Source organism: Diadema setosum, chromosome 7 (genome assembly GCF_964275005.1).
Source record: "Diadema setosum chromosome 7, eeDiaSeto1, whole genome shotgun sequence".
Lineage (NCBI taxonomy): Eukaryota > Metazoa > Echinodermata > Echinoidea > Diadematoida > Diadematidae > Diadema > Diadema setosum.
The window spans coordinates 4,381,627-4,444,362 of record NC_092691.1 but is presented as its reverse complement, the minus strand read 5'-3'; the positions used below and the strand labels follow the sequence as shown (position 1 = coordinate 4,444,362).

General features: G+C 37.1%; 2 protein-coding genes and 1 long non-coding RNA gene across 3 annotated transcripts; 2 read left to right on the top strand and 1 right to left on the bottom strand.

Annotated features, from left to right (window-relative positions):
• The first annotated feature begins 2,261 nt into the window (after window positions 1-2,261).
• On the top strand, window positions 2,262-5,223 carry LOC140230590 (uncharacterized). Its single transcript, XM_072310733.1, has 6 exons — window positions 2,262-2,324; window positions 2,853-2,961; window positions 3,469-3,660; window positions 4,231-4,470; window positions 4,740-4,843; window positions 5,087-5,223. Exons 1-6 carry the CDS (start codon window positions 2,262-2,264, stop codon window positions 5,207-5,209), a joined length of 831 nt encoding a protein of 276 aa, XP_072166834.1. The 3' UTR covers window positions 5,210-5,223.
• A 2,213-nt stretch (window positions 5,224-7,436) lies between these two features.
• Window positions 7,437-12,917, bottom strand: LOC140230486 (uncharacterized). The gene is made up of 4 exons (XR_011901398.1): window positions 12,745-12,917; window positions 9,628-9,696; window positions 8,750-8,830; window positions 7,437-7,990 (listed from the first exon to the last, which is right to left on the bottom strand). It is a non-coding gene; the product is annotated as an uncharacterized lncRNA (long non-coding RNA).
• Window positions 12,918-26,022: 13,105 nt separating this feature from the next.
• On the top strand, window positions 26,023-34,710 carry LOC140230485 (myeloid-derived growth factor-like). The gene is made up of 5 exons (XM_072310640.1): window positions 26,023-26,196; window positions 28,780-28,830; window positions 30,334-30,471; window positions 31,498-31,552; window positions 34,264-34,710. Exons 1-5 carry the CDS (start codon window positions 26,023-26,025, stop codon window positions 34,341-34,343), a joined length of 498 nt encoding a protein of 165 aa, XP_072166741.1. The 3' UTR covers window positions 34,344-34,710.
• The last annotated feature ends 28,026 nt before the right edge of the window (window positions 34,711-62,736 follow it).

Genomic DNA, 62,736 nt, shown 5'->3' with positions numbered 1-62,736 from the left:
ATGAAATAAATGAAATGAATTGAAATGAATGAATGAATGTGAATGAATGATAGCTATGAACAGGAAGAAGATCACGATGTTGGCATAATAGGCAGTGATAATGATGAAAACTTAAAAAACCTTAAAAAAAAACTATTAAAAAAACCGAGGACGACGAACAGAATAGAGAAGGATCCGATGGTACTGACGCTGCCACCGTTGCAGCCGGACCCCTGGTTGAATACATGCGAGTGCTCGACAAGATGGAGTTGATGCTTAGCTGAGTGATGAACCGAGGAGAAAGGAAGAGTTGTCTTTCGTGACCAAAACTATGTTGAAAATAAGTACACTATCTCTCCCGCAAACAAACTTTGTTTAATCGTGAGGAATAATATTGTTCACAAAGATATTCAGTAGACCCTGCAACCTGAAATGATGTTCGTTGTTTTCAGAGGCAATAAAGTTACATAATCACGTCACAAATCAAGACCATGGGGTGGAGGCTTGAGGATCTAGATTTATACATTCTAAGAGAAAAAATATCAAATTATGTAAGTAAATAATCCTTGTCACCAAAGAAATATATACCTACAATGGTGTACAGTAAGAGAACGTATTATCATTTTTTTTTCAGACTAAATTTCACAGAGCTTGAAAAATATGTAAGTAAATGCTTCCCCCTTCGATTTCGGCTTTCAGACGTAGTAACCACTTTGTCCATCACATAGTTACTTTTTTTTTTTTTTTCATCTCCACCTTCATTCTTCTCCGACATCATCTCAACCGAATTACAAATTCCAATTACAGGTTTATGATACGAAACATCAAAGAGTAGTATATTACAGCCCTTTCAAATGGATAAGACCTGACACGCAGAGCTCAGGAGATTTGAATCAGTTTTCAATCTATGCTACCCCTATGAATTCCACTGCATGTCAATTTGTATTTTTTTAACACTTTCTTACGGACTTATAATCAAAAGTCTGATAGGCCTTTTTATTTCAAGAATAAAAAGTCTCTGCCAGATTCGAGAAAGGAGACTCATTGGTACAACTCAATATTTCACGTTTTCCTTCGGCGTACTGCTTTACCTTCGATCTCGAGCTACTCGAGTATTGGTGAGCTATAGTAAACTCCTTCAATTGCCGATATCGATAATAATGATAATGATAATAATAATAATGATAATGATAATAATAATAATAATAATAATAATAATAATAATAATAATAATGATAACAATAATGATAATAACAATAATAATAATAATGATAATAATAATGATGATAATAATAATAATAATAATAATAATAATAATAATAATAATAATTATAGTCCACCTTTCAGTGCTCATGGCGCTTCAAAATGAAAAGATAGATAATGATGAATATACATGCATATACATGTTCAAACATGACAACAAAGAAAAAATGGCAATCAACAAACAAACATACCAAATAAATTTATAGTACAATTATTGTTCCAAACATTAATGACAGCAATTGTGGTCCTCAGTGTGAGAGGAACAGAAACGTTTTAAGTTTGGATTTGAATGTCTCTGTAGATGACAGTTGCCTTAACTGTGAAGGTAGCTGATTCCACAATTTTGGTCCCATGGCCATAACGGAGAAAGCACGATCACCCTATCCATGTTTTACTTTGGGTGTTTGGAGTAACAATGCACCTGATGATGAACGTAGACTTCATGTCGGATTGTATTTTTGAACAGAGTTACGTAGGTATACGGGGGAAAAAAGAATGAACTGAATGATGTACTAATAACAGAATCTTGAAAATAATCCTTTTGTCTACAGGTAATCAATCTTGGTTACTGGTGAGTACCATGATATAGCGTAGCACATTTCAAGTTCCGTTGTTTCTGGTATATTATATCGTCTATGTGAATTATCCTGTTTATTTGCTTGTTTGTTTGTTCCTGAATTTCCCCGTAATGCCTCTCAAACTTGTAGACTGAAAATGATGTGGGGCATCCTTTACTGCAATCTGCCAGTGCCGTATATAAATCTGTATGACGTACGCACTTTCCTTTGTTCGTTAATAATACCTTGCTGCGCCTAACGCCAATGCGCGCGTAAACTTAAGTTTTTACGCCTGATGCGCCATACTTCCATTGCGCGTTACTAGGGTCCATGTTGTCAACGCGATTCCTCAACAGTGACACTATACTTTCTGACTTGTCAGATAACGTAGTTCACCTATATCTCTCTGAGCATTTTCAGTCATTCTTGGCGAATTTTGTTGCTTTTTCGATCACGATCACTATGGGTACCGCACAGAGCAAGTTCCAGGGACGATACAAACGTCTGTCGAATGCTAAAGATGAGGTAAGTCTCCGAAAATCTGCGACCAAAGTCCCGATGAGGGGGCAGATGTCAGTCACCTTCAGATGACCTTGAGCTATGTATTACACGCATGATACTGTACACTGTATTATAAGTATGCGCTTGTGTTCTACACTTCAACCAGAGCAATATAAAACTCCCGCACGCACACAAATTCACAAATGAATGCATACAAGAAAATGAGACTGTAACTCAATGATTGTAACGTCTTGTACGACATATGAATCAGCCATATTCGAGCCAATATTATTTCTCTTTTTTTTTTAAATGAAAAACAGATGAAACTTTAAAGGAAAGGAACATTCATTCCTATGATGAAACAAGACCCACACAAAAGTACACTGTTAGGAAAATGTCCAAGTTATTTTTAGTTTCACAACGGAATCGATCGCCCAGCAGACATTAATCAATAAAGGGATACAAAGATAATCGAATTTTGCTAATTATCATTTTGCTCATAAAATCAAACTTTCTGCTCCTCACAAAAGTCAAAATTTTCATCCTCTATAGTGCCCACTCACTCATCCGACCAAGCGCTCACCAACACCAGAGTGCATCCCTCCCGACTCCCAGTCGGTGTCCAGCATTCACATTCGGGGTAGCGGTGACAATATCCATGGTATACACATTACATATACATTTTGCATGATACGTACCACATTTTGCCATACGAAATGTACTTATTCCATGGAAACATTATTATAAGAAAACTATGGATAAAAATGATCACACACTATGGCTACAACTGATATCATTAAGGAATCAATGTCTGTTTAGCAATCGCTCTTCATGGCTGTGTCCAAAATGGTACATCACACGGTCTTCAGGCCTACGCATAATTCTGTCCTAGATGCATCTGAAAAATCATAATGTCAACTTTCCACAAAATGTATGATAAGAAGAACCACTACAAAATGTTTATGAACAACTGATAAAAGAAGGTGCATGGTTCCAGACACCAACTGTCCAATATATGTGGACATTTATTTCAGTTCTGAGTATAATCAGGTTCCATTTTCAATGTCAATGATAAAAAAAATAAAAAATGATGCAACAATTGAAATCTGTGACCACACAATAATAATATCTGAATCTTACTCCGCATTGCGTTCTCATTATCTCAAAGTGGATGAAGTCGCCAGCCCTCAACTTGCTCCGATAGCTTCCATGGAAGAAGACTTTCTCGACGACGACGAAGACCACACCCAGAAGAGTGTCACCATGACAACCCGCAGGACGCTGTTCTCCATGCCTCCAGTCGATGACGTCATCAAACCCGTGACTTCGGTCAACCAGTATGCTTCAACCATTGAATCAGGTATACGCTAAAATCAATGCCGTCCTCACTCATGTTATAAAATACAGTCAACCTCTCCTAAATTGAATCCAATGAGACCGGAAAAAAATGCTTCGACGTACGTGAATTTCGACTATATAATATAATTAACACATGTTTATATTTGAATATATGAATTATTATTCATTATTATGAACATGAATTCCGAACAAAGCAATATAACTAACACATGCTGATATCCATGACCTTCAACTTATCAAATTTTTTTACTTGTACAATAAGTTGATGTCCTCTCTTCTCTCCCCTCCTCCTCTCTCTTTTCTTACTCTTGAATTCAATGTCCTTACTTTAGTCTCTTTACCTATTTCTCTTTCCAGCCATTGTACCTATAAGCAACAATACAGTCCTAGATATGCAGTGATGTTTACCCACAGTGACACTTCTGATTAACTGCAAGATTAATAGCAATGTTGGATAAAATATTAAAAAAATGACCTAGGTAATGTCCATTAGTACACGAAAGTATCTCGCTTGTATGTGAAAGCAGATCATCAGCGATTTCTGTCGACCATTATCATGATTATTTTGCAGAACTTGATTCCGATGACTTTGACGACGCGTCGATCGCTGTAAGCGACTTTGATGAGGACATGATCTCACTGTCTTGGGCGGACTCCTTTCACAGCCGACTCGATATCGAGGACCGTGTCAACACCCCAACGGAGACGACCAACGAGGGTGACGAAGTCGAGAAGGCCGTTGAAAAGGAGATCGAGACAGAGAAGACAGCAGCAGTCACTTCTAAGCAAAAGAAGAAACGTCCATTTTTGGGTGAGACATCTTTACAGATTGCTACCATTTAAAAGCTAAAAAAAAAGGCTTGTCATCAAACTGCACAATCATTGAGTTAGCACCTGTCGACTTCTCGAAAAACACAATTCTATGATGTGTCATGAAAACTATTGTAAAAGCACTGAACCATCTTTCGTTCATCTAATGGCTTTCCTACTTTTGTTTTTAACATAAAATAATCTCCGTTTTCCTACGTACAACATTATGCTGATGAATCTCAATTTCTCTTTGGTTAACTCCCATCACAGTCAAAAGCGTTCGCAAATTTCTTCGTCGCCGTAAGGAGAAGAAGGAACGCAAGAAGCCAAAAGGTTGGGTGTGGTGGACACCAGAGGGCACTCTTTGTGTCGTTGTGAGTAAATTCACTCGTCATTTTACATTTTTTCCCTTACCCACGTAAATTACAGACATTCTAACTTTTTTCCGTGTTAGTCGAAATGCATTTTATTTGTGTTCTTTAACTTCGATCTTGTCCATGGTTCCGAGAAACATTTCACAGTGATCAAAATGAATGAAAGGATAACACGGGAATTCACTGAGTGTGACATTTAAAATGTTTAATGTTCTAATGGAATACAATATTCTTTCCCTGAAGGACGAGAATGGTAACTTCTTCCAGGAGCACCACGTGGTCCATCAGATGAGATTCAGACAGCGGGCTGGCGGCCCGGAGACTCTCCGCTACTGGGTCTCTCAGGACTGCGCCTGTCCCGAGTGAGAATCTCACCTCACAGGTGGTATCTTTCCTTACTTTTATTTTTGTAAATGCGTTCTTTACTAACACGTTTGCATGCCACTTACACACGACGAAGGGAACAGGGTTGGTGGGGATGGTGGGGGGGGGGGGGGGTTGTGAATGCTTGAACATTGTTCTCTGAAGTCTGAAATGTCTCTCTCATTTCATTCTCTCACTGTGTTTATTGACTGGTAACCCACGTTCAATTGCACTTTTTTAAACAACGGACATGATTATTTTGAGGAACAATAAAACGCAACTTTCCGGTTAATTTACTTCTCAAACAGTCTCTATCTCAATGACTTACATGATTCGCACCGACTAAAAGTGCCTGAAACTTACAAACCTGGCCGCAAATGCTACGTTGAACCCCTTTTTGGAATTCGTGCTGTTGTGTTTTTGTTTTGTTTTTTTTCGAAGGCATTCTATCTTGTTGACTGCAGATATGGATATATAAAACGTGATGAAGATCAGACAGTGTTAACATTGCCAAGAAAATTTGAATGCAACAAAAGATTTCAAATCCATTTCAACCTGTCTATTTCTTGTTTCTCATCTCTGTGCTCCCGATAATCATTTTTGCAGTCGCCATTCACTATCTTCCAGACTTTATCCTGATGTAAAAGTTTTACCTCTATTTTTTATATAACTGTATATTGCTTTCTCCATTCCAACAATACGCCTTGCTCATGAACATGTAAAGATATTTTCTCCTTTTCCACAGGAAACGAGACGTGCAGTGCAGAAATCTTTACTATGGATTCCTCACCAAAAAAACCATTGATTTAAATCTGTTTTTTTTTTTTTAATAATGCCTGCGTGTTCTTTTTTTCATACGAACAAACATAAAAACAATTTTGGCTCATAATGAAAAAGGGATGTTACAAGGTATAATAATCCTACAGCTAAGATCAATTAATTTGTTCCTGACACACGTTATTCAGAATCTGGAGGAAAAGAAACTACAGGAGTTGATAAAACTACAAGAAACCTTCTTCATCTATTACTAGGTCTTTATTGAGGCCTCATAAACGCAGCTCATGCACAAAAATGAGATATTAATATTATACGAATTAATGAAAATTGTAGATTGATTGCATTATTTTAGCAAACGTAAAGTGCAATCAAAAAGTGTGCGTTGACGTAATCAGCCTTTTCATGGATGGCACATTTGATACTTGATGAGGTAATATCTATCGCAGCTCCAAGAAGCTGTACTGGATATTAATGGGTTCCATGGCACTAATGCTCCTGCGACATCAGATTACTCCCATGAAATAATTATCTGCACGCCAAGTCAAACATTGTACCCGCAAGCATAACCCTAACCATAATCCTAATCCTCACATCAAACTAAACCTAAAACTCTATCACCACCGGCCCTAACCCTAACCCTGAATCCATGCATGGAAAAATAAGACCAGCGCAATTGTCGCAGGAGCAAGTCACCGATAACTGGGATAAACCACACGTACGGTGATGATCTCTATTTACAATAAATAAGTGTGCGCTGTGTGAATTGATTTTAAGTATTGTATACAATGATTCCTATATCTGCATGTTTTTGGCATACCGCGATCGATAATGTTACCAAATGTTTTCTACTTCAGAGAAACAAAGAATAAAACTAGCACACAGAGCCATGTACATACTTGTACCAAAATATACGTGTTACGTGTCCTTTGTTGTGTTTCGTGAGAAGAGTTGATCGGCGGGAGTGTTAGATGGTTTGAAAACATTGCATATTAAACATTGTTAAATGCAGTGTAAACAGGGACGCTGCTTTGTCTATGTACACGTGTGCTTGCAGCTACAAAGGCCACAAGATATACAGATACACTTGTATTGATAATATAAGACTATATACACTTGTACACACACACACACACACACACACACACACCAACACGAATTTACTCACGGACAGTCGGGTAAAGTCACTTGACAAGAATTTGTATCTTTTTGATAAACCTACACCATTGTTATGTATGATTATATCCTTACCTGCTTTCATCTCATACCATATTTCTGCGTTCTTTCTCTGTCTTTTACTAATTCATAGACAGACATACACAAGTAGATACACACACAACCACACACACACACAGACACACAAATGCAACTACACAGTTATCATATCAAGCAAAACCCTTAGTTACATGGACGCAAATGCGAAAATACCAACTATATAGACGAATTTTTGCACTGTCTTGCTTAATTTATTTCTTTTAATATTCACAAAAGTTTGCAGAAATCATGATAAAAAATGGAGAACTTATGTATTACAAAAAGTGAGTGTGCTCTATGTAATGATCCCACGAGAATCCCTTTGCAGCACAGTTTACTGCCTGCTCCATGATTTTTTTTTTTCCGACAAATACACAGTTTAGATGTATAGTTGTCTCGAAACTTCCAAGTTAACGATTTTTTTTTTTGTATTCTTCCCAATCACATTTTGGTTTTCATTTTTCTATTAAAAAGTAGTTTGAAGAAATTTTACATGCCACTTGTCTTGAAAGCTCCAAAATCCCAATCATTACAGTACTTTTAGTCTTTTACTTTATAAGTTTTTGTTTTCATTTATCTAGACTCGTGCAATAAATTTAGGGGAAAATTCTACAACATTCTACACTATGTAGACTACGTAAGAGAAATCCTATACAAGTCTTATATAACTGGCGGTCAGGTCATCTCCAATGTCGGCGGCCATTTTCATTGAAGATGAACTTGACCAGACTGCTCAGGAGGTCCGTTGATGGATGTCTGCACAAATCATAAAGAAATGCATCATGATGTAGAAAGGGGACATCAGTACATTTTTATCAAAGCTGTATATGCTCTACATGAAACAAATATCAGTTTCAACCGCATAACAGGAAGGACTTATGATTGAATGTACGTATCTTTTTATGTTACTGTGATATAACATTTTTGAACAAACCATACGTTGGTCAGCAGAGTGATAATTGTGTTTGATCAGCTAATGTAAGCTCTATAGGTTTTCATTTCCTTTAATTTACCTCCTATCCCCCCCCCCCAAAAAAAAAAACACAATCATAACCACAACGTGATTGTATGAACACAAAGTATTTCAAATATTTACATCAGCTGTGAGTTGTCACATGTTAAGGTAACAAAGGTTGAACTTTGAATTTATTTATGTAATAATGAGTAATTAAGTTTAAACCCACTGCAAAGAGAAACCAGGGTCCTAAGATCATACCAAGCACACATACTTCTGGAACAAACCATTCTTCGTGGATTTCGATGGCTAATACCATAGACAAATTAATCAGGGAAAGCGCAAATTCTTTGCCCCTTACCCTCCCTCCGATTCCTCCAAAAATAAATAAATAAATAAATAAATTTAATAATTTATAAATGATTTAATGAGAAAACAAATAGATGAATAAATAGATAAATCATCATTCAAAAGAGACGAGAAATACATATAAAAATGACACAAATTAAAGAAATTAATGATTTCATTCTCTAATTAATTCATTTTCGACAGTATCATACCTGCGGTCCGTCCTTCTCCGCCATGTTGCGGCAGGATCTAACCGTTGCAGCCTCCATCAGTGCAGTTCCAGTCGGCAGAGTCTGATGGGGGGGGGGGGGGGGGGAGGAGAGACAGTGTTACTCTCTTTACATGTTAGAATTTATCATTGTCCACATCAGCACAGATTTTGTTTTCCTTCTTAGCCTGAACACTTTCTAAACTTTCCTACTCAATTTTCATACAGACTAGGCTAATTTTATACTCGACATACTCACCAATGTCTTAAATGTGATTTTGCCAAATTTTGTCTTCACTGCTATGTAAAGTCTAACCTGGTGATTCGAAAAGGTAATTCGCTCCTCCGTATCATGTCAGTTTAAGTGTCCAAATCAATAACAGGATTCACAGCAATTAGAATTGAGCTAAAAATCAAGCGTTCATCCGTTTCTTTGGTCTATATTACGTTAACTTCCACATAAATGCGCTTCCAGTGACCGGGTAATAAAGAGACTGCTATGTAGACTCATAAATGAAACTATACATTATTGCAGTTTAGTACAGTTGTGAGACGGTGGAAAATGATACAAAATTCAATCCAACACAAAACCCACAAAAAGTGGCAGATTAGGATTCTCTATAGGGTCTAATGGACCAAAAATTGTAATTTGTATTGACCTAATTTAAATTTATAAAAAATATTTGCAAACATGTCTTAAATTACAGAGTACTTCTGTAACAACAAATACCTACAGATCAAGCATGAAAAGTAAGCTGTATCGATCAGTACGAGAGCTGCAAAGTATAGGTCTACACATTACGCACGCAAGTAATAAAAAAATAAAAAAAAATGACGTATTATAATCAACAATGTTGGAAGAGGAGTTTTGTGCGAACTTACTCGAGCATGCTCCTCCCGAACACTTGCCGCTGGCACAGCACCCTCCACCCTCGCAGCACTCCTTTCCATCTGTTTGTTATAAAAAAAAAAAAAAAGTACAGTGCACTCCCGTTATAACGAAATGCTCGGGACCGGCAGTTTTCTTTCGTTATAACGAAATTTCGTTATAACCGAACAAATACAATATATAACGAAAACAAGGAAACCACGTATATATATCATATTCTGTTTGCTGAATACTCATCATACACTGGAAAGCTATGTGAAATGTGATGGGATAACTGTATTACAATAATAAACGCAAGTTCCCCTCAGAAACTGTGCATGACACAAGGAGCGAACACACAGTGGTGTGAAGCGTTCACCCATGCAGAGACCGTACGCTAGTAATGATTGTTCCGCTACGTATTTTCGAAAGCAATTCGCATTTCGTTATAACAGAGCACATTTCTTTTGTTTTGCTTTGTCTGTGGCGCTCAGAAAAGACAGTCTCCGTTATAACGGAAATTTAGCTATAACCGTGTTCGTTATAAGCGAATTTTGTACCATAGACTTTAATGGTGATAATTTTGGGACCACAAGACTTGCTTCGTTATAACGAAATTTCGTTATAACCGTGTTCGTTGTAACGGGAGTGCACTGTACAAGCAAAGCATAAAAAAAAACCCCCTAAAATTGCTCGTAAGTTTCAAACACGATACAATTTTGTAACTACACAGTGTGATGTTATTGATGGTGTGATGTCATTTTCCCATGTCATAATTTTTATTCCCCCATGGTCCGACTACGAGGAGAGTTCAAAGAGTGATTGATTTGATAACCATTCAGTGTCGTCCATGGTTGCAATAAGAAAATATATTTTAGGCACCTACCACGCTTATTTCAATCCATGCCGTTCTCTTTATAAACCAAACGGGTTCTTGCGGCCAAAATAATAATAATGATGATCTCTGTTTATATCATAACTGTGCATGTTCCCCTTAACCCTTGAATTGCCTCCCTGCGGGTATACGAATCTGAGAAAAAGCCATGTATGAGTGGTCTATGCGCATCTATTGGATCACTATATAGAGTCATGGCAGACTCGAAATTAAAAGAAGAATGCCTATCTATCATTATGTTTGTACATTCTAATCTTCGATTCTGATTGACTGAAATCGCTTGCAAAAATTTAACAGATGCCCCCTCCCTTAAAATAGTACCTAAGTGCCAAACGGTCCTTATACCACCCAAATCGCTCTCTTTCTGGTACTTACGTACAATGTACGTTGGTATGAGTAGGCGTACGTGTGTAGGCATACAGTCATGTACTGAACACGTTTGGTTTTCATAGAGAGATAATCGTAAGCAACGTAACGCTGCCCGGCCGTTGCAGACAACAATCCACAAGTGTGTGAATTCGGTCGCAGCAATACATAAAGCGTAGCAACTGAAATTATTGATTTGCAACAATGCATTTTACAATCGGTCCACGTACAATTTCATTTAATCTAATTCGATATACAAGACAAATTGATACAGACGGACCAAACACTGCCCAAACATGTGACTTCCACATTGCACAACAGGTGGCCATTCGACGTTGGCAGAGTAAGAGTTGGCATAATTATGCTTTGTGGCATAATTTTAGACGTTTCAGCATCTGGCATTATGCTGGACATAATTTGGCTTTTTTAGCATATATCCAAACTGTATACAGAAAGGGAATCTCCGGGTGGTTTTTGTACTGTGGTACCTTTTTTTGATTGGTTTGTTAGTTTGTGTGCCGATTTTTGGACGAAATTGACACTAAAAAGTTGTGAAGATATGTTTTTGTTTTTGTTTTTGTTTTGTTTTGTTTTTTTCTGCTTGTCAGCTGATTCGGCACCATAATTCGTAAAAAACGAGGCCTTGTCAGCTTATCAGGCACTACAAATTGTAGCAAAAAAACAACAACAACAACAACAACCACAAACAACAAAAAAAAAAAACAAAAAAAAAAAAACGGGAGGACGATTGGGCACCACAATGCGAACGGGCACCATGATGCGATTGGGCACCACAATTCAATTGTATTTCTATTGTGTGTGTTTTTTTTTTGTTTTTTTTTTTTTGCTTGTCTGCCGATCGGGCACCATAATTTATAACAAAAAGAAATGTTAGGACCTTTGTTTTGCTTGTAAGCTGATGTGGCACCATGATAAATTGGTTGACTTGATGTGGCATAACAATAATTTCATGACAATTTAGCATAGGCCGCTTAATACAAACGTCCATAGCAGCGCCTGATATTATGTATAGGTAGTGATCAACCAAATAAAATTTCATTTAATTTTGTTCGGTATACAAAACAGACATGATTATAGATTTACATTATTCGGGGAATTGTTAATGATTTATTATTGTTCCTTTGTATCTCTGTTTCTTGCTCGGAGAATGCTTCTTGGGTGGTAAATAGCATGTAATTGAGGCAAAATATATCAATGTCTCGAAAGTTCATTATCTTTCTTTTAATCACAATGTTATATTGCATGACTGGCGTTCATACATTATGTACACATAAACATCATATATATCAATTTTTCATATATGCACACTAATCTACACATATTTTTTTTCTAAACATGATTAACAATTCAACAAAACTGCACGTCCACACTGTCTTGCTCCCTATAACTCACCTTTGCACTGATGCATTTTTACGTACCCCACTAAGTTATACAATTTACTATGCATTAAATGATTTGTAATAAAATATAAGCCATGTGCATTTTCAGAGGCCGTCATAAAATTCAAGCTTCAGCTTAATATGACGGTCTCCTGCCTTTCGTATGTAATAATTCGATTGAATAATCAATAATTTTCCAACTGTTTGTGTGTGATTATAAGTTACGTGTACAATATTTTATTATTGGTACATTGTATATGATATGTAGGCCCTATTGATTTTGTGTTTGTTACGTTATACTATATACTTTGTGAAAATGCAAAAATAAAATCAATCAAATCAAAACAAATCAAATCAAATTAAATCTGTATAATAGAAGAGGCAAGAAACATGCTTTTGCGCAGAGAAAATGATTTGATTCCTGGGCACTGGAATGAATAAATGATTTTGCCACAGAAAGAGAAACTTACCGTTGCAGCACTCTGAGTCAGGCATTTTGAAGAATTTTGGCGTTTCACTTCAGTGGTCGGTTTGTAGATAGTTTTTCGTTTGTTTCAGCTTCATCGTCTTCTTATTTCGTCGTCTTCGTAGCTTCGTTGTCTTCGCAAACTATAAGGCTGCCTATGCCTGACTCGTACCTGACTCAGAGTTAACGTCGATTACTGTAAGCTGGTTGTTGGGCTGTTGTATTTATAGTGTTTTGAGAATTGCACACGGCTCACCACTACCTGCGAAGACATGACGACGTTATTTTCATTGGGCTCGTGTGCATGAAGTAGGCTCGTGTGCAAAGTAGACGATTGCAAAATAGTCTGCATGGGCGCGGCACAAAATTGTCACAAAAGGGGCACGACTTAAAGTCTATACCCACTCTATCATAATCATAGCATCATAAGAGTAAAAGTTAAAGTTAAGACGCTGTTGAGCGAAACGATGTGGTATGTCTCTAAACCATATATTCTAACACAATTGTTTCGTGGGGGGGGGGGGGGGGGGGAGGGGTCCTTATCCTAAATGAACCTGGCCGGCCATTTTTATTGTATAGATATTTTATACCATGTTTGTATTATATTTTACGGTGCATTTTTTATCTTTCCATAAAGAACAGTAATTCACAACATGGTCTTCTCACTCCCCCCCCCTTTTTTTTTTACTTCATTACTCTTTTTATTTTCATTATTGTCATAATAAATTCCTATTATTTTCAACATGCTAATCATCTTTAAAACAACATTATACAAATAAAAAAGAAAAACAAACACACTGAGACCACGCCATAGAGTGCCCACAACGATAATTCAATTCATTCCCCATTGAATCCATGTTGCTTGAATTTTTTACGTTCCAAACTGCTTTTATGATCAGTTAATACGTGTCATGTTATTCAGAATCATTTATGCATAATGTTACAAGTATATCATTTTTCATACTTAAAACAAAAGATGAAGACATTCAATTCACTCTCAACATGATTTTGATCCCTTTCATTTCTAAAAGTCCTAATTAAAATCATGAAATTGATAACTTGAATTAAACGTTCGTTCCATTTCCAAAAGCTCTACTGTGGGAGGAAGGTGGAAATTGCCGCAATCGCGCTGTCTTTGCACACGGCTCTGTGTTGGCCTTACCAATACTTACTGTGATGGCAATACGGGGAATCCCAATATTTGTTTACTTTATTGTATGAGATATCTATCAGCTGTCTATAAAAAAAAAATACATTTCACAATACTCTCTTCACAGACAAACAAACACAGGGCTGCACTCACGCACGCACAGGCACTCACACACATACACATACACCCACATACACATAATAAGTGTATTATATACGTAAATGACATATAATATCTCTACCCACATTCAGCTTTTTGTATATATCTCTTAAATAGTCTGAAGTATAAAAGTCATGACAAACCGTCTTGTTGGAAAGACTATAATGCTGCAACTGCAGAGATTAAAAAATGCCTCTTTTATGACGGCTCTCCTTTGATACAAGGAGAGATGATGAACACTTTCATATACGCCAACAGCATGCACTTCTGAAGGACGAACTGTACGTCGATGATAGGTCCTAATTACTGATAATGCCAACTTCTGCACACGTCACTATCGAACTTTCTAGGCTCTATCCAAATCACGTCACGGACGTCACTATACTTAAGCATAAATCGATCAGGTATGGATATTATGGGCTCTCTGTCAACATATCATTGGGATTGATAGCCAAATAATTTCAGCGCTCTAATCTTTCTCCCAAAGATTTTGTTCCACTCATTGCTATGTCTTTATTTTCCGTGTTTGAACCCGCCCCCAAAGTAAACATAAAATCATAATATAATAAGATGTAATATAAGATAATATAATGTGATATAATATAATACAATATAATATAATACAATATAATATAATATAATATAATATAATATAATATAATATAATATAATATAACATGATACAATATAATATGATATAATATAATATAATATAATGTAATATAATATAATATAATATATAATATGATATAATATAATAAAATATAATATAATGTATTAAAATAGACAAAAGAAAACAAGAAAAAGGACTTGTTCTCTTAATTAAAATAGCGTTAATTTCAACAATGTTTGACGAAAAATTTTTGAACAGAATAAGTTGGCAAGGGTATGTTTACACGCATTGATTAATTTATGTGTGAATCTGTGACTGATCAGTTTAGTCATGCAGATGAGTGAGGACACATAAAACTAATTTAGACTATAATTTTTTAGCAAATAGTCACATTTCAAAGTCGCAAGAGCCCTTTTGGAGTCTTTAAGAAACAGTTTGTTCTTGTTTGTAAAGTGATGCTAATGGTTTCTCATCCGTCCTTTGACCCCCTCACACTGTCTTATCCTGACACTTTTCACTTTTTTAAGTTTAGTGAGCACGATGCTTTTTGAATATGATTATTTTATACTTGATAATTTCAAAAATTGAATTGAAACTTAAAAAAAAAATGTAAAAAGAAAAAAAAACTATCAATATGGCATAAAGGGATCAGTGTGGGTGATTAAACAGCAACACTCTCAGCATTCTCTAGAAACAACACACAATGACTTTCGGCACTTTTTGAAGAAGTGACCAATTTCGTTTTGAATGCGTGCTCATTCATGGATGACTTTACAGATGAATCTTACTGTCACACAAATGCAACTGATTGACAAATTGCCCTGCATCGATGTAAATAAGCACTGAATTGATCAGTGTTTTAGTAGTAGCCATGATAAAAAATCATGGGCGTACATACTCGAGCGGGATTCGAACCCACGACCTCCTGAACACCGAACAGGCTTCATCTCCACTAGATTATGACTTATGCCCATGATTTTTTTTTTAAATTCTTATCATGGCTACTACTAAAACACTGATCAATTCAGTGCTTATTTACGTCGATGCAGGGTAATTTGTCAATCAGTTGCAATAAAAGCATCTCGACGGAAGAATTTCATGAATTTGAACAGTTATCCAGTATCCAAGTACGCAAATATCCCTGTGAAATTGTTTTTGTCGAGACTTATTCTTTACCAAATTATTCCATTTTGATTGAGGGGAGATACTATATATTTCTTGTGTTTGTGCGTATGTGTGTGTGTTTGTGTGTGTGTGTGGAGTCTGTAAGTCACGGGGCGAATGCGAGTTTTTGTTATGAGGATGTGTGCTTATAGTTGGTTTACTTGTACTCTTTCTCTCTCTGTTGATCTGGTAAGGCCTACAGACGTACGCAATACAAGGTACCAGTTTTCAATAGATCTCACCTATACATCGGCAACCACAATAAAAATACATACTAGTCAACAGTATAAAGCCATCTTGGGTCATTTTTCCTCCTGTTAAAGTCATAATTTATCATCTGCAGATGAAACAAAACCCCCGCATTAGTGCTTTAAAATAGTTCGAAAATGCGAGTTAGGGATAGAAACAACCACTGTAAAAATTTGAATCCGTATTATCGATGTTAATTTTTTTGCTAAATGCACAAAATGTGAACAATAGTTAAATAAAAATGTTTCCAGATTAAACCGTCTACATTTAAAGTTTTTTGAGAAAAATTATGATATCTCCTTATATTTTAGGCTCTAGTGCGAAAATGTTTTATGGTAGGATGTTTTTTTATACAACAGACCTACACAATCATATGCATCAAATATGTATCTTGAATTTTTTTTTTAAATCACTGCTCGCAAAGGTAAACTGAACCTTAAACGTGACTTTACCAGTAAACTTGCCTTTCGAAACTGTACAGGCTGTATACTGCATTCATGGATAATGATTACATGTTTATTAATACGACAGCCATAATCAACACCTTCCTATATTGTTGCTATCATGTTGCTAGAATTACTCTTTCGTGTTATGTTCCAGGGTTCAATTCACAAGTATCATGTAACTGTGAATTGTGTGTATATGAAAGTGAAACATGTAAAATTTCAAAAACAAAGAAAATGAAGGAATCCCAATTTAGTCTAAACATGATTTGATCCTTTTGATTTCTGAGAGTCCTCATTGAGCACATTGATAAAGCTGATAACATGAAATATGCCTTTGCTATGTCTATTTTCAATTCCATATTATTATACTGTGGAAGGAGAGCGGAAATTCCCCACCAGATGATAGTTTGTCTTTGCACATGGCTCCTTGCTGGCCTAGATCATAATTATCATAATATAGATGTCAGGAAGACTGCTGTCTCAGACATTTACGGGGAATCCCACTGTGTTTCTACTGTTTTGTATGGGATGTCTGTAAAAATACATTTCACAATTCACGCCTCTACACACACACACACACACACACACACACACACACACACACACACACACGCACACACACACACACACACACACACACACACACACACACACTCCGGTGGCGGATCCAGGCGGGGACGCCCCCTTGTTTTTGTTCTTGTTTTTGTTAAAACAAAAGAAATGAAAGGAAAAAATGGTGGGGGCGTCCGCCCCCCCCCCCTTTAATTTTGTGAAGGCGCCCACTTTACGGAGAATCTGTATCCGCCCTTACACACACAAACACACACACACACACACACATACACACACGATCACACATTTCTCTAAACAATCAATCCTATGTTTATCACTCACGCTGTCTGTAGTGGTATATAATCGTGTGTTGCTGACATTAAACAACCGTCTGCCTGCCGGAAAGATTATGAGATACTTCAACTGTCGCATGATATAAACACGATTGCAGTGTATAACATACAAATTGACGTATAATATTGCTTGAAAAAATACATTCAAGCAAAATAAGCAAGTCCCAGAAATAGAGTATTTTGTTCGTTTTCATTTGTACTTAGTGGCATGAAAAGTATTTGACTACATAGATATGTAACTATAAACAAGCCATATTATTTCCGTCTTTATAAAACCATTTGGGTAACCACAATACGATGCAAAATCCAATTCAAGTATGTATGTCAGAAATAATGACAATTTTTTTTTTTACTGTAATGATTTAAAGAAAGTACAATGCTCTAGTAACAATAATGACAAAAGGAATATCCAATCGCTGTGCAGCATAGTTATCCAGGGCCACTATTAGATTGACAATAACAAAGGTTAATATAAGAATTCCACGTGTGAAAAGAGAGCATGCATCTGGGGGGTGTTTCATCAACGCTTGTCAGCGCCGACAACTGTCGGCACTGACCAATTTCAGCAAAATCCTTGGTTTTGATTGGCTGAGATGCTCTGGTCACTGACTGTTACTATGGTGATTCAAGTTGTCAGCGCCGACAAACGTTGATGAAACAGTAACACCCCCCTGATGTTGCTTATTATGAATATCTTGAATAATGATAAGAGATAGAGCACATTCAGGTGCTTCGTGCAGTATTTCCATATTCTTAGAGGGGGTCTCACTTCAAATTCATACTTGATAATGCATGCAAAATACAAGTTAAAGCAAATAATCCAGTAGGACATCAATCATGTCGAGTGACACTTAGTAATATGATTTTCTTCGGTATTTTCAAACTCATTTCCCCAACATATACTTTTAAACAATTTACTTTTGTGTCATTAAAATATGGCTTACGACCCCTGGCGATCAACATGACGACCTAAGGATTTTCTGACAATGATTTAAAATCAGTAACATTATCAGACTTTGACAAAATTAGATTCCGTATAATGATGGGCAAAGACAAAGCCATGGTTAGTTGAGTAGTTATGTATAAATGAAGCCTAACAAAGTTGAAAACAGCTCCAAATTCATAGCTTACTAAGGTTACACATCTTGTGTCCGTGGAAAAAAAGAAATGTATTTGTTCTTTTATGGTTTAGTGAGATGATCTGTATTTTTGACGTTCAAAATGTTGCCAAAAATATTTTATGGAAAATAGTTTATAACTACTCTACATACTAAAATATTCGTCAATATGTATATATTTTTTTTTCTCCTGAAACATAATATTTAAGTGAGATTGGCTTTTGTCCATGCATAATGACAACATATACATTCACCAAACACAGAGATTTTCATTAAGTATGTAGGGCATCACAATATATTTCACTCAATGTACTCATCACGTTACGTGACTTTGTTGATCAAAAGGAAAGATAATGGAGTAAAGAGTGAACAAACCGAAGTGGTGATTTCACAGTCTTTGCTTATTATCTTTGGCGGGAACCATGTGTGAGAGCATGGTTAGCATCGGGCCCGTGAGGCGAGGTTGCTTATCAGAACCAGTTTCCATTGCGATGAATGGCCATGACATCACACTTTGGTAAGTTATGTACCCACTTAAAGAATGAAAATATATGAAAGTTTATTTTTAATTAATGCCACCTTTAATGCCACCTTTAATGCCACCTTTAATGCCACCTTTAATTCCACCTATTTGCATTCAACAATAACTCATTAGATTTCTTACTATGTTTATGGTTTATTTGTTCAAACATGGAATATGACATGTAACGATAAAGACTAAAACTAATTATATAAAGCTACTGTCACAAAGGTTCGTATGAACGATGCGTTCGTACGAATGTCACTCTTCGTACGAATTCTGGAGTTCGTAGAGATTCGTAGATGGGGCACAGATTCTTACGGCCTTTTTACGAATTTCGTACGAACGCTGTTTAATTCGCAAAAACAACTTAAAACCTTATTTTAGAGAAAGGAAATGATACAATGGCCGTAGAATTCGTACGTTTTTCGTAAGAATGCCTTGAGTTATTCTTTCGTCAGACTTACGGCCATCTTATGATTTCTTTTTGTCGTAAGATGGTCGTACGTGCAACTCACGGCACTCTCAAGTCATTCGTAAGAAGATTTTACGATTTATTTTGTATATTTTGTCGGGTTGTTAAAAAGACGCTGCCGTGTCCTGTCGAAAATTCTGTAACAGTTGAAAGTTTCATACTTCAAGATGGCCATAGTGCCAAGGAGACTACAACTGCAGCTGCATCTGCAAGTAGATGAGGAGGAGGTTGTTGCTCCAACTCTCCCCCTCTCGCTCCTTCCTCCTCATCTCCTTCCTTTCTTTTCTTCCCCTTCCCCCTTTTCCTTTTGATTGCCTTCCCTTTTGGTCCCTTTTGCTTTCTGGTCGGACACGTATAGAACAGAGTTAGGATTTGAACTTCGCGCATTTGGCTTTATACCCTCTAAAACTCAACAGTCGTACAAATTGTGTACCTACGCCTTACGAGTCCCTTACGAACGCCTTATAAACTCGAAGAGTTGTTCGTAAGAACGCCGTACGAATCTCCGTTCGTAAGGCATTCTTACGAAAGACGTAAGAGCCCTCTTTGAACGACTTAAGGCGTTCTTACAATCATCGTAAGAATTTAAGGCTTCTAGAATTGTCTCTCGACCCTACAAAATCTTGCGTATAGTTCTTACGATGTTCGTACGACGTTCTAACGGCCGCCTTACGAAGAGAGGGTTTCGTACGAAGTTAAAATAAATCTTGGACAAGACCATCGACCAGGCTACGAACTTACGAATGGTCCACAAACGGTCTACGAACGCTGGTTTCGTACGGCCTTCTTAAGAAGATCTTACGAAATTGTCTAAATATCGTTCGTACGGCGTTCGTACACTGCAAAAAGTCCGGTGTTAAATATGAAACATCGAGCTGGTGTTAAATTTCCGGTGCTCATTCATGGTGTTAGATTAACACCTCCGGGTGTCATTTCAAAACTTAAAATTGTTTTTTGAAAAGTTTCTTAGTTACTGCAGTTCTTGTTAATTTTGAACTTCAACAAGACGATAAAGAATTTTCCGATAAAGTACTTGATTTTTCAAAAAAAAATCTGTAAATGCATTTACACCACAGTAACACCAGTTGGTGTGGTCCCCTATTGAAGCTGGACGGGTGTTATACCATTGAAATTAACACCACCAATATCAAACCAACACCATGCGGTGTCATTATTGAATTAACTCTATAGCGCAGTGTGAAAAATATCACCAGCCACAGTGTCAAATTAACACCACGAAGTGCCAGGCGAACACTTTTTAACACCGTCACAATACATTTTCTACACCTGTGGGTGTGGTCCTCTATTGAAGTTTGATCGGTGTTAGATTTAACACCCATGGTCTTAAATCTAACACCGATGTTTTTACAGTGTAGCAGCCGTAAAGGCATTTGTGACCGAGCCTTAAACCAAATACAGAAAATATTTAGGTACATATTTCCCTGTATATTGTATTTTGTTAGTTATAAAAAGTGTCTCGGAAACATGCAAGTCATGCTCAGTCAAGGGGAATGTCATTCCAACGTCTTTTGTTAATCGCACAAATCAGTACCTCTCCACAGCGCTGATTGACAGATGACGTCAAAGGTAGAGTCTTGGTTTGGGAGGTGATGTTGTAGGCGTATCCATATACCGATCTGGTAAAATTCGTAGAAACTTACTGTAGTAACGGTACATGGAACGTACCGATATTCGTTTCGCTGCCGAAATTATGTTGACTGTTCATGAATCAACAGAAAGCACACTGTATTTGCATTTTGCATAGGTCCTATATTCTGCCACCCTCTCCTGATGCATTTACTCTTCAAACATTCGTGCTTATAAATATCTTAACATAGTAGTAAAGGGATTTTCAAGTTAATCTTTTTTAAAAACCTCGGAAAAAAACACTCATGCAGCTGACTCTCAGAAAAGGCTTAGGGAATCAAAATTTCCTAAAAATGTCTAAATATTGTATTTTTCCGCCATTTCTTGATATCAAATGGCTTACACAAGGTTTTGCTGATGTCGTGCGAGGCACATCAATACCCAAACACGGAAACACCCGTATCACACAGAGGGCAAGTTAGCTCTTCATAGTAATGGTGAAGATGAGGATTTAGCTTTCAACTTTTTGTGAGATAATCAAGAAACCACTTATGACATGTTACAGACCATACCATTTTCAGAGGAATTCAAAGTTTATTAGATGAAAATCGGTTTTAAAATGGCTGAGTTATTCAAAGAAAACAAAGTAAAACAAGCAGTAACGATGGACCCCACCTTTTATTAGGATCGGGTTGTTTTTTTGTTTGTTTGGGTTTTTTTTTTTTGATACCTCAACCATTTCAGAACAAATTTTCATTTCATCAAATAAACGTTAAATTCCTCTTGGAATTACATGCTCTTTCAAATTTCATATGAGGTTTCTCATTATCTCACCCAAAAAACTTAGACACCTGAGGTCTCAACCAAAACTATACCACCCCTTTAAAGACATACGTAGATATATCGTCTCTGTGTGTTCATGCGTGCAAGTGTGTATGTCATGTACTCCCATTAGGTATATTCGCAATTTTGGCAGATAAAACATGCCTGCAAGAGTCGATTTTTTTTTTTACTACCCAACCGCCTGACTACGTTTAGAAAAATGAGAAATAACATTGTTTCCCTCATACGCCTTATACACAAACTTTAGGGATGCTCTTTGTTTTTGTTTCAATTCTTTGTCTTCTTCGTCATAATCTCACCCTCCCCCCCGTATCACAATCTTTCTGAGTGCTTTTTTTATTGCTATTTCATTGTCTTGATTTTTTCGTGCCACCCTAAAAGTAAACAAATAACCTTATAACATAATTATGATAATGACAATGTTCGATCAGAGGGACTTCACGGACAATGCATGTTATGGGAATCCCCACAACGTTCATAGCTCCATATAGTATGTATGTCGGCTGTAAAGATAGGTTTCACAATTCATATCTTTATAACACATACACACTGACACAGGCACACACACACACACACACACACACACACACACACACACACACACACACAAACACACACACACACACCCACACACACACATCCAACACACACACTCACATACACACATTACCGTAGACTTTCAGTCCTATGTTTATCACCCACAGATCGTCTATAACTGTTTAATACTTTTATACCGTATGAAATTATGATATGAACAAACCGTCTGCTTAGATGGATGTTAAGTGTACAACAATACAAGAATTACATTTTTATAGCGCTCTTACAAACTTAATTGCTTCACATCATTTTAGGCTCCTACATCCTTTTATCATAATTATCTAGAGTACAATTGCATACCTCGCTACAATACGAAACTCTTGCCTGCTTCATAATGTCATTACATTACAAATACTCGAAATAGTTACCTATCAAAAAAAAAAAAAAAACACTTATCAAGATCGATACATTATTACAAAGATAGACTGTATACCACTGAGATTAAGGAAACAGGATTCCCTACCAGCATACTTTACCTCAGTGAGGGAATACGGGGGGCGCTGTGGTATAGTGGATAAGACTCCCGACTCCCGATCGGAGGACCCGAGTTCGAATCCCGCCCAGTGCTTACGTCCTTGGACAAGATATTTTTACCCACTATGTCCCTCTCGACCCAGGTGTATAAATGGGTACCTGGCAATGCTAGGGTAATAATAATTGCAGGGCCCTCTGGTAGAACAGTGGCAACACTGAAGAGGCTACCCTGGGTAAATAAGACCTTATTGTTGTTGTTGTTATTATTATTATTATTATTATTATTATTATTATTATTATTATTATTATTATTATTATTATTATTATTATTATTACGTCTGTTCAGTCGCGACATGCTGAGATGGGCTCTGCATGTGTAAACGGTGCCCCACACGTCAACATGATCATTTCTAGGAATATACTTTAATAAAAGTTTCCTTATCCTACCTACAGAATGGGAAGATACCCGCCTGGGTGTGTGGTGAGGGAACCTTCGGAGAGGATAGACGAGAAAGGCATAGAACAGGGAGGAAGAGAATAGGAGTTTTACATTACCTAATGCTCAGGTGCAGATCTTGGCTTATAACTTGTTTTCTCTTCTTTAACATTTATTTCCTGAATGATAACCCGATGCAATAATAGTAATAATAGTAATAATGATAATAATAATAACAATAATGATGATGATGATGATGATGATGATAATAATAGTAGTAGTAGTAGTAGTAGTAGTAGTAGTAGTAATAATAATAATAATAATAATAATAATAATAGTAATAATAATAGTATTAACAATAACAATAACAACAGTGGAATGCAATGTTCCGAACATTATAGACTGCAATTATGATAGTCCTCAATGTGTGAGAGGAACAGAAATGAACGAATGAATGTTTCTATCATTTTTTTCCATAATAGTCTCTCGTACAAAATCAAAGCACGAAGATGAAAAAAAATGCATGTACCATGCAACAGTAAAGACATTCTTACGTGACTCTTTTCCCTTTCGTTTTAACAGCGGCTCAGTTATTGTTGTCAAAAACTTTTCTAAAGAGTAATTTAGCCATGAAGCCTTTGTAAAAAGCTCACTATTATTTTCTCGTACCACTTCCGGTGTTAATCGGCTGACAAGCATATAAAGGGGGGGGGGGGGGGATCCACAGCTATCCACCACTGCAGGCAGAATATTCTAAGTCAAGAAGTGTGAACATTAACGTGATGTGGAATCCATTGAAGGGACCAAAGAGAATACCCCCCCCCCTCCCTCCCCCCCCCCCCCTACGGCCGGTCAACTCCAGTTTGACAAAGCCTACTGTAGAAAACGGTAAGCAAAAGCTGATGAAGGTAGAATCCAACTGATTGTAATCAACACCTGAAATCTCTGATAGAAGGAGGGAGATATCTCACCTCCCTGATTGAAAGCGATTTTTCTTTAGTTCACAATTTTTGTATGATTTTACTTTCATTACTGTTCATGACCGTTCCTCCGCTGCACTTGCAGGTTTCATCACTGACTGGCATTGAACAGTCTTGGGATCAGTCTTGAGAATGCTCCATCAGTAGACTCAGGGATAAGCATAGCGCAAAGCCGCTATTAGTACACGTATGTAGGAAGAAATCTCATACAGTCCAATATCTCAAATCCGTGCCTCAAATTCCCACTCCACTAGAAGTTTGGTGTATATTATTAATATCATTACAGACACTGAGAAAGATCATTTCAAACGTCCTCCTTAAGAAGATGCATGTGGATGCCCGGACTAGTCTTTCATTCAGACAATCGACAGCAACTGTCTCATCCAGAGTCCCAAGACCAAAATAGCGAAGGCCTACAAAACAGACACTGCGTGTATGTCAGAAATAAACATCTGAAGCACTGCCAAAGAATAAATAAAGAAGGACAATGATATGGCCATTTCTATGATGCACACTCTTTAAACTAGTTTAAAGAAAAAAATTCAATAGTTTGATTATCATTTACCAAACTATTATCGTTTATCTCAATTTTCCTTTTTTTTTTTGTTGCCCTGCATCGAGAATATACTTGCGCATTGTCTTTACCACTTTTTTTTCTGCATTTATTATTATCCCCCTCCCCCTGTATGTATTTCCCTCCCTCTCTCTCTCTCGTCTCGTCTCGATCTGTTTCTCTTTTAACTCACATTACATCCTTTTTTCCTGTCTTTTCACTTAGTGTGTGTGTGTGTGGGGGGGGGGGGGTGGGGTGGTATGACGTGGGTCAGCTGAAACTTTATTTATTATTATTATTTTTTGGGGGAGGGGTCTTCTCTTTATAGCCGTAATTGCTCATACAAGTGTATTCATTCATTTATATATTTTTCAGTAATCTAGTCTTAATAGTTCTGTCAATCTAGTCGTGTCGAGGCGTGTTTTTTTTTTTTTTTTCTCTCTCTCTCTCTCTCTCTCAAGGATTTGTTGGTCGGTTTTGATTTATTTCGGATTTTGACATACTGGATAGCTACATCCTATCAAACCAGGGAGGTGGCCTCCCTGGTCCTACCAGGGACGTGAATGAAAGATCTCCCGCCCCTGGTCCCTGGTATGGAGCGGTCCACTTTCCTGGTTCTACACTTACAGTACCAAACAAAGGTGCAGGGGGCGGATCCATGATTCGTGAAGAGAGGGGTGCCTTTACAAAATTAAAGGGGGCGACGCAGCACCCCCCCCCCCCATCGCGCATTTATTTCTTTTTATTTTTCTTGTTTTAACAATTAAATTAAAGGAAGCGCGCCCAGTGCGCTCCTCCCTGGATCCGCAACTGCAGGTGGGCCTGATTCAATGGGGACATCCAAAGGTGTAATACTGTAAGTATACATCTCCATTCTTCCCGACAGGGACCCCTCTGCCAAAATAAAAGCCAGCATGTAAATGCAGAACAGCACCGCACAAGCCACCAATGAAGCGACAGCACGTAGAATGAAGACGACGCTTCGCTCGCTGATTGCACATGTAGGCCTATGCATGCTATACTGTATTACCGACTACTGCTACGTGTCCGAGAAAGCAAAGAAAATGGACTGCAAAGTCATGTTTTCCGGTCTCATTTACTTGATGGTGCTCCATTTCGTGAGAAGTGAAAGCATCGCATTTGATGTGAAACCAGGCGGCAATCCACATAGCTTTGAGCACGGGCTCGTAAGTAGTAGTCTAGGGGACTGGTTTGTCACAGTTGTAAGCCAGTCCCAGATACTTAATTACGTGTAGTGTATTAAATGTCATGTCTCGGATTTCCATTTTTTTTTTCATTATGACCTTTACGACCAAGTAATATAGTAACACTGCTGACATGACTAGGCCCCCTTCTTTGTATGTCTTATACATTTTGCACAGTCCCTTTTGAAGGGGACAAATAACAGACTTGTTTTTGTTTGTTTGTTTTTTTCTTTGACTGTCATGTCACCTAAATTAAACTAACCCTACCTAACCGCAGCAGCAACCCCAACCATACCGAGGCGAGTTGGGCTGTATACTGGTTACAGCGCCCCGCGCCGGGGTTATCACCTACTCTAGTCTTATTTCTATAAACAGTAACACTGTCACCTGCCTACTGTCATACACCCATCCCACCAAGTTTAGCTTTATGGACAACCTCAGTTATCGGGATTATATCTTCAAGGTTCAAGGCTTTGTGTTTTTGTTGTTGTTTTTTGGTTGTTGTTGTTTTTGCCTGTCATCCAGCATGCAGAGCATAGTCAACAACAACACTTTAATGACTACTATGAGTACTAAGCAAGCAACTTTTTTTTGTCCGTAACCAAGATTCAAGCTAAAAGGACTAACAGCAGTATTGCACACTCCCCCTTCCTCCTCATTTGGTTCCAGATATGGAACATTGAGGAGTGTTTAGAAGAAGAAGAAGAAGGATTTTTTTTTTTTTTTTTAAAGCAAGTTGGATTCTTATAATATTAATAACATGTTGATGTCTTAGGGCACAGCTAAAATTCTACTAACTTCAGCAGCACAGACTTTAATTACAGTTCCACTTTGCAGGCCATATATAGGCTTTTTCTTGTTGAAAACTACAGTCTACCCCCATGTATCTTTTATGTACTGATTATCGTTCTCAGTTGTGGTGTGCGCAGTGAGATATTAAAATACTACAAAATACTTGCGTGCAAACTGGTGCTAGTAAAAAGAAGCTCTTCTACTGGCAGAGATGGATTTGCTGAACCCTTCATGTGATCTGGTCCACAGATGGTTACCGGTAGTTGACCACACTTTTGAGGTACAGTAGCATGTTCCTCAAGTGGATGGAGTCTGAGAAAAATAAATGCTGGTAGATGAGGTTTCTTGCAAAAGGGATGACAAACTTCTGAGGATTACCTAATGTGAATTGTTAGGTGCTGTTTCAAGAAACATGCTAGAAATGATGACATGCTGATGTATATCCCGGATTTATATCATCTTGACCTTGAATTGAGCTCAACGTTCCTGTAAAGTATACTAGGCCACTGGAGTTGTTAGATCATGAAAGGGACATTACTTGTGAGTCCAAACAGCTGAATGCCATTAAAGGGATCATATAGTTTTGGTTGAGACCTAACTTCACCTTTCTAACAATTTTTGTTGAGATAATGAGAACCCTCTTATGAAATATGAAAGAGCATGCAATTCCAAGAGGGATTCAACATGTATTTGATGAAAATTGGTTGTGAAATGGCTGAGATATCCAAAACAGAGCAAATCTAATAAAAGTTGGGACCAACCTTTTATTAGGATGTCTTTGTTTTACTTTGTTTTTTGATGTCTCAGCCATTCCAAAACAGATTTTCATATAATAAACTTTGAATTCCTCTTAGTACAGGACTCGAGCAAAGTAATGCTGAATCATCTCAAGCTTGTTGCTCTTTTTCTGGGTTGCTAGGTCTCAAACAATACAAGCATAATCCAGTATTAGTTTGATGAGTGTCTTTAATAGCACAACAGCTTGGTCTGGCAATTAGGACACGGCCAAATGAGCGGCATTGCAGGAAGGCACTTGCTCCATTGGCTTTCTTAAACACTATAAACTATCTGACACAATGCTTGATGAAATGTTCCCCCCCCCCCCCACACTTCCCTCCATCTCCAATTAACATTTGAAGTGAACAGTTAGCATAAACCTGGATAACATGACTGGTAGGGTATTAGATTTGGGAAGTAGCTAATATTACAATGTAGCGGTGGGAGGGACAACTGGCTATGATGGGGGGGGGGGGGGGGTAGGATGAACAATTTTTTTCCTATTCTCTATCATGTATTCTCTATCATGTATCTGTTGTTTTCTCATTGTTGAGCAAGCAGAAATAATTAATCCCTCCTCTTAACCCAGGATTACACTTTACACAACACTGAAAAGTCTGACCTTCACCATTTATGAGATTTTTGCTGGATATTATTATTATTATTTTTTTTTTTTTGGGGGGGGGGTATGTTTGAATGTTTCATAGTTCTTGACAATATTTAGAATTTCTTTGGCATGATGAATACATTTTCCTGATCAAAACCACACATTTATGTAATATTGAGTTTGATGTTGTGCTACCTCTAGATTTTCAATGTGCAGTAGGACTCCAAACTGATTTCACTTTGGCAGAATATCACAAGAACATCTCAAGTCGATAATAATTTATATTTATATGTATCTGTGACTCTCACGATACAGAGCAACTAAGTTGCTTTGTATGTGAAAGAACATATTATTAACTAGCTGTGTTTTCAACCTCTCTCTGCTTGCAGGGCGATTTCAATTGTCAGTTTTCTTATGTTGCTCAAGGTGGAACAAATGAGGTAAGTATGTTTTTTGTTTTTTTTTAATCTTCTCTTTCTCTCTTGTCTCCTTTCTAGAATTATGGCCCTTAATATTGGCAATGTAAAAGAAAATGTGTCACAATAGATCAAGACAACTGATCCTTCACTGCTAGTAATATTATGAAAATAGAGAATTTGGCATATGAAGAGCACCTTGTTACCTCTAATTCACATGGTGGACCAATAAGAAAGTGAGAGAAGAGATTATCACCTTTTTCATCAATTTTCGGTATCACCAATACGTAGGTGCCATATGTAAAGCAGTGTTTTAGATGCATTATGTGATAGAACTGGAGACAAACTTGTTCTAGTTCTGGCTACATATTAACTTTTGTGCTGTTATGTCTTTATCTCGAGGTACTTTTTTGTTGAAGATTTCTTTGCTTTTCATCCTGTGACCAGCTTATTGGAGCTTGGCAGATTACAGTGAACCAAGGAATCCACAGTGCATCTGTGACAGGGCTTTTTAGCATGCACAGAAGTTTTCTGCACATTGGCGATACCGAGAATTAAGTTTGCTTGAGTAGATGTACTGGTAATTGAAATAGCATAGGTCAATGACCTACCTGTATCCAAGAAGAGTTAAAGAAAACTGAATATCTGTGCACAAAACCAAAGAGGAGAGGTGCATGAATGACATTACACAGCTTCCAACTCATGAGGGCACAGTGAAGATGTCACGAAATTTCATCTAAGCCTAGAAATATCAGATCTCTTGAATTTATCAGTAGATATTCACATCTTGACTGTCATATTTCTTTAACTCTTTATGTGCCATGGTGTAAACCCACTGTGTGTCACATTATTCTGAGACAGCAATAAAGTCATGCTTTAGGAAAACATTCTCTTTTTTTCAAATCTGTATAACTTTTACTGATTTAAAATGTGAAGCTTTTCTTTGATGCAAATTATATGACAGATGTATAATTGTTTGTCTTCCAAATGACCAGTAGCTATACATTATTGTAGAGACATGACTTTTTCACAGAAAACAGTGACAGAAACTTCAAATTTACTTACAAGTCCAGTAGGGAACACTGCTAGATAGTCAATCACCACACAGAATACAAGCTACACTGTACGCTTTGCTAGAATGGAATCGCAAGAAAAGCTGTCATTGTATGGTGGCATTTGTCAAATAATCGATCGGTTTTGGCAGTTTTGTTGGATTGAGCTGAATATGCAAACTTGGCGTGCCACTGACTGAGTCAGACGTGCGAAAATGGCACATAGAGAATTAAACGTTCCTACATTCAATGTATTCATACAAATTTTCAGGAGAATTGTGACCTCTCAAGCCTTCACTCTTCAGTTATAACCAAAGTTTATTTCTCACATTTTCAAGAGAAGATAAATCTATCCGTTGATGTTGCATCTAATAAGTATGCGGAATGATATTGTTACTACATACATCTAATCTATAAGTAGTAATGTGTGGTACATACTATATCGTTTTGCATGTTGTTGTCTTGCTTTACTCAGAAATGGGAGTTACAAATAGAAAGTGACCGGAACGACTTCATTTGCACCGTTTTACGACCCCAGGGTACCTCCTACCTCTTCTTCCAAGAGTTCCGCCTCCAAGTCTCTGGGGCCGTGATACATTCAGCAGAAGTAGTCGTAAGTGATCGGTGTGGTCAAGATTACATTCATTTCCCTCTTGATAAATAAAAGATTAGAAGAAAAATAAAAGCCGAATAATACAGTGAATTGTCAGTGCCCTTCAGAAGTTACAAAAATGTTGAAAATGGACTGATTTTCCTATAACGCACATTTCGTATTTACCCCCTCCCAAGAATACTCAGGACTAGTTGTCAAAGGGTTTTCTCACCCTCCCTCCCTCCTCCTCCTCAAAAAAAAAAAAACAAAAAAAAAAAAACACTCAACTCTGTATTGATGGGACTAAGGCATACCATTCTGTGTGAATGGAGGTATGACACCTGTAAGGCTATGAGTGTAATTGGAACTTTTTATTTTCATTGACTTAGCAGATTCTTCCACATTATTATGCATCATTGACTTACACAAGGGTTATATACATTAGGTAAAGACTGCACAAATCTAATGTTGTGTAACAATAAGTGTATTATGACCACTCTTTGAATCAAAATGTTTTCATAAGTGATTGTCATCCATGAGTGCAGATAAACTTTTACAGCAGACAACATTATCATCAACCTTTGCATTTGCATTAACTTTTGTTCACTTTGTTTAAAGGAATTGTTTGCCTAGTTTTAAAATATGAGTTAGGGATAAAACCAACCGGTGTAAAAAAGTTAATTAGTGTGATCAGTGTTAAGTATTGTAAAATAAACAAAATTTGAACAGTAGTTATAATAAAATTGTTTCTAGACTAAACCGTCTACAGGTGTGGTTTAGTGAGAAACATAGTGATATCCCCTTATATTTTAGGTTTCATTGCAATATTTTTATTTGGTAGGATGCTTTGTAATACAACTGACCTACTCGTATGCGTCAAATGTGGTAACTGAACATTTTCAAATCACTGCTCCCAAAGGTAAACAGTACCTTTGGGATATCAAATGTTGTCATTGCTACTGTTGTTTTTATATTGAATGCCAAAACAATTTGCAAAGGAATATTTTGATTCCTTTTTTTTTTTTTTTTCATGCCTATGTGTGACAGGCCAACAATGATGCTCCCCTAAAACCTGGAGAGTACGCCATGGATGAAACTCAAGGTGAGAACTAGAACTATTTGGTAATACGTTACAATATACTGCTGTGTACCTATAATGTGTGACATGAAATTGCTATTCAGTGAACTGATACGTATGCCAAGTTATTTTGCTCGTAGTGCAGTCAGTGTGAATAATAAATGGGTAAAACGATCCAGTGTGAACCTGGAATTGGGGAATTGGCCAAGATGACTTTTGACTTTCTTAGCCTTCTTCCAGACTTGAAGTTCATGTCCCATCATGGTCATGTAGACTCGGTGATACAAATGAGACAAATGACAGATCAGGCAATTGCAAGATAAATGAATTGATACAAGTTTATCAAAGTTTGACTTGAACTTAGGTTGTTTTGGAATTGAAAAGTTTTGCTCATTGTCATCTAGCAGTGATACTAATTGCAACCACATTATTAGGCAAATGATATGTGGTGCTGATCTGTGATCAAGCTATAACTTCCCTTTTGATGGATACTCATAATGTTAAAAAATGTTTAATTTGGGTGATTAAAGTCATCATTGCTAGGTTTGTGCAACACAGCAAAAAATTATACTAAGTATGCACATTCCTTTTGACTTCTTGTTACTTCATGTAATTAACACATTTTCTCACCATTTTTATCATTATATATCATGAAAATGATTAAAGATTATGAATTCCATAAATGTCTTATATTATGGAAGTCCATGTTTGATTGAAACCGCTACCTTCTATTTATTTTATTCTTTTCAAAAATGTTGACTCACATAAAGTGTGAAAATGCAAAATGATACAAGATACATTGCGAGTTTAAGGTCAAAGAATATTGGTTTTAGAAAGGTGAAGAAATCGGTGTTTTCTTGTGAGAATTTCCTATTGAGTAGTTGAATTTTTAAGACAATCATGTATAATCAACAAAGTTTGAGAGTTTCAACAGTGCATCATATTGCATGCACAATATTTTGATTTTTTTTTTTTTTTTTTTTTTGGGGGGGGGGGTATTTAATCCTAGTAGTATTATTGTTGATTAATGCTGTTAGGATTGCTTTAGTATGGATATTACTTGACAGTGTAAAGGTAACAATACAGTGCCTCCTGTTTGAAATAAATAAAGTTAAAAGTAAAGAGACAATTTTTCACTTTCATTTTATGTCATTTCCAACAATAGAAAACAATAAAAAACACATCACTTTCAGATGCTTTTGAATTAAAATTCTCACCAGAGCGAGTTGAATCGACTGGAAGTAACTTCCCAAGTCCAAAGGGGCATACTTTACACTAGGTTGCCTGCCCATAGTTTTTGAATTGACTGCCAGGTGTAATGAATATGCATATATGCAAATTGAAATATTCATAAATTGGTTCTCACGGGGATGGAGAAGTTTTTTGAGAGAGATCGCACACATTGCACTGGCCTGCTCTAATCATCTGGTGGTGATGTAGCTTGGTCAGTGTTCAAGCATCACAGATATGATGTGTGTGCCGCTGATTATCACCATCTTCTCCCCAAGGTTATATCACAGGTATCATTCTTTGTTTTATACTGTTATTTTGGCTATTCATTATTATATTCCACATACTAAGAATCTTGCTATAGGATTTGTCAAGAGCTGATCACATGATAAAGTGTAGTTTTTCCCATCACATCACCTGAGAAGAAAAGTTTGTTACACTCAATGTTGATAGTCCCTTTTGTTTCGCTGATCTCTTTAGTCCATACAGTCCTAATGCGAGATGAGTACGCGTGAAATAAAAGTGCGTTGCACTGTGGACTATCATCTAAGTTCACTTGATAGTCCACAGTGCAACACACTTTTATTTCGGTGCTGCGCAGTGCACGGAGCAAATTCATTGTTTTGTCATCCACGCGCATACATCTAAAGTAAACTATGTAGCCTAGGCCCTAAGGGTACATACCTAAAGACAGCTAAAACAGTTTGAGATGTGGAATAAAATGGGAATATCTAGGACCCTAGATGTGGAATATAAAGCAAATTATCAACTTTTAGTTTCAGGCAATGAGATAAACTATCACTTCCTCGGCGATCTGAATATGTACGCTATCTTTCCTTTGTATGTACTTTGTATATAATGCACCATGTAGTGTGTGCGGATGCTGCATAGCAGATGACTGGTTGGCCACTAATTGCACTGTTGCAGAAATTTTTCTTAGTAGACCTACATGTTATTATTATTATTTTTATCTACTTCAAGAATTTCATAATGTAAGATATGAATCAAATATATGCCATGTGCTGTTTTAAAGGTACCAGCTAAAATTATGGATTCTTTGTTGATTGAAATTGCACTATTTTCTTCGGAGATGTGCCCCTCAGAAAATAGTGCCAGCCAGTCACCTCAGCATCCATAATTTCAAGTGGACTCTCTGGCCAGAATTCACGTAGGTGGTACAAATAAAACCATGGTTTAAACCATGGACAAAAGCCATGGAGCGCCAAGTGTCGCGTGGAATATTTCTTTACCAAATTGGTCATTTCCTAGACAAAATGACCGTTTCGTTAATGAAATTATGATTTCGTGGACGAAATGTTCATTTAGTTACAAATTGTAACAAAATAATCATTTCATCGACAAAATGAATGATTTCGACACTTGGCGCTCCATGGTTTTTGTCCATGGTTTAAACCATGGCTTCATTTGTACCACCTTCGTGAATTCGGGCCTCTCAGTGCGTGGTATATTTGATTACTGTTTTTCTGTCTCCCTTTTCCCACCAGTTCACAGTGTGCCTAACGTCTTCAAGTCGCAGCTGGCGCGTGTCACCGTAGAAGCATCTCGGCAAAATGCGGAACTGTAGCACGTTGCCCTGCAGCATACATCAACAGGGTGTGGCAGTGTGGGTGTTGCCATGTTTTCCTCATCAGTCTGGGCGCAGGGGGGCGTCCATGGTACCCGTATCAGGAATGAAGCAAATTGGATTCCCTTTCTGGTTTCAAGAATCAGTGTGTAATATATATTTTAAGGGTCAATCAAATACTTAATATTTGATATTGAAATATATTTAAAATACTGGCCTGTGATTGCATAGAACATGATAACAAGTTACAGAGTCTGTAAATACAATTGTAATATTCTGCTCATGGTACAACATTAGAAACCTTCTAATGTTTTACCATGAGCAGAATATTACAATTGTATTTACCATTTTTTGCCATGCAAGGATATTAGATTTTGTTTTTTCTATTTTTTTTTTTTTTGTGGGAGGGGTGGACCAAATGAAAAACAAGGGCAGTAGTGTTGTAGCTCCATGGTTTGATTAAAGGCATTATTTACCATTTGCAAATGAAACAAAAAATAAGCTTTAGTGCTTCAAAATAGTCCTAGAATATGAGGTAGGGATAGAAACAATGTAAAAATTTCACTCATTTAATCAGTATTAAATATTGTTGCATATACAAAATGTGAACTATGGTTTTACAACTGACCTACACATATACATCAAATGTGATAACTTGAACATTTTTGAAATCACTGCTCCCATTGGTAAACAGGACCTTTAAGGTTTAGTCGTACAATGTGGATATGCTCTACAAGCAAAGACGCTGAAGCTTTGGATAACTTGCAGTCGTGCGTAAAAGATTGCCACTGTGGGCTTGTTTGAGATGCTGCAAATATTGTGACTTCGCAAAAATTATAGTTGAAGGTATGCCTTTAATACTCTCAACAGTACTCTGACTCATCCAGACAATTATATTGGATGATGACATTTGCTATCTGAAAGAAACAGAAAGTTTTAACCTCGGGGCTTGAAACGCTATATCAGGGAGGTCTGAGATGAGAGGAGTATCTGTAAGTTGGACCACCCTCCGCAGAATTTCAGACCCTTTGAATGTAATATTCTTTATGTTGGATCCTGTGCCAATTGTCATCTGGAAGATGTTCCAGTGCATTGCATGCGCATGGCTAGGGAGAGAGAGTGAGAGAGATGGAGAGTGAGAGAAATATATAAAATAGAGTATACCTGTCTATTACTTTAGGTCTGTGCAGAAATCTCATATGATGTAAATACTTGAAAGATGAAATAATAGTTATAATAATGATAATAAAGTACATTTATAATGTGCCGTATCTATCATTACTGATACTATCGGCGCATGAAAGCTTGTAAGATTCAACACATGCTGTGTACACATTAACAGCATGTGGAAACAATGTGGAAATATATGTTATACTTGTATCAAAATAGAAAATGATCCAGAGAAAATGTTGCATGTGGTATTTCCTGGGATTGTTATTTTGTGAAGAACTACCTTTTATTGTATTGATGAGAATGGTTCATTGTACAATATTGTGACTGCTCAACATATGAAGAATCTCTTGATTAATTGTTTTGTAGTAATATCTGTAGAGGTTATGAGTGGCAATTTTGTACACTTAGCCAACAATATTGCATGAAATAGTATCCAGAAATACCTTGTGAATCTTGAGGTCTGAAATTTTTTTCTTTGTCATTTTTTTTCACTTGCCAATATTTAGAATTAACAGAACAAATGAAAACTCACCAAATTCCTGACTACATTTAGCAATACTATTTATGCTAATGAAACACATTGGTGAAAACTTCTGGTATTTCATCTTATTTCATTCCATCATTTTCTGCGGAGGAGAGGAAAGGAAAATTAGATTAATCGAAGTTCTGCAGTTGCTGTGTCCGTGGTGACGGGAAAGTTAGGATTACTTGGTGTGTGTTCTTTGATGTAATTTGGGTCTATGTGCCTATAAGAAGACTTCTCTTTTTTGTGAGATCAGCTGGAGTGTGCAACAGTCATACTTAGTGAAAATACCCAAGATTAGCTGAAGAATGTCTTTTGTCAAATATTTGTCACACAACAGAAAGTTGTATATACAATGTATCTCAAACTTTGTGGATCATATTGCAAACATTCCAAACTTTCTGACTGAAAAATAGGGATGATTTGGCTCAAAAGTAGGAAAGAAATATCCAGTTCCCATATAGAAGTGGGTCAGGGAAATTATCAAGAAATATCTGAAAATCTTATTGAAATAAGAGTTGGGAATGTTCAAAAATCAGATTCTTTCCTCCAAATTCAGAAAGGTTGGGAGATCTGCATATTGTATTCTGGGAGATTTGTTTGAGAATATCATTTGCTGTTTGATGGGACATTTCAGTTTGCTTTTTTTTTTTTGTAAACACTAGGCCCTATAGAAAAGAATGCTTGTTCATTTGCGTGATTAAGAAAATGTCAAGATTTTTGTGTGTATTTATGATAGGCAGTAGCATGTATTAGACAATTTCTAGTGCAAAGTTGCATTAAACTTCAAAGAAGACATCTGCACAATTTAAGGTGAATAACTTCTGATATCTATTTATTTGATTACATATTGAGCTACAAATCCTAGCATATTAGTGGGTTCTTATCAGTTACTCTGCTCAGTGAAATCTTTAGGCGTCTGTGTAGGGTTTACAAAGATGTTTATTGTGACCACAGATCGCTCTTTCATGAAGTTGCAAAACTTCCAGTGGTATAAAAAGGGGAACTGTGGAATCATTACCCACACTTCTGTAAATCGATGGACCAAAATCATTTTGCCAGAGTTACTGTGGTCCATTGCTTTTATGGAATAGAATATCTCGCTGTGGAGAAGATAATGTTACAGTGGAAGGATTGTATCTGCTGTAATCAGCAGGAGTTGCGGAGATTTTATATCTGTCATGTTTTTGCACTATACTATGTTTCATTTTTATGCCTCCGCCACGAAGTGGTGCCGGAGGCATTATGTTTTCGGGTTGTCCGTCCGTCCGTCCGTCCGTCCGTCCTTCCGTCCGTCCGTAATGAATTTTGTGGACAAGGTAACTATCAAAACCTGTTGAGGTATCCTAATGAAACTTGGCATGTATGTGTATTAGGGGGTGAAGTTGTGCCTATCAACTTTTGGGTGCACATGCTTAAGGTCAAAGGTCAAAAGGTCAAGGTCAAATACATAAAATTTCACTATTTCCACCATATCTATTGAATGCCTGAAGATATTTTCTTGAAACTTAGTGTATACATGTATTACCCAATTAAGATTCTCTGGTGAACGTTTGGGTCATGAGGTCAAAGGTCAAAGGTCAAAAGGTCAGGGTCAAATACATAAAATTTCACTATTTCCACCATATCTATTGAATGCCTGAAGATATTTTCTTAAAACTTAGTGTATACATGTATTACCCAATTAAGATTCTCTGGTGAAAGTTTGGGTCATGAGGTCAAAGGTCAAAAGGTCAAGTAAAAATATTAAAACTTCTTTTTTTTTTCTCCATACCTTGGAAAATTGTTCAAGGTATCTTCATGGAACATAGTATATACATATACTGACTGGAAGTGATTATCTAGAGAATGTAGGGTTCATGGGGTGAAAGGTCAGGGGTCAAAGGTCAAGTGCAACACTTCAAAATTGTACTATTTCCCTCCTATCATGCAATGCCAGCAGGGTTATTTTTTTTACACTTGGTGTATGCATACATGTGTAACCTAATAGAAATTCTCTGGAAAGTTTTTTTTTTTCTTCTTTTTTTGCCTCAAAGGTCAAAAGAACAAAGATCAAGTGAAAGTGCTGAACTAACTTTTTCCTCCATATCTCGGAAGTGGCTCAAGTTATCTTGAAACTTAGTACATATTATGCATGTTCTACCTGAAAGTGATTATCTTATGAATTTTAGGGTCAAGGGCCAGATGAAAATGGTAACAATTTACTATTCAATTCAGAAATTGCACTTTTTCTCCACACCTGTACCTTGAAAATTACTCAATGCCTAAATGTATGAATGGATCAAAGTCGAGTTAAAGTCCTTAGATCCCTAGATACATGCTCTCCTATTCATCCAATTAAACCTAGGTCAAGGAAGGTGAACATTCAACACATTTGTGACAAACTTGTCATTTCAATATTTTGCCAATTTTGTGAAAATGTAATCACACATTGTCCACATGTACTATCTAGACCTATTGGGAAAATCATGCATTATGGCGGAGGCATACCAGTCGCCAAAGCGACATTTCTAGTCTTATTTGAAAAAAACAAACAAACTTTCTCCAGCGTGGTAAGTTGTGAATACACAAATTACTGCACTGTTACGAATTATATATCCTACGAGTATTATTTCTGCATAAATTAGATGTGGTATTATTATGAAGGTATAGGCATGTGCTAGTACTTGCATTTTGCCAAAATAAGTACATGTAAGTTTTTGGTAAAGGAAATTCCTAATACTGCAGTCCCGTGGAAAATTTCATTGACATAATACATGTAAAAAGAAGTCTTTCCTATCATTTGGCACTGTAAGACGTGAATCGCAGAAAGCTCGTGAAGATGAACACAGTGTCACATGTTTTTGTTTTGTTTTCTTCTTCATCTGTTCCTCCTTCTCTTCTTCTTCTTCTTCTCCTCCTCTTCTTCCTTAGGTGATGTGTATACATTATAACTATTTGATGAGCAGAGATACAGAGAACATGGAATGTCTAAGTGCCTTTAATTCCATGTCGGTTGTTTCAGTGACATGGGACATTGTTCATGTCTGCATAATATATTCAGAATATCTGACGTTTGTACCTATACCTCGGAGTTTCAAGGTAAGGTTGTACACTCTGGATATTGATTGTCAAATTCTACATGTTTACTGCTCACCTGCACATGTTTTGCGGTATAGCAGTGGTAACTCTTACAATTTCCTCTTTTATGATACATTCTTAATTACAATGTACATGTATGTAGCTTGAAAGCACATGGATCATTGTGAAGAAGTTGTCATTCCTGCCATAGCGCACATTTTGGATTGATCAAGCAATTTTTGACTGAAGACTTGAACTATGTGTAATTTTTTCAAGGGATGTATAGTTCCTCTTTCTCATGTCAAGAAAGTAAGTACTCTCTGCGAGATGTTTAAAAAAAAAGGTATCACATTGTATAGATGTGATGAACAAGGTGATGTTATGTAAAATGCAATAAAGGAAGGATTTTTAAACTTATCTCTTTCGGTATGAATATCTGCCGTGACTGCGTTGTTATTTTCGAATTCCCATGTTTGCTTTTATATTTTTCTGTTTTGTTGATATGCTATTATATTATTGTAATCAACTTATTGTATTATATTCTATTTGATTTAATTTGATTTGATTCTCTTCTATTCAATTCAATTCAATTCCATCCTATTTTCTATCCTAACTTAATCTATTCTCTTCTATTCCATTCTATTCTATTCTATGCTATTCTGCATATTCTCCTTTCTTTTCTATTCTTCATTCTATACTACCTGTGTTCTATTCAATCTAATCGAATGTAGAATAAAGGCAATACATGTACAATAATGTAGGTAGACAGCAAAAACAAACGTATAGACAATCGTGTTGAAAATCCTTTTCTTTTTCCCTTTTTTTATGCCTCCCCCACGAAGTGGTGCCGGAGGCATTATGTTTTCGGGTTGTCCGTCCGTCCGTCCGTCCGTACGTACGTCCGTACGCTTTCGTTTACGCGATAACTTGAGTAATATTTGCTGGAATTTTACCAAACTTGGTCCAAATGTGAAGTATGATGGGGCAATTATTTGATTAGATTTGGGGTGAAATCGGCTGAAGGTCAAAGGTCAAAGGTCAAGGTGAAATCATGAAATTGTATCCGTTTACGCAATAACTCAAAACTGGATGGAGCAAATTTCACCCAACTTTGTTGGAGGATGATGTATGATAGGACAATTATTACTTGATTAGTTTTTCAGTGAAATCAGACAGAGGTCAAAGTTCAAAGATCAAGGTCAAATCCTAAAATTTATCTGTTTATGTGATAACTCAAAACTGGATGAAGCAGCTTTCACCAAACTTGGTCCAAGGGTGATGTATGATGGGACAATTAGGTGAGTAGATTTTAGTAACATTGGCAAGAGGTCAAAGGTCAAAAGGTCAAGGTCAAATGCTACAAATGTTGCAATTTCCCCCATATCTATGCAATGCCCAAAGGTATTTTCTTGAAACTTGGTGTGGACATGTATTACTGCGTAAAGATTCTCCAGAGAGAGTTTCATGTCATAAGGTCAAAGGTCAAAAGGTCAAAGATTAGATGAAAATGTTGCAATATCACTTTTCTCGCAAATGGTTCAATGTATCTTCGTGGAACTTGGTACATACGCATGTACTGACTAGCAGGGATTATATAGGGAAATTTGGGGATCATGGGTCAATAGTCAGGGGTCAAAGGTCACGGTCAACTCCTCAAAATGTTACTATTTCCCTCATATACTAGTATATGCAATGCTTGCATTATTAGTTTCAAAACTTGATACATGCATTACCTAATGGAGATTCTCCGGGATATTTCGAGCCAGAAGGTCAAAGGTTAAGGGTCAAAGGCCAGATTTCAATGCCCCTCCCCCCCCCAAAAAAAAAAAGAAGAAAAAATAAGAAAATCTATTTTGTGCCATCATTTACACTCTTTCTTCCTACCTTGGAAATTACCCAATGCATAAACTTACAAAAAGGGTCCGTCAGAATTCAAGTAAAAATTCTCAATTCCCCAAATGTGGGTGCCTACACTCTTAGAAAATTATAACAAACCCACAAGACATTTCTGATAAACCTGTCATTTCAATATTTTACCAGTTATGTGAAACTGCCATGGATCACACATTGTGAAGACATTGTACTATACGCCTATTGCCCGAGAATCATGCATTATGGCGGAGGCATCAGTCGCCATAGCGACATTTCTAATTTCTCTCTCTATCTGTGTGTGTGTGTGTGTGTGTGTGTGTGTGTGTGTGTGTGTGTGCATGCTGGTTTTGATGGTTATTTGTTTGCTTTGCTTTTTTTTTCCTCCCCCCCTTTTTTTTCTGGTGTGGCTACAGTAGTACAGTGCCTACCAGCGTGGTAAAATATGGCAATACAGTATGTGTATCCCGTAATTCTTGAAGCAAGGGTCGCTGGACCCCAATGTTATGGCCAGGAAAATTTCACTTCCTTTAAATCTACAATAAGGTCCAACCCCCCCTCCCCCCCACCCATTTCCTCCTTCCACCAAGCCCCTCCCACACCCCTGCCTCTCTCTCCAACGATGACGAAGGGCTGTGATTAGTATGATCAGGGAGGTATGTCTCACCTCCCTGGTATGATACTATAGTAATAGTTTCACCAACATTTCCTGTGCAGAGAGAGAGAGAAAAAAAAACTGAGCAGTTTGATGGTATGCCTAATTGAAGGATTTGGAAATTGTGGATGCGGGGTGGGAGAGGTGGAGAGGGGATGGGAAGGGATGGCTTCTGGGAAGCACCGCAGGGGCTGTGATGTCCTGAGTACTCTTTTGATGCAACGCTCTGATTCCCATGGCTACACAAGACGCCGGCCAAAGTCCTCTGTGGATGTGCGACTAGACGAAAAAAAAAAAATGAATATAAAAATAGAGAAGACTCAACAAGCCGAATCCATCAGACAGTGACGTTTTGGACGTGTGTCCGCGTAAGCACGCCCGCTGGTGTTCGAACCACGAGAAGCCACAGTCGCATACTCTACACTTGGTAAAATAACATTAGAATGTTTTCCCTGGATAGCATGCGATTACACTGCGCATTAACATTGATTTAAGTGTACATTGTATCAACTGCCCATAATATAAATATTTCTTTAGGTGTTACTGATAATGCATATGAGTTTTAAAGGGGAAATACAGTCCAAATACTGAATAAGTTAGTATGATAACAGAGAGTAAAATATTACGAGTTCAATGGTAAAATTTTGATGGAAATCGGGTGAGAAATAAGAAAGTTATGACATTTTGAAGTTTCGCTATCTTTTTTTTTTAAGGAAACAGTTCTTGAACGGTCAATATGAATTTATTATGCAAATAGCAAAGTGAGCATGTCATCCCCTCACAACTTACCATAATTATAGTTTGTACATACAATTTTGAAATTTCGAGTTTTGCATTCAAACGCAATTATGCCCGAGGCTCAAATCCTATATCTAACTGTTCACTATTCTAAAGCTATCCAACAGGAATGACAACGTGTCTCAGACTTCAATGACAGAAGCATTACATTTTCTTCATTTTTTTTTTTTGTACACGATCAATGGAAAATTGTCAGGTTATGACATGTTAGCTCATTCATTTGCATATTCATATCCATTGCACTGTACAAGAACTGTTTGCATTGGCTTTTGCAGAAATTAGCAAAACTTCAAAATGTCATAAATTCCTTATTTTTCATCCGATTTCAGCCAAACTTTTACCGTTGAACTCGTAAGATTTTACTCTTTTTTTATCAGACTAACTTATAATTGGACTGGATTTTCCCCTATAACAAATTCAAGTAAATACGCTAGCCAATGCAGAAAATTTAAGTCGTCAGGGGGCTTACTGAAAGCAAAACTCCATGTTAAAGTTGCATCCAAACACACACAGACAGACACACACACACAATGGACTTAAGACACAAAATAGGAAAGTTAGAATTTTACATACTAACAAGCTTGCATGCACAAATAAACAGTAATACTAACACCAATCGGTTGCAAGTACAGGTGACAATATCATCATGAGATTATATGTTTTGGTCCATACACCATCCGCTTTGCACGTCAGTGATATGCAACATAATCACAGCTCAATTCATTTTATTTAAAGGATTTTAACACGATATTATATTTCATAATATGCTTGATTGCATCGTAATGTTATGTAATACATGCATAATTATGGTTTGTATTGTGTCTATTGTCATAGAGCTACAGCAAAGAGTCATGCGTCAACCCACTATGCACAGTACGGCACGAACTCTGTGACCTGTCGAGCGCCAAGCGTCATCAACTGAGCCAGTGATTTTGAGTGAACCTGTATGTGTACGTCACATGTTTGCGACCAGCTGCGGCGCTCAACAAGGCTTAATCTCATTCATCGTAATTCTGCTCATTTCCTTTCTCGCTCATTTTCATATTCGGTCGCAGATTCAGATTCATTTCCTCCTATGTGTTTACCAACGTAGAAAACACACTCTTCGCATCAACCAGAGAGACATTAGATAGAAATAGAGAGATAGATTAGAAGAGGAAGAGAGAGTACAAAAATATAATCTATTGCCCTGTTTTTTATGTTTCGCTTTATTTCTTGCTTCATCTGTATTCTGTACTTCATTATGACACATGCAGCACGAGCACAGTTACAAGTATCAACCGCACAGAACACATCATAATTATTGTTATGCCGTCGAGCTCCTCTTCAGAGTCACCAGCCGTCATCCTCCCTGGTTTCGAAGCCTGGTCGAGATGTGCGACTTTTATGAAAAACTAGAACAGGTATGATCGCACTGCATCATGATTATATAAAGCAGACACGACTTGCGTTATTAAAGGGAACCGAAACCAAAGGAGAAATGATGAGGATTGAATGAAAGCAGCAACTTTAGTAGAACACATCAGTGAAAGTTTGACGAAAATCGGACAATCGATGCAAAAGCTATGAATCTTTAAAAATATTGTGTTGAAACAGCTTGATGAGGAGACTACTTCAGTTTATGACATCATTGTGTGGACGACAGTATAATAATAAAGAAAATCAAACATGATTTCACTTTTCTAGCATAATGAAAGAGCACTTGACTAACCGCTTTCAGAAAGCAGGGGAATAACTACTGCCTTTTTATGTCAGTAACTAGTATGGAATGTGTAATTTTTAATGAAAAATGATTTTTTGTTGAATTCATTTTATATTTTCTTTAAATTGTGGTCCACACATGACGTCATGAACTCTAGTAGTCTCGTCATCCAGCGGGTCCAACACCAAAACTTTAAAAATTCATAACTTTTGCATCGATTGTCCGATTTTACTCAAACTTTCACTTATATGCTTCACTTTGTTGCTGCTTTCACTCAATTGACATTTCTCTTTGGGTTTTGGTTTCCTGTTAAGTTCTTTGTAGAAAGTCAGCACGAAGTGAACTAATGCTCGTTTAAAATCGAAACTACTGATGGCTGCACTAATTGTAGCTCGTTTATGAACTCCTGCATATCATTTCATAATCTTGAAATTTGTTCACTTTTCATCCCAGCCTGTTGCTCCGCTTGTGCTCACTCGTCACGAAGTGAAATCTCAGAGATGTTTTCATAATCTATCTCATTAGTGTTTCATTCCAGTTATATTGTATAGTTATATAAAGAGTAAAGGTATGCAACTGCACATGTATAGACGCACACATTGATATGCTTCTACATCTATCTACTGACGTCGATATTGTATATATAATATAAATGATATCTATATCTGAATATTCTTATTATAAATGTAACTTTATAATTATAATGTATCTTTACATTATGTATAAATGAGCTGAAAATAATTGACTTAAGTTATACATCACCAAAGAGAGAAAATACAAGTCTTGTTTCTGTCCCTGTTTCTTTATTACTTTCAATGATTTCTGTTGGTCATTATGCACGATTTTAGTTTTGCTTGTTTTGTTTTTCCTTCAGTTTTTTTTTATTCTTCCTTCGATCATTAGCAAACAAACCAAATAAAAAATAAAATATAAAGCAACACACACACACACAAAAAAAAAAACAAATATCAAAAGAAACATATCTGTAAATAGTTTCTTTACTTCGGACCATTTGCAGACATCAGGCATAACAGGTGCATTTAGTGTAAATTGGAGAATACTCGGACTTTACTCGTGGCGGGAGAAGTGATCCTCATCCGGCATTCCTAATCGTCGCCTTAAGCAGGCTGTGATTATCTCAATACAGTTTTTTTTTTTTTTTTTTTTTTTTTTTTTTTTTTTTTTTTTTTAATACCAGTATGGCTGTCATTTACACTAAAGCACTCAGCTGTTATTGTAAAAAAAAAAACAAACAAACAAACAAAAAAAAAAAAACAAACACCGATGTCACGAGTACTACTTGCTGTTTGCGTCAACTTATTTCGCACTGGAAAGAAAACATGGAATTATCGCAAGTATTCAAATTCAAAACGCTAATGATTGTAGTATTAGCAATGTTGATGATAATGATGATGATGATAATGATAATAATGATAAGATATGCTACTGCTTCTACTAACGATAATAATCATAATGATGATGACAATGATAATGATGGTAAGATATACTATACTGCTACTGCTAATGATGATAATAATATCTTGATAAATAACGATGATAGTGGTTATGATAATGATTACAATAATACAAAATTTATTATGGATTACAACATTAATACTACTAATGACACTAGTATTAGTACAAGTAACAATTCTGCAAAGAAAAATAATCTGTAAGAACCTTTACAACTGTCTCTGTTGGTACTGTCGCGTAACACTACTACGAAGATTTTTTTTTTTTTTTTCGTTAGCAATGCTGCCTCTTGATTTATTTTTTTTTTTTTGTCAAGTCATGCATCACTAAATTTCATTGCTATTTCACTTATTACAATTCACGCTGACAATGTTCAGGTCCGTCTATTTTGATGTAAGCATGGAATTTTAATGTGCAGTTTTGAGACTGAGCGCACCAAGTCCTTAGAACTACGTGTGTCTGATTATTTTTAATTGTCTTGAGCTAAAGTTTTTTATTAGTAATATTTCATAGAGGAGAGTGATAACAATTAGTCTTCCTTTAAGGTCATTTTTTATTCTTATTTCATTTTAATCCATATGATGTGTAGGTTAGGCTTATTATCTGATTAGCTTTATAGATTATATATCATGTTATATCATAGATTAGCTTTGTGTGGTATAATATTTGAAATCAAGTCTGTGTAACATTGAGTCTGTAAATTTCATGTGTTTATTAATGCTCCTTACAGGAGCAACATATGTGGTTCCACATGCCTACGGGCAATAATAAATTTAATGTCTTTACTTTTGAGTGCCCTGGCCCACATAATCCTTAACTTCACAATATGAAGTATATTATTCCTCTTTCATTTTGTGTTACATGTACACAGTGTAGCCCTTTGTAATGTTCACTCTGGATTTTGTTCTATGCTTGTAATGTTTACCATTATGTAGTCTATATCTGCTCCTTACCTGAGCTAATAATAATTGTGATAATAATAATGATAATTTTTATCATGGTCGGAACTAATTCGCATATTATGCAAATGTAACTATTTTCTCCCATTGGATTTCTTGGGATTTTTAGTATGGTGTTTTTTTTAGGAGACCATTGGGATAACGAGTTGCACTGCAGTGGAATTTCTATACTGTTGCTATTAGTGGTGGGTGAAACCTTATTTTGACTAGTCTCTTAAAAGAACTAACTGGATTAAAAGGAACGCAAACCCAAAGAGCAATGTGGATTGAGTGAAAGCAGCAACATTAGTAGAACACATCAGTGAAAGTTTGAGGAAAATCGGACAATCGATGCAAAAGTTATAATTTTTTTTTATACTACTAAAGGTTATGACGTATGAGTGGACAACAATACGAAGAAAATACAAAGAAAATTCAACAAAAATTCAATTTTCTGGCATTATGAAAGAGCATTATTTGACTAACCGCTTTCAGAAAGCAGGGGGAATTAGTTTTATTGCTACCCTTAACATGTCACTATCAAGTTGATGGAATTTGTAATTTTCATGAAAAATGAATTTTTGTGGAATTTTCTTTATATTTTCTTTATATTGTTGTCCACTCATACGTCATAACCTCTAGTAGTCTCCTCATCCAGCGGTTCCAACACCAAAACTTTAAAAATTCATAACTTTTGCATTGATTGTCCGATTTTCTTCAAACTTTCACTCATGTGTTCTACTAATGTTGCTGCTTTCACTCAATCCACATTGCTCTTTGGGTTTGCGTTCCCTTTAAGGGTTGATGAAGGTGCTTCTCTCCGACAGCAGACATGAGTGATAGAAATTACAGTAGTTAAAGGGTGTGTACAGTTGAGGTAAGGATTTAGCTTTTAACATTTTGCGAGATATTCAGAAACCACTCTGTAAGATGTCAAAGAGCATGCAATTCTACGGGGTATCAAAAGTTTATTTGATGAAAAATCGGTTTTGAAATGGCTGAGATATCCAAAAACAAGGTAAAACAAAGAGATCCTAATAAAAGGCGTGGCCTGTCGCCTTTTATTATTATCACTTTTTTGATATCTCAGCCATTTGACAACCAATTTTCATCAAATAAATGTTGAATCCTTCTTAAAAGTACATGGTCTTTCATATTTCATATAGGTTTCTCTTTATCTTACTTAGGAATTTTCAAAACATGAATCCCCACCTCAACCAGTACTGTACATTAAGCTGCGGTGCATGCTGGTGCAATGGCAGCCACTCAATCTTCATCCATCTTCAAGACTGCGGACAGGAAATTTCTTGCGCGCCATGTCAAATTATCGGCTTAAAGTAGGGGCAAGCAATTTCTGGGTGTGATTGATGGCTTCGAGAGCCACGTATGAGATGACATCACTTAGAGAGGGGGGGGGGGAGGGGGGAAGGGGTCATAGATAGACATCCTAGGCATCAAAAAAGGGGCTAAAGCTGGTTATATTTCATCGCCTAATATTTGTCATTTACTTTTTCTAATGTCAGGGAAGGTATTTCATATAATCTATTCAATGTTCTGCCAAACTTGGCTTAAAGGGATAGTACAGTATTGGTGGAGATGAGAATTGGGCTTTCAACTTTTTGCAAGATACCAAGAAAACACCTATGATATAGTACAGAGCATACCATTTTAAGAGGAATTCAAAGTTAATTTGATGAAAATCGAGTTTGGAATGACTGAAACATCCAAAAACAAAGTAAAACAAAGCGATCGTAATAAAGTGTGGGTCACACACTTCATTAGAATCGCTCTTTTTTGGATATCTCAGCCATTTCAAAACCCAGTTTTCATCAAATAAACGTGAATTCCTCATAGAATTACATGCTCTTTTATGTTTCATAAGAGGTTTCTCATTATCTCACCAAAAGAATGTTAGAAACCTGAAATTAAGTCTCAACCACAACCACAACTATACGATCCCTTTAAAACATCACAGCCTGACGGTGCCTGATGTGCCGTTTCACTCATAAACAGAAATATAAGTCTCTAATGCTTAAAACCAAAGATAAAAAAGCGTCTTTGCTTAAAACCCCATGGCTAGATAATAGTTGTATAAACTATGATTTGTTGTGTTGTGTGTTAATGTGTTGATATATGATAATTTCCATTGCATAATATGTGAATCCCCGTTATACCTTCTAATAAACTTTCTTACTTGCTAAAATCAAATCAATTTGCAACCCCCATACACACACACTCACACATACATCTGTGCAGGGAGGTCTCACCTCCCTGATCTGTGTAAATTTATTTAGATATATATTTTTTTTCTGATACACAAGAAATGTATCTACACTTTACAAGAAAGCGTATTTTGCCTTGAGATTTTGTATAATATTGCATTATAAATTAATATTTCATGAGACTATTGTAATTCTGTATCTGTTATCTTCTTCTCTTTTTTTCTTTCTTTTCTATACCTCTTTATACGTGGTCCCCATGGACGACCAGCGGCACCTGAAAAGTGCAGCTGATTATGGGCTATCCAGCCGTTATCTTTCTATAATCATACATTCTATTCTTTTTCGTATATCAATGATGTGTCACACTATTCATTTGCTATGTATGTATGTTTCATTTTATGCATGATGTATCATTTTCCTTGTATACTGTATCTTATGTTGTGTTTTACATCTGTATGTATGTTTATGACGGAAATAAAACAAACAAACAAACAAACAAAAAAAAAAACACACACACACATACTTTGAGCAGGGGACAAACACCTTTAATACATCGATCCCGCTCAGGTCCTATGCAACGTCAATGCCTGATCAACCTATTCATATATGAATAGGTTGATCAGGCATTGACGTTGCACAGGACCTGAGCGGGATCGATATCAGAGTGGCTATAGCCACTCTGATAAATAGTTTCGTCTGTGCACAACGTCTTTGTCAGAGTGCTCGCTCCGTGTGTGTGTGTTAGTTAATGTAGGACACAGGTCGCGGTGGCTTGATATGCTGAGTCAAGTCTTCGACCTGTGTCCAATACACATAATATAACACTGAATCTGGTCAGTACTGCCTGTACTCAGATCTCTTTTACACCTTTTATGTATTGAGGATGGCGATAGAAGAATTGGAAAAAAAATATCCTGACAAACTAGCTTCGAATTCCGGACCTTGCGCTTCTTGCGACACAGAAGCATGCTGAAAGGAATAAATGGAGGAGGGGGGGGGGGGGGGGAGTGGGTACGGTCTAGGTGCCACTTTTGATCTTTTTTTTTTTCTCTCTTTTTATTTTTTTATGCAACCATAAAACAAACAAAGCACACAATAAAAACAATGTACAAATGTCCAGCCTATAGCATTAAAAAGGGTTCAGTAAACAAGTCACATTAAACTATCTGCCATAATGGAATAACACAAGAAGATGGATGTCTATGAGATATATGAAAATAGAGGATCAACCATAACAAAAGCATGGACCACTTCCTCAAATGAAATTGTAATTTACCTTTCTTTTGTGCTATAGCATATTCAGTTTTCTGTTTATACTTTACTAAAGCCATAAATGCATCAAAATTCAAAGTTGAACCTTGAAATCTACATCTATATATATAAAACTTAAGACAAAGAAATAAAAAATTTATACATGTACAAAATTCTACGTCATTATTTACACCAAACATCATATTAAAAGGCAAAAAGGTATATACCTTTTTGGTCTTTTCCTCTATGAAATCAAATATTTTTTTCCATAAAGGTAGTGTTTTAGGACAGCGTACAAATAGATGAAAAGCAGTTTCCTGTTCTTGACTACAAAACATACAGTTTGGGTGTTCTATTCTTTTAATCTTAAATAAGAATGCATTTAAACCAATAACATCATGAAAAACCTTAAAATAAAAGGAACGAAGTTGTGTTTCAACAGTACATTTATAGTTATTCATATGAATAACATCCCACTGAACTGTTTCATCATTAATGGAGAAGAGGTCTTTCCATTTACCTATTCTTTTCTCACATGAGGAGTCACAATGTACATTTCTTATTACCGGATAAGCATGTTTAGAAATTTTCTTTTTTTTTTCACCAGCTCTGACACTACTTTATCAAACATATCTTCATCGGTATCCAAGGAAGAATCAAACCATGAAAGATAAATACCATTCATTAAAGAGTTATATTTTCTCCTATCCTTAATTGCAATATCAAATTCCAGAACTAGCTCTTCAAAGGTTTTGACACGACCCCCTATGTGCAAATCATTAATAAAATGAATTCCTTTCTCAAACCAGTCAGGGTAATAGAAAAAAGGTCTATGTTTCAAACTAACTTTCTTATTCCACCATATATAGTCCTGTAAATGAAAATTTGAAAGGCCAAGGTCTTTCAAAATACCTTCTCTATAAATGTACCATACTTTTAAGGTTTCAACTAATTGAGAATTCTTAAGCTTGTTCAAAACACAACCTGGGGCGTTTGCTCTCCACAAGACTAAGCTTTGTTCATGAAAATTCAATAGCATTATCTGTTCAATATCTTTCCATGTATTTGAATAATAAGGATCTAAGAATTTTGCAACCCATGTCATCTTCTGAGCCTGTGCATAAACCAAAGGATCAATCATACGCAAACCGCCTGAATCATAATCATTACATATTAACTCTCTTTTCACTCTATCTCTACCCCCTTTCCATATAAATTTAAAGAGCATACTATTCAGTCGTTTAAAGAACGACTGAGGTATATTCAAACAAAGCACAGTAAACATAAAAGTCAGCTGAGGTAAGAGCAGTGCTTTGACCACAGCTATCTTTCCTAATAATGACAAATTTCTTTGCTTCCAACAATTAAGTGTATGTTCTATTTGTACTAACTTGGATACATAATTCAATTCATACAAAGATTTCGTATTCAGCGAAAAGAGAACACCCAATGCTTTAAATGAATTTTCCTTCCATTGTAAACCTTCCAACTGAAGAGGATGAAAGGTAGACCCTTTTAAGGATCCAATGTGTATAGCTTCAGATTTTGATAAATTTATTTTACATCCAGAGAATATTGCAAATTTGTGTAACAACTCAAACAGATTTTGAAAAGACTCTGCATCACCATTCAAAAATACTGTTGTATCATCTGCATACATACTCAACTTTTTTTCATAATTCCCAATGGGTATACCTTTAATATGTTCACTGCTACGAATAGCAATACCCAGAACTTCTATGGCTAAAATGAAAAGTAGTGGGGATATTGGACAACCTTGGAAAATACCTCTAGATAAAGAAATTTGATCAGTGAAAAAACCATTATTCACCACAAAACTACTTCTCTCATTATAAAAAGTTTTGATCCACTGAATGAAGTTGTTTCCAAGGTTAAATTTCTTAAGAATTTCAAATAGAAAATTATGTTCAACCCTATCAAATGCTTTTTCAAAATCTAGAAGCAAAATCGTTCCTGGTATCTTCAATATGTCCGTATATTCAATCATGTCCACAATGGTCCGAATATTAGCACTTATATTTCTACCTGGCATAAAGCCTTGTTGATCTTCCTTAATTATGGTATGTAAACTCAATCTTAATCTATTTGCAAAAAGCTTTGCTATTATTTTATAATCTACATTCAGTAATGATATGGGTCTGTAATTTTTCACTAAATAAGGATCCTTATCTTTCTTTGGTAGCAACGTTATGACACCATGTCTCAGAGACTGCGGTAACAAAGAGTTTATAAATGAGAAGTTATACATATCTAACAATAAATCAATAATATCGTTAAAGAAGACAATATAAAATTCGACCGGAAGCCCATCCAGTCCTGGAGTTTTATTGGAACTCATTGCTTTCACTATAGCCCAAATTTCTGATTTTGTCACTGGGGCATTTAATTTTGTTTTTTCTGTCTCTGCTATCTGGGGAATATCTATATTGTTCAAAAATTCTGACATCTTTTCAAACGAGTTCTGATCATTTTCAGAAGTGTAGAGGTGAGAATAAAAATTTTGTAATTCTAACAGTACCTCATCTTTTTCCCCTATTATTTTATCATTCTGCAACCTTAGTTGACGAATAACTTTCTTTTCACCAACCCTTTTCTCCAAATTACAAAAGTATTTTGTGCTACGTTCTCCTTCCTCTACCCACTTCACTCTTGATCTCACTATCAGACCTGCTGTTTCTTTATCTTCCATTTCCTTGATAACATTTTCATAATTCACCAATTCTTTGGTTAATTCTACTAACTGATCTTGAGCTCCATCCCCATAAGTGATAATAGTATCTGAAATTCTTTTTTTCACATATTGAATTTTATCTTTTACTTCCTTCTTAATTTTGTATTTTTCTCGTTTTTTTCTTGCACTGTATTCTATACAATATCCTCTTATTGTACATTTAAAGGCATCCCAGATGATATTTGGATTACAATCCGAATCTTTATGATTTTCTTTAAAATCTTTTATTTTTTCCTTTATAAACAAACCAAAATCTGAATCATGTTTAAGAAGCATAGTATTACATTTCCAATATCCCTTACCACGAATAGACTCATTACACAGTAATTGCACGGAAACCACTGAATGGTCTGACCCTACACCAGAAACAATATCACTATTCTTAGCATTATTAATCAAATCTGTAGAAATTAGTATATAATCCAAACGTGAGGAAGCAACAGGGTTTGACTGGTATCGGGTAAAAATCCTCTCGTTTGGGTGATCTTTCCGCCATATATCTACCAAATTAAAGTCTTCCATGAAGAGTCTACATGCTCTTTGAGACTGAGTATTAGAGTGGTGTGGTTTAGAACCATAATAATCAAATGGGCCTAATACCAGATTCAGGTCTCCTGCTACTACCAGGTGGGAAGATCCTATCTCTTCTAGCTTACCATGTAAGTCCCCCCAAAATTCAGGACAGTCCTTATTTGGCCCATAGATATTAACTAAAACTAAAATAAAACTATCTATCACAACCTCTAAAACAAGAAATCTCCCCTCTGGGTCCTCACAAGAAGAATTTATATGTACTTTTTTAGAGGGTTTAACTAATATTCCTACTCCCCTACTATTGGAGGTGTAACTCGCAAACCATGCATTACCTCCCCATTGTGTCGACCAAATATTTTCATCTCTTTTATGAGAATGAGTCTCTTGTAGAAATATAATATCATCACCTCTCTTATGAAAATGATTAAATAAACTTTTCCTTTTAAAAAAATCCTGGATTCCTCTACAATTAAAAGAACTGATTTTCAATGACGACATGAGACAATCCATAATAATTCAAAGGTATGCGATAGTCTGGCTTCTTCTCTTGACACATACGAACCAAAGTACCAAAATGTGAAATGAAGAAAAATTAATGGCTGGATGCAAAATTGAACAATAAATAACGAAAACATGACATAAAAACATACTACAATCGGTCATAGACAGCGACTGATGTTCAAGTAAACACCTGGGGTATCTCTGCAAAAATATTAAGTACAAATATGTAAGCCCAAATTTCCAAAAAAAAAAAGAAAAAAAAAAGAAAAAAAGAAAAAAGGAAATTCACCGAAAAAGAAAAACAATACTAAGATCAACATTCTGCGGTAAATATGAAATAAGTTCTAACAACAATCATGTATTAATTACAAACACAGCATCGTACAAAGCATAAACACGCATACATACACACACATACAATACATACACATCATGGCGGGACACAGGCACGTTCCAGACAAAAAATTGGAAGATCTACATGTATCTCAACTGTAATATGATCAACTGACTTACATATTTGGCGCTGCTTTGAAACATGCAGGAAAAAAAAAGGTAAAGTCTGAAATATGTACAAGATTTGTTTATAAAACAAAAACTACATGGGACACAGCCATACCCCTCCCCTCAAGAGAACATTCCTGCCACACAGTAGTGCATATCCAGTATAGGTAGATTGGAGAGGAGGTGAACAAAAAGAGGTCTACTCCCACTCACCAACAATCATAAAAGTACAGCAGTCAAATGTCCTTAGTAACTCCAGTAATCTTATCGCGGATACGGATAGTGGCTGGATAGATCATAAAAGCAATCTTTCCTTCTTTCTTGAGCTTGATCAATTGAGGTAGCTTCTCCTTTCTCATTGCCTGTACTCTGCGACTGAAGTCGTCGGAGACGAACATTCTTGTCTGGTGATCACTCTGTCTCTTGCTCTTGAAGAACTCGATCAGGGACTTGCGCGCTTTTTCCTTGGCCAGGTAAGTGCTGAATCCAACGTGAATGGGGCGCGGGCGGGGACTTTGCTCTCTGGACAACTTGCCACTTCTGTGTGCTCTTTGTACTGCATCTCTGACATCCGGACAGCTAGCCTCGTTAAGCAGGTTGTTTACGAAGCTTGCACAGTCAGCGCCTTCAGCTTTTTCTGGCACATTGAACAGAACTATGTTATTGCGTCTGTTTCGGTTTTCAATGTCGTCCACTTTCTCCTCAGCTGTTTTCAATGAAATGGACAATCTCTCCACTTCCTCTTTGAGACTGGCAATATCCATCTCCATGCTTTCATGCTTTTCGCGACACTCAGCAAGCAATACGTCAAAACGGCTTTCAAGCCGGGTCTCAAACGCCTGAAACCAAGCCGGTGCCTGAAGCTTGTCATCCCGGGTATGGGCTGATGTGACTGAAGATTCCGAGCTAGCCGAGGTAGAGCCCGCACTGGTACTGGCAGCTGCGACCGGGGCAGCCCCGGCGGAGCCCCCGCGAGCATGATGGTCAGACATGATCACTTGCGCTGCCACGTTCGGCTGGTTTTCAATTTCAATTGAACTCTGGCTTACCGTTGAGTTGATGACTTGAGAGTCTTTCTGGGTAAACAGTTTGGTTTTCTTCTTCTGAGGTGTGATTCCAGAGGCGAAGAAACCGGAGGAGGGCTTAGACTTAGGCATTTTCAATTCCCAGGTGTTTTATATACGTCTCACTCGTAGGCCGCCATCTTGATTCCCCCTCAGGTGCCACTTTTGATCTCGAGTGGTTGTGTGGTTGGTATGCACTTTCATAACTGTGCGGAGAATGCATTAACCTTTTAGTGTCGAAATTGTAAACAGATAAGGTTGATTTGGAAAGGTATACAGTGTTGTGTTGCGTTACCGGTATTGCTCTAAAATGCTTCGAACAAGCCGTGTTGTGGTGCGACGATACAGGCGAGTAATAAAGGCAGCTTGTTGAGATGTTTATCTAAATGACAAGCTGAATGCGTATGTGTTTCGTCAAGATTTAAGAACCATGCTTTCAGGTCGAAAATCATAAATGCATGTACTCTCTCTCTCTCTCTCTCTCGCTCTCTCTCTCGTTATGATACAGGCCCTAATGGCGAATCAAGAGGGGGTGTACCGGTCGTGCGCCCCTCTTTCTTCTTCTTCTTCTTCTGATTAAGTCTGCCTCCTTCAATAGACTGAAGATTCTTGCAGACTGTGCTATTTACATTATAATACAATTTATTTACAGATATTTACAAGCACACAGAAAATTGACGAAAATAAGTAGCCACTTTGATCAACCGTTAGACGGTGTCGAAATGATCCCACAGATGGCGCTGAAACAATTTCTGACGACAGGGAATTCCAATTCCTTATAGTTCTTGGAAAGAACGAATGGCAATGCGATTCAGTTCTCGAGTATGGTACCTGATAGGAGTGTGGTTGCGAGGCTGTCGTCAACTGAGTAGCATGTTTGATAATATAGTCCTGTGCTGAAAGAGGAGTAAGATTATTGTGTATTTTGTACATCATAATTAGCCTGTCATTTTTTCTGCGTTGTTCCAGAGTGGTCCAATCAAGTTCTTGTAGCATTTTGGTGACACTTGAGGTGTCATGGTAGCGATTTAAAGTGAATCGCGCAGCTCTTTCCTGGACCATTTCCACTAGGTGGATTAGGTTCTTGGAAAAAAGTTACCCCTGGACTCGAGATGGGTCCCAAACTGTGGAAGCATACTCAACAATTGGTCGAACCAACGTTTTGTAAGCTGTGGCTTTAACATCAGAAGATTTTATGCGAAGATTGCGTCTTAGAAATGCAAGGACGTTATTGGCTTAATTGACAGTATTGTTGATGTATTGGGTCCACTTCAAATCAGATGTGATGGTTACACCCAAGTACTTCACGGATTCAACAGATTCAAGAGGGGCGTTATTTAGATGATACACGTGTTGCACCTTTCTTCTTTTCCTGGATATTGTCAAAACCTTACACTTATCTGTGTTACCACCATCCATTTTTTCGCCCAGTTACCAATTTTGTTTAGGTCCTCTTGAAGATTTTGCGTATGATGTTGATTGTCAATGGTCATGTAGGAAATTGCATCATCGGCAAAAAGGCGAACCTTTGACGCTAGACCATCAGGCAAGTTATTAATGTAAAGCAGAAAGAGGCAAGGCCCAAGAACCGACCCTTGAGGCACTCCAGATCCTACCGCTACTGGAGAAGATTTAATACCATCTAAAACGACCCTCTGACTTCTTCCACAGAGAAAGCTTTGAATCCATCTCAGATTTTCCCCCCTGATACCAAGAAATAAAGTAATGATACTTTACTTCTTGTTAAAGCAAAAGAAACTAGAAAAGCACTCTGAGAGCGCAGACCTCCGCCAAGCAGTTATTTTCCACCTATGATCTTGCTTTTCCCAAAAAGATTTTTCTCCTCTCCACCACTGGGGAAAAGCTATTTGGGCTCTTCCATGGAGATCAGTGATTTTTCAACCATAGTACATGCTGAAAAATCGCCCGATTTCCCAATATAGAAGCCTTTGTCAAGTCACAAACCCTCAGATGCGCGGCCAATCCCGTGGTCAGATCTCTTGGATCCGGCAATTTTTGAAATCAGCGCCCCAAAATACCCCTACATGCAAAATTTCACACTTTCCGCCGGATGTGAGCATCTCGACCTTTTTTTGCTACATATCTGCCCTACTACCCTGGCGGAGGTAAAATGAAGAAATGGGCGCTTGCACCCCCCCCCCTTTTAATTTGGTAAAGGCGCCTCCCCTTTAGGAATTCCTGGATCCGCCCCTGGCCTATATACATTCTTTTTGTGTCCATTGAGTGTGGTCTCTCCGCCATGAATCCTATGCATTTATATGTGAATATATGCAAATTTATGCAAATTGTGTGCATCAGAGTGCATGAATATTACCAGAGACACTATAATACATGTAGTGTTCTTTCATGCACCCCCCAAAATTCGGTGCAATCGGTTTACAAATTATTATACACAACTCCTGCGTATATAGGCCGGTGTCACAGGCCAGTAGATAAGTTCCGCCGGAACGAATCGTCGGAATTTGGCCAGTAGACCTTGGCACTCGACTGCTATTATGATCCAGTGTATCACTAATTCGATCGAGTAGACAGATCCGACACGGGTAAACCCGCACTGATCGCTGATAGTTACGTAGAGATCAGGTACACCGGGGAGGTGGATCTCTTCCCACCTCCCTACACACAGGTCTATACACAGACATCGGGTGGTGTGCTGATCGAAAGAACCTGTTTGCTTTACCTTTGTATGTTATCCATAGTATTGATTAAGAATAATAATAACTTGGCCTTGCAAACAGTTACGTGCAGGAAGGTTGGGTTATTGTTAAAGGGATGGTATAGTTTTGGTTGAGCCTTAACTTCAGGTTTTTATCATTTTTTTTTTTTAGTGAGATAGTGAAAAACTTCTTATGAAATATGAAAGAGCATGTAGTTCCAAGAGGGATTTAATGTTTATTTGATGAAAATTGGTTTTTAAATGGTCGACATATCCAAAAAATAGCGATCCTAATAAAGTGTGGGACCCATTAAAGCATATTTTATTACGATCGTTTTGTTTTACTTTGCTTTTGGATGTTTCAGCTATTCCAAACCCGATTTTTATCAAATAAACTGTGAATTCCTCTTGAAATGGTATGCTCTGTACTATTTCATAAGTGTTTTCTTGGTATGTTGCAAAAAAGTTAAAGCCCAATTTTCATCTCCACAAATACTGTATAGGGTACCGGTAGAGACCAAGAGATGAACCTTCAAAGTATGCAGCCATTGGCAGTGCGTATGGCGTGACATGTTTACAATTTGATCGTTGAATGTTCTGCTGGTGGGCGAGATACGCTCTAAATATAATGTTGATTGTTGAACTTCAGCGATGAAACAAAGAAGTGTGCAATATAACATCGAGGACCTCTTGATACCGCTTGTGCTATAAAATGTCTATATTATCTAGGAAATGAACATGACAGAACATCAGAGCGACATTTTTCACAAGTTTGAAGGTGTCTATTGTGTTATCCCACTCAATGTTCAAGTTGGCTTAACAAACAGGTGAGTTAAGTAAGACGAATGGACAAGTATTGATCCTATTAAAAAAAAAAGACGTGAGATATTTTTTTCTTTTTCAAGAAGTAATAAAACACGAAGTAACACTATGTGAAAACAAGAGAATCTGATGATTATCAAGGTCCCTTTCGGTTGCCGCATGTGAAAGCAAGTCCTCAGTACCCCCTTGTAGATATGAAATTAAATCAAAGGAAAACGGTTATCCTCCACTATGTTCTTATCATAATACAAATAATGCACATGTGAGAGGGCGTTAGTGGAGATACAATGGTGCAACAGGCACAAGGCGAAGGGGAGCGCGTGCTGCACAACATTATGAATACCCGAGAGTGACCTGGATCTCCAGTAACGTCACGATCCTAAACCTGAGCATTATTTTGATTTATGAAATGGTTCTTTGAATCATTTTTCTTTATCTCCATGCATGGGTAAATATCAGCCAGTTACATGTAACGTTGTGTAAAATTTGCTCAAAGCCTGGATGTGCGAAGAAATATTCGAAATACACAGCGACATTGAACACGAGCTTGGAAATTGTTTAGAGATAAAATGGTGATTGAGTACGCTATTGTACTATGAGTACTTATATAAGTACTGTTAGTGGGGCAGATATGTGAAAAAGATGCTCACATCCGGCGGAAAGTATGAAAGTTTGCATATAGGGGTATTTTGAGGCGCTGATTTCAAAAATTGCCGGATCCAAGAGATCTGGCCATGGGGTCGGCCGCCATTTTGAATTCCAATATGGCCGCCGTCAAAGATCCCTATCTTCAGTTCTGAATGACATAAGCCATTGGAATTTGATACATAAAAGCATGGTGATATGATAACTTCAATAAAAGACTTATTTGATATGTCTGACAAGCTGCACGGCAGCCAATTTGAATTTTTGTACAAAGTTGCCATGTTGGAGTGTTGAAAATCTCTATCTCGGGTTTGTAAATTAGGCTACCTGATTGAGCGCGCGTTTGTAACTGATTGAGTGCGCGGTGCTGTATTTACATTGTGACGTCAGTGAAAGGTGCGTTATGCTTCCTTTGTGCTGCACTTTTTGACATGCTCGTGAATGTTAGTTGTGGTGTTTGTCTTCGTAGCCACATTTGAATTCAAAATAGCAGGCATTGCGTTTGTCAGACACATCTTATGAGTTAATATTTTAACTCAGTATGTTAAAATACTTGTTTACACCTAATTTCAGCGTCACTCACCACTTAGAAATCGAGATAGGGATTTTGAATATTTCGTCGAGGCGGCCATATTGGAATTCAAAATGGCGGCCATTCGATCTTTGTCAGACACTTTAAATCAATCTGTCATCAAATTCAATATGTCAAAACGCTTTTATGTTCAAAATTTTGGTGCCACAGGTCATTCAGAACTGAAGATAGGGATCTTTAAATTTGTTTTGTGACGGCGGCCATATTGGAATTCAAAATGGCGGCCGACCCCGTGGTAAGATCTCTTGGATCCGGCAATATTTGAAATCAGCGCCCCAAAATACCCCTATATACAAAATTTCATACTTTCCGCCGGATGTGAGCATTTCGACCCATTTTTGTTACATATCTGCCCTACTATGTAGTATTGTAAACTGAGTGCGCATTGCTAAACAATGTGCAATTGTGACGTCAATTTTAGCGTGAGTGTGGCAAAACACAGCCATGCACGGATCTCTAATCATAATACATGTACTCCTTTTGATCTAGCAAGCATTTTGCGCTGCATACTATACTAGTCCTATCCATTACAGAAACATCATGGGTAACTCGACACGAAATCGAGACTTGCAAGATTCTACTGATTATTGGCGGTACGTTATCGTTCTGAGTAGACTTGTGATATTAGCCATAGACGGAGGGATGGCAAAGTCTTTCGGTGTGTTGATTCCGACCATGGTTAAACTGTACAACTCTGACTACAAAACCATAGGGTTCATCTGTAGTCTGATGCCAACGATTACGTATCTATTTGGTGGGTATTCATTCGTCACATCGATGACGCTGTGCATGTCCGGCGTCAATTTTCAATTACTGAGATAAGTGATCGTCATTTGGTGGTTAAAAGTCCTCGATATGTTCTTGTTGCTGTCGTGTTTCAAACAATTATGTTTTTAGCCAACATAGGTACGCATAAATTGTTTGTGTCATTTCACAGAAGTTATTGAGACCCCGTTTAAAGTGCGGGGCCGGGCTCGGCCGCGGCTCGGCCGCGGCCGAGTCCGGCCTCAATTGCGCGGCCGAGCCTCGCAATTTTGTCCGTTTACACTGCTGGGCTCGGCCGCGCTTTTGATGCAAACCTTTCAGTATTTTGTCGTAGTGGCGCTCTGCTTGTAAACAAACGCAATTTGGTATTGTCTGGTTTTCAGACCCTTTGCCAAATGAATTCCGTGGCGACGAAGTCGCCGTTCGAGCTAAGGCCTTTGCCGAAGGAAAAAAATCCTTTGCAGGACAAAACCACCTTAAACTATACTAGTTTTCGACGTTGAGGGGGTTAATATCCTGATTAGCGAAAGATACAGGCAGAGGGTTTGGAAGCCAGACTAAAATTGGCCGCGCAATTGGCCGCGCATTTGGCCCAGTTTGCGTTTACACCAAGAAGAGGCAGGGCTCGGCCGCGGCTCGGCCGCGGCCGAGACCACCTCCAGAGCGAGGCCAAATGCGAGGCCAATTTGGCCTTTTGCGCGTTTACACTCAAGCGGGGCTGGGCTCGGCCGCGGCTCGGCCGCGGCCGAGCCTCGCACTGTAAACGGGGTCTAAGTGTTAGACCGGAATTATTGCTGTCATAGACATACGAGCAATCCAAATCCATCACATCATATTTCATCTGTCACACTGTATTTCAAGATAGTTTCATTTATTGTGTTGTAAGTTTATCTGGGGCAGTCTTCCTAGTCAAGCCCTGCTTATGAAGATGGTCCCCTGCATTTCCAACTTTGTATGATATTGTATGATATATATTCTTTACGTCCAATTTGAACTGCATGTTCCTTATCGTACAATTTACTGAATTTGACATTGTTGTACATTTGTTGACATTGTTGTAGATCTTCCCCTAAATACGTTTCTTTGTACAATCGTGTCCCTAAATCTTTATGAAATGCCTTGGAACAATTCATTTGATTTATGACACTCGTATCATCAAATTTTGTTTTACATTGCAATGGAAACGGAATGCAGAAGTAAACTGAACGATCAATGAAATGTTTCATGACATGTTTTATTTCAACCTCTTGTACATATTTCTTATGCTACTTTGCAATGTTTTTGTTAATTATGATGACACGGAAAGCCATGAAATGAAATAATGAAATGAAATGAAATGTGTTGTTTTTGTTTTCCTACAAACTACAAGCAAAAAAAAAAAACTTTATTAAATGGATCATATCTAAAAGGGTGTTTTCATGCCAAAACTTGCAAAGCATTTCAATTTAAGACTCATTTTTTTTAAGTTAGTAGACTTGACAATGATATGTAGGAACTGTGAGAAATTAGGAAAGATGTTCCCGAGTGGAATACGAAACCTTGAATCTCATCCTGCATAACTGTGTTAAATACAAATAATGAAAGTATACATTATTGATTTACAATGTTATCAGTGCAATCGGTACTACAGTGATAGATAGGCTTTCTGTATATATGTCTCAGATATTCCAGTGGTGACAATTTTGGTACCACAAACAAATATCACAAAGTCACTGAGCAAAGAATGTATGGTTGAAATTTTGCTTCTAAAAATGTCATGTAGATTTTGAACCACAAATTCAGAATTAAGAGTGTGAGGTACGTGAATAAAACTTCAAAGTGGCGGTCATAATCCAAACGCATACTGTACAAACCAACGGCGTAAATCCGTCCTGAG

Bases quoted from the DNA above. Each gene is read 5' to 3' on its own strand.
- LOC140230590 (XM_072310733.1), top strand. From the start codon at position 2,262: ATGGGTACCGCACAGAGCAAGTTCCAGGGACGATACAAACGTCTGTCG. The intron at 2,325-2,852 runs GTAAGTCTCCGA...CATCCTCTATAG, and splicing joins TGTCGAATGCTAAAGATGAG to TGCCCACTCACTCATCCGAC. The intron at 3,661-4,230 runs GTATACGCTAAA...ATTATTTTGCAG, and splicing joins TGCTTCAACCATTGAATCAG to AACTTGATTCCGATGACTTT.
- LOC140230485 (XM_072310640.1), top strand. From the start codon at position 26,023: ATGCTATACTGTATTACCGACTACTGCTACGTGTCCGAGAAAGCAAAG. The intron at 26,197-28,779 runs GTAAGTAGTAGT...CTCTGCTTGCAG, and splicing joins ATAGCTTTGAGCACGGGCTC to GGCGATTTCAATTGTCAGTT. The intron at 31,553-34,263 runs GTGAGAACTAGA...TTTTCCCACCAG, and splicing joins CGCCATGGATGAAACTCAAG to TTCACAGTGTGCCTAACGTC.